This window comes from Xyrauchen texanus, chromosome 10 (genome assembly GCF_025860055.1).
Source record: "Xyrauchen texanus isolate HMW12.3.18 chromosome 10, RBS_HiC_50CHRs, whole genome shotgun sequence".
In the NCBI taxonomy this organism is placed as follows: Eukaryota; Metazoa; Chordata; class Actinopteri; order Cypriniformes; family Catostomidae; genus Xyrauchen; species Xyrauchen texanus.
In genome coordinates this window covers 46757735-46829823 of record NC_068285.1, presented here as the reverse complement: position 1 = coordinate 46829823, position 72089 = coordinate 46757735, and the positions used below count along the sequence as shown (strand labels likewise).

The window sequence follows — 72089 nt, the reverse complement described above, 5'->3', positions numbered from 1 at the left end:
CCCACTGCGCCACCCGCACGCTGATTCCTCAACCACCACCAGCGCCCCCTCCCAGTCGGAGCCCGCCTACGGTTCCAGAGCTATATTCAGGTGAACCTAATTTTTGCCGAGCTTTTCTAACACGATGCTCAATGCATTTTTCTTTACAACCCAGAACATTCTGTGATGAAAGAACCAAGGTAAGCTTTTGTCCTGGCGCTACTTTCTGGGAGAGCGGCCCTTTGGGAAACGGCGGTGTGGGAGAATCAAGATGAATGCTGCACCTCTTTTCAAGCACTCTCAGCGGAGATGAGGCGAGTTTTCGACCGTGCTGTCTCGGTAGAGAGGCAGCCAGAGTGCTGGCCGACTTGCGTCAGGGGAGAGATCTGTATCAGACTTTTCTATCGAGTTCGGGCGCTAGCGGCGGAGAGCCAATGGAGCGAGGACGCAGTGGGACATGTTCCTGCATGGGCTGGCTGATCGGCGTCCAAAAGGAGATATCGCCATGGATCTCCCCACCAAGCTAAGCGATTTGATCGCCTTGGCGCAGAGTGGGCGCAAGGTTATCCAGAATGGAACAGCGAGTACAAACCAACCGCCCCTTGAGAGGATTAGGCGGTCAATGTTCTGGAGGCGGGGCAGCGTTCAGCCCGTCTGTGATCGAGCCCATGCAGGTGGGTCGAGCCCGGCTTTCCGGGAGGAGAAGGAAAGGCGGAGATCCCAGGGACTGTGTTTGTACTGTGGTGGTGCTGGACATTTTGCCTACAACTGTCCTTTAAAAGGATCCGCCCGATAGCAAGTATGAGGCTACTATCGGGTGGGATCTCCGCCAGAAGACCTCATCCACATCTACCCTCCTTCGGTAAGTCTTCAATGGTCTAATCACCGTCCACGACTGTCGAGCACTTCTGGATTCTGGGGCGAAGGAAATTTCATGGACTACACTTTTGCACTCAACCACCAAGTCCCCTCAAGTCTCTCACTCACCGGATCGCTGTTCACGCCCTCAATGGCCAGAAACTTCCCACCATTTCCCTAGCCACTGAAGACATCACTCTCGTCCGTCAGGCAATCACACGAGACCATCTCCTTCTACATACTGGACACTCCTCTTGCCCCCATAGTCCTTGGTCATCCCTGGCTCACCCATCACAACCCTAAAGTGGACTGGCAGTCTAAGTCTGTGTCAGCGTGGAGCACTCAATGTCATAAGTCTTGTCTTGTTTCTGCCTGTTAGTCTGTTTTTGTCCCTGTTTTTTCAGGAAGAGGCGGTGGATTTATCTAGCGTGCCCAGGAGTACCTGGACCTGAAGGAGGTGTTCAGTAAGTCTCGGTGACTTCTCTCCCTCCACATCGTCCCTATGACTGTGCCATAGAGTTATTGCCAGGTACATCTCCGCCCTAAGGGCAAGTTATATTCACTCTCGATTCCAGAGAGGGAGGCTATGGAGAAATATATTTCTGATTCTCTAGCTAATGGATTCATCCGCCCTTCCTCTTCTCCAGCGGTAGGGATTCTTTTTGTGGGGAAGAAGGATGGATCTCTGCGACCTTGCATTGATTACGGGGCTGAACAACATCACGGTAAAGAATACTTATCCTCTACCGTTGATGTCTTCAGCTTTTGAGAGGTTGCAGGGAGCATCCATCTTCCGCGAAATTGGATTCACGTAATGCTTATCATTTGGTCCGCATCAGGGAGGGGATGAATGGAAAACCGCTTTTAACACCCCAGAGGTACTTTGAATACTTGGTCATGCCGTTAGACTTGTCCAACTCCCCAGCGGTCTTCCAGGCACTTCGTCAATGGCGTGCTCGCGAGACATGGTTGATCAGTTCATATATGTTTACCTGGATGACATATTGATTTTTCTTCTTCTCTCCAGGAACATGTGCATGCACGTCCGGCTAGTGCTTCAGAGATTGCTAGAGAATGGGCTTTTTGTCAAAGCGGAGAAATGCTTTTCATGCACAGTCTGTTCCTTTCTTAGGGTACATCGTGTCGGTTGAGGGAATGCATGGATCCTGAGAAGATCAAGGCTGTGGTAGATTGGCCAAGTCCAGAGTCTCGTAAGGCCCTACTGAGATTCCTGGGGTTAGCCAATTTCTACCGGCGTTTCATTCGCAATTTCAGTCAACTAGCCACACCTCTGACCGCCCTGACCTCCCCAGAACAACGTTCAGGTGGTCAGGCGCAGCTGAGCTGCGTTTGCCAAACTGAAAGGTTGCTTTGTTTCAGCCCCATCCTGATAACCCCTGATCCATCACGTCAGTTAAGTGGTGGAGGTCGATGCATCAGAGGTGGGGGTAGGCGCAGTGCTATCCCAGCGTTCTCCTTCAGGCGACAAGATACACCCTTGCGCGTTTTTTCTCATCGCTTGTCCTCGGCGAGCGTAATTATGACATTGGTAACAGAGAGTTGTTGGCAGTCAAGTTAGCTTTGGAGGAATGAAGCCACTGGTTGGAGGGTTCGAGGTACCTTTTATCGTCTGGACCGATCACAAGAATTTGGAATATATTCAGCACAGCTAAAGATTAAACTCCAGGCAGGCTCGGTGGGCTCTTTTTTGGTCGTTTTGATTTTACTCTCTGTACCGCCGGGTTCCAAGAACATCAAACCCGATTCTTTATCACGTATTTTTGATCACTCCGAGCGCCCGTCTACTCCGAGTGCATTTTACCAGAGACTCTATTCATCTCTACACTCACATGGGAGATCGAATCGAAGGTCAAGGCGGCCTTAGAAGGAATGCGCCCGGCTCGGTGCCCACCGAACCGTTTGTTTGTGCCGGAGGGTTCACGGTCCAGCGTTATTCAGTGGGGACATTGTTCTAATGTGGCTTGTCATCCAGGAGTTAATCGAACTAAGTTTTTAGTCAAGCAACGATTCTGGTGGCCTTTGATGGTTACGTGGCGTTCACAGTTTTGTTTTGGCTTGCTCAGTCTGCGCCACTGGTAAGAGTTCCAATCGACCCCCAGGCGGGTTACTTCAACCGCTGCGGTGCCATCGAGACCCTGGTCCCATATACGCTCTAGATTTTATCACCGCCCTCCCACCCTCACAGGGACACACGGTAGTTTTAACCGTGGTGGACCCGGTTCTCAGCGGCCCACTTCATTCCCTTGCCCAAATTACCCTCTGCCAAGGAGACAGCGGTGATTGTCATTGACCACGTCTTTCGGCTACATGGCCTCCCGACAGATGTGGTCTCTGACAGAAGGACCCCAATTTGTGTCCAAATTTTGGCGAGAATTTTGTAAATTACTGGGGCGACTGTTAGTCTGTCCTCAGGGTTTCATCCCCAGAGCAATGGTCAATCTGAGCGAGCCAACCAGGATCTGGAGAGAGCGTTACGATGTTTGGTATCCAAGAATCCTTCCTCATGGAGTCAGCAACTGTCTTTTGTTGAGTACGCCCACAACACGTTACCAGTATCATCCACGGGCCTATCTCCGTTTGAGTGTAGTGTAGGTTACCAGCCACCTATTTTTCCTAGTCTGGAATCCGAGTCGCGGTCCCTCCGCTCACGCCTTAGATCCAGAGGTGTCACCGCACTTGGACTAGGGCCGGAGACTCTACTCCAAGTGGGGTCACGCACCAAGGCCAAAGCTGATACGCCACCGGTCTAGGCCTCCCGTTATCGTCGTTGGTCAAAAAGTGTGGCTTTCTACTAAGAACATTCCTCACGTTCAGTATCTAATAAACTTGCACCTAAATTTATTGGCCCGTTCAGCTGTCACCAAGATCGTTAGTCCGGTGGCAGTCGCCTCAACCTTCCTCCAGCGTACAGGAGAATTCACCCGTATTTCATGTATCCAAAATAAAACCCGTCTTTTATTCCGCATTAACCCGCCGGTTCGGTTCCCCCCGCCGCGACTTCGTAGGCGGGAACCTACTTATTCGGTCAACCGTATTCTGGACTCAAGGCGGAGGGGCCGGATTTCAGTACCTGGTGGACTGGGAAGGTTACGGTCCGGAGGAGAGAGGTTGGGTACCGGCCAGAGACATTCTGGATCACTCTCTTATCGATGACTACAATCGGCAGGTAAGGGAGCCTGGGAGCGCCAGGAGGCGTTCCTAGGGGAGGAGTACTGTCACGGTATTTAATCCTATGTCTCTTCCTTGTCTCGTGCCTTGTTCTTAGTGTGTGTTGTGTGGGTGCGTGAATGTGTGGGCGTGTTGTTTGTACCATGATTAGCGCTCTGCACAATCACTCCTCTCACCAGCTGTTACTCATTCCCATTCCTTTAAATTCTCACCACTCTCTCATCTCCTTGTCAGATCGTTGTTTGTGATGTCGGTGTTGTTAAGCTCTTCAGAGTTCCAGTCCAGTTCTCTCGTTGTCCCTGTTTAGTGTCCTGTTTGCTGTTACCGGATTAGCGTGTCTGTTCAACACTTCTCTTCACTCTTCTCACCACGATCATCTGACCATTGGAGACTCTACGCCACTAGACCATCACCCGGACTTTTCCCTATCTTCTCAATTTGACTGTCAATAAACTAATTGTCAACTTGCAACTTGCTTCCTAGCTTCATAACGTCACAAGAACTAGTATCTAATGAATAAGTACAAGTATCTTATGAATAAGAACTAATATCGAATGAATAAGTGCTAGTATCTTATTAATAAGTACTACTACCCAATTAATAAGTACTAGTGTCTAGTGAATAAGTACTATTATCTACTGAATAAGAACTAATATCTAAAGAATAAATACTAGTATCCAATGATTTTTTTTATTTAAATGTTGTTTTCCTGTAAAAAGCAAATATCTTAAAATCATTAAAACTAGATGAGATATTTATGCTTTTTATTCAGATTATGTATTTTTACAGTGAAGTGTATTTTATTACTTTATTTACTTGTTTATAGTAAAAAGTAGTGAAAAAATCTGCTAGTGCTGAAGTAACCCAACATATTTAAATTGTGTGACCTTGAGTAGTCGAAAAGAATATGTTACAAATTACATTTTACAGCATGTATTCTGTAATATCTAACATAATAGTTTTTAAAAATAACCTCCCCAAATAATAATCTTTATATGTTATTAACATAAAACAACATAGGCACAATACAGAGGGAACACGCAGCAGCCTGAGCCAACTTAAGAAGTATGGAGGACAAAACATGCAAAAATAATAAATAAATACATAAATAAATACAAGTAATAATAAGAAAATAAATAAAGGAATAAATGTCTTGATAAAACAAATATAATTAGTTTTTAAAGAAAGTTATTCCTGAATTTATTTTTGTATGACTTTTTTTCCTTTATTTATTATTCTCTTTTTATTTTTATTCTTTAAAACATTTTTTATTCTTTCATTTGTTTTTGTTTTTTATTTATTATTTATTTATGCATTAATTTATTTTTATATTTATTTATTCCCACATGCATTTATTTCTATATTTAAATATTCACACATTTATTTATTTTTGTATTTATTCTTACATTTCTGTCTCTTGTATGATAATGATGTGGGTGGGTCCTGCTTACCATTGGCTTATTGTACATTGAAGCGTGTGCTCGATTACTCTTGACTTGTTTTGATGTGACGTTAGGTCATAGCCATATGGCGTGTACACTATAGAGATTGCTAATGTGACGTCATCGTGACGTATTACCAGTGGTGAACACAAAGCATTTTGAGAAGGCGCTGTAAGGCGGGGTGCCAATGTGTTTGCATTCAAAGGCAAAGAGCAACTGTATAACAATGTAACAAATGAACTTTCTCACAATTAGCAACTCTTCCTGAGGCACCACACCCCACTGAGCAAAGACTGCAAATTCACACCTCATTGTTGCCCTTCCACATCTGTCCCATTCTCTCCCCTCTCCTCCCCCTCATCCATTCCCTTTAAGCCCAGAATCACCCCAAACTCACCTAAGATCTGTATGTAACAAAAAGACCATATCTGATGTATACAAATAATGTAACTTGTGTAACATGTTTGGTATCATTTAAAATGTCTCGGTGCGTCTGGTATAGTGTTTTGTCCCCAGGTTTATAAAACTTAATGACAACAAAGTTATAAGGTCTATGCCAAATACTGAATAATTCTGGAGGCCTATCCCCCTCCTTGAAGGTTTAACACCAGGAAGCCAAGAACCCTTTCACCCCCAAATTCTCATTGAACAAAGGATAATACCATTTGGTACACAATGTGTATTCTGTCTGTATATTTAAGGAAGGCTGGCCCAGAGCTCAAGGTTCTCTGTAGTCAGATGATCCCACACCTCAATGTGTGTAACTGTAATAATTGGAATCTGCATTCAGATTTCTCATGCTTTGCAATTACATGTACTTTTCTCAACATCAGGTATGTACTTTGACTTGTTTCTTTAACTTGTGTTTTAAATCCTACCTGGCAAGTAAATTGTTACTTTTTGTCATTTACTTGCCAGATACTTTGAAATCATTTATATCAATACTGGGTCTTTAAAATAGGAGAAACCGCTCTGGAGGAACCGAGCAGGAGAATCCCATTTTAAGAATCATTTATATCATAACTGAAGCTTTAATGTAGGAGGAAGCCACTTAAAGACTATCAGTTTGAATCTCATTAGAAATTGATCAAAAGGTAAATGAATAGAAGAGGATTCAGAGTAATCAATAACTTAAATGATTAAAATAAAAGAATAATCAGAAAGAATTTAGAGGTTTAATCTAAATCAGAGGTCAACTTAAAATTGGAGTCAGATTAATATAAAATTGGAGTTAGATAAAATTAATAACAGGATGAATTTGTAAAGTGCAAATTATTAACAATAATTGCTTTTCAGTGCTCAGAAAAGACAGAACAACGCAGAGACCTTCAAGGGGCAAATCTATGTATTTTTAGCAGTTTTGCCTGCCATTTTACAAGTGGTGACCTGCCGACGTGATCTCCAACGAGCGAGTGACGTCTTTTCAGCGCAACAACCTGTTTGGTACAGAGGATGAGTTTTGAGCTTCTTCTACTTCTCTGTCTTCATCAGCTCTGGTAAGTCCATTCTTTTTGCCTATTAGAAGTTTTGAGGGAAAGCACAGACACATCCCATACATTTATAGAACGGGTCGGAATACCCGCTGTTAGACCGGAGACCGAAAAAATCCGGTGGGGCTAAAGATATTAGACAAAAACATGGATCAGGGACATGATAGAGGCAGAGCAGATGAGGAGGTAATGGAAGCTCTGGCCATAAAATTCAAAAGATCTCCTTTTTCGTTTACGCGAGAAAGGACTAAATTTAAAATGGAGTAATGATGAAATCTTATCATGGTACTCTACGGAGGGTCGGAGACTAGAATCTAAATCTATATACCGAAAAACCCCCGTCAATATCGTTTACTTGCTTCGCCGTAACGACATCGACACCATGGCTAAAAATGAGCAAATTATAGTAAACATTAAAGAAATAGAGAAATCGCGATCGGAAGAATTAAAAAAGTTGAGGGCTCAAGTCGACACGTTTGTGTATAAAAAGCAAAGTTGGGCAAGACGGGTAGATGTGATGGAAGCGCAGATTAATGATCTCCAACAAAAACTCAGATCAGGTCGAAATTATGCATCCGCCTTAGAAGACTGTTGTAATAACGCAGGCTTCCCAATATCAGCTATAAAAGAAGCAGCCATAAATTCACCATTTGAAGCGGAAAGAAAACAGGATAGTGACGACGATGATGCGGTAACATTAGCGTACGCAAAATACACAAGAGAGGTTTGTAACCGAGCCCATGGGGATAGTCCCTCTCAGAGGACTAAAGAACGCAGCCCAGTTATGACGCGGCAAAAAGCTAGCGATGTTCCGAAAAAATCTGTTCAAGTCGCAGTTCTTAAGACAATAACAAATGCGGATGACATCACAACTATCAGTCGTCCTTTAACATGTGAAGAATGCAGCTCACACAAAAAAAAAGTTGGCATGATGCCAAGAAGAGGTCCATTCCAGCCTTACTGGGACACCTTAATGTTACAGGCCAATGTTTACAATCTAGAGATCAGAGACGTATGGCAAATTGCTTTCTTAACTATTCCGAACGAACTCAGACCAAAACTGAATGAGGAAATGAAAACGGGAAGCATTATAAATAGACGTGATCGTGAAACCAACACAGAAGTGTACGAAAGACTAAAGCAAACACTGCTACATCTGAAAGGACCCAGTCATGCAGAATGGAGTAAAATTGTTCACATTAAACAATCAAAAAAAGAACCATTTGAAAGTTATGCAGAGCGTTTGTGGGAATCGTACAAAGAATACTCCGGCCTAGAAAACGCAGATAGGGATCATGAAGTTTTACTTCAATTCCTAAAAAATAATGCAGGGCCCGCTGTACAACAAGCTCTTTTGAATGGTGCCGACCCAGTTGAAAACACTTACAGGGCAGTGGTAGACTGGGCATCTAAAATCGAAAATAGACACAATCAGTCTAAATCGCATCATATTGCAGCAACCCAGTGGGTGACAGAGGGCAAGGGTGCTGAAAAAACGAAAACATTTAATTACACCAAACATCGATGCGATTATTGTAGAAGAAAAGGTCATAACATACGCGACTGTTATCAGTTAAAAGCTGAGTGCGAAATAAAGGGAGCACCCTCCAACACTGACACTGAAATTCTCAAACGTTTAGATACCTTGAGTACGCAAAACAACACAAGTGCTCCCCGACAAATGGAGGAACAACAACAACAACAGGGACAAAAACAGCAAAACAGCGAATTCCAAGCTGAACTCGAATCATTACTGTCAAAATATAACATACATTAGGGATGCGTGGCCTCCAATGAAATAGGGAGTATTATCAACAGCGGCAACCGTATCAAATTAAGGGCTAACATTGGAGGCCGGTTAGCCAACATACTTATCGATACCGGCGCTGCATGCTCCTACACAAACATTCCTTTACCTCTAACAAATGAAAACATACAAATTAGAGGCATAGGCGACACACTAATGATCGCGACCAAAAAACAACCAGTTCAACTCAACTTAGGCATGATAATGGTAGAAGAGCCTTTTTGGTATTTACCAGACAGCAGTGAGGGAACTGTGTTGGGAATGGACATCATGAAAAAACATGGCTTTTTTGTTCACTGCTTTGAAAAACAAATCGAACTGCGAACAAATAAGGCCATGAAAAAAAAAATTTCACGAGACAAGGGAAGCATTATGTCCATTTCCAGAACAGACCCCATGCAACTGCTAATGGATAAATATAGCAATGTTTGGCTAATCAAGAGCACAACCGTGGCCTCATTGATTTTGAAGTATGCATTGAGGGGGAGCCACCTCCCCCACAAGAGCAATACCACATTAAGCCAGAGGCGGAGGCTGCTGTTCGTGAGAGAGTCCAACAGCTTGAAAAAAGAGGTGTAGTTCGACAGTGCAGTTCATCTGCCAACTCTCCGGGTCTGCCAGTACCAAAACCAAACGGAAAATGGCAACTTTGTATAGACTATCAGCGTCTGAATCAAGTCCTGCCTAAAGCGACTGCAATAGTGGCAAATCCTTTTACCCTATTATCGCAAATTTCAACAAAAGCCTCTTGGTTTACAATCTTAGACATCAAGAATGGCTTCTGGTCTATCAAGGTTAAGTGTGACGACCAGTGTAAATTAGCCTTTAATTTAAATCAAACTCAGTATACTTGGGAAAGTATGCCAAAAGGCCCTCACAACAGCCCTGCAATCTTCCATACAACTGTGGAAGATACACTTGGCCCCCTACTGGATGCAGACAGAGTAGCTGACTATGTGGGTGACAACATCATTGTCACACACATAAACAGAAACCTCAACGAACGCGAGCAAAACAACAACATTGCTGATAAATTAGCCAAAATCACAGCCATGAAAGGAGACGAGTGGCAACCAGACATACTACCTGCCCCTGCTGTGAGTGCGGCCCAAATCACCCCCATCGACCTGAAACAATATCAGAAAGATTTGTGGACAGCTTGGGGGGAGATTGCACTGCACTTACAGCAGGATTAGTTAGTCACTGTCACAGAAGACATAATACTCAGAGATGGGAAATATGTGGTTCCAGAAGTTCTTAAAAAACCCATAATCAAACTGTACCATGAATATGCCCATATATCAGCTGTTAAAACACAGCAGTTGATACAAACACCATTTTGGTGGTCAGGAATGACTTCTGATGTCGACAGGTGGTGTAGTACATGCATAGTTTGTGAAACAGTTAATCAGGGTAAACCCTGAATCACTAATCTAGGCAGGTCAGACCCATCCAAGGGACCCTGGGAATCCTTACAGTAGGATTTATTTGGTACACTCCCCAGTGCCAAAGGGGGATATTGTTATTGCCTGGTGATCATTGATATATTCTCTAAGTGTTTGGAAGCAATTATCACCCGCAATAACACTGCAAACACTGTGGCACGGGTGATGGCCAACCAAATCATTCCACTTTGGGTTGCGCCCATCTAAATCGAGTCTGATCAAGGAACCCATTTCACTGGGCAAGTAATGAAAAATGTGTGTGCAAAATTCTAACCCTCACAACCCTGACAGACCACAGAGATCATAGATCATAGATGATCAAACATGTGAATAGCATCCTTAAAAAATGCTAAGCAGAAAACACATCACCAAAAAAGATGAACTGCAGCTTAAGGTGCTACACACTTCAAAACTACACTAAAATATCACCAAAGATGCTCAGTCTAATTTGATCTCAGAAATTAAATTTGCATTAGACATTACAATGGTATATGTTTTTGTAAAGCAAAATGCTTATTTCCCCTGATGACACTAACCATACAGTATGAGACTAAAGCTGTCTGTAACAGTTTGGCTTTGACCATCAGAGGAAAATAAAGAAAGTACCACATGTCTAAATGCAAATTAATTAAAGGTTCAACATTAATTGTTTTCTCTGTCTATTTCAGGTTACAATCTCGTGAGGGACAGATGCAAAAACGTTTCTGATCCCCCTGCTTCAAGACAGGACAACAGTTTGGCCATGATGGAGATGGGTGTGGAAATACTCAGAGGCCATTCACACCTCACAGCACTACACAAACAAAAAATAGCTATATGGCCTCCCGGTTTAGCACCGGAACCACAATTTTGCAACACCAATTGTTCTAGAACAGATTCTACCCATCTCCTAAACATAGAACACACACTTTTATCACTACACATCATGGAACAAAATAATGGCCTAGATTCTGAAAGTACTAATCCACTGAAGATCTGGCCCGCCTCTCACATACACATAGCCTCTCACATATAGGACATAAAACAGTCACTAATTACAACTTCCCAACAACTTATTTGAAATACTGTAATACGCATGGGACATCTGCATGGCTACAGTCACACATCTATGATTTAATTACAAATTGCAAACAAAGTTGCCACTACATTTCCGCCTGTGTCAAACTAAATACAAAATGGTGCAGACACTTCAATCAATCCACAACCCACTTTGAAAATAGACATGTATCATCGATTTTGACTTAGCCAGCAAATCAATCACATTGGATAATTTTGAATTAGCACTGTGACTATTATATATATCTATAACTGTTATTCTATACTCATAGAATTATTATTACTGTATGCAAAATGACTCATACCACTGGAGAAGATACTAGTTATACTGACTATGTGGTATGTTTCCTTTAATTTATTCAGACCAAATATCCATGGCAATAACGAATATTGGTGATGAATGTACTGGTTGCCTTGGGTTTTTTTGTCACCTTTCCTTTAATCCATCCAGACCAAGTATTTCCAAATTCCACTACTGTACACTCTATTGGTGGAATAGTGAATGATCAGATCATCAAATGGGATCACATTATTGGGTATATGACCTTGAAGGTACTGAGAAACAATATACCAGTCGCACTTGCTGTCATGAAACTCACCATTATGTTGTTTGTACATGTAACACCTTATAACCTTTTTCTCCCAACGACACTAAACTCATAAATGTACAGTCTTTATATGGTCATTTAAGATGCTGTTCAGGTGCTTATGCATTACCAAATGAGAACTCCTTCACCTAATTGAGGTTGGCCCAGAAGACCACCACTGGAGGTGGCAGAGTTCTTCTAAGAGTCAGATCATCATCAAAGGGAAGGTACAACCAGAAGCAGATGATTCTCCATGATGGAATGACATGTCCACTGAAAAAGCCAAAAAAGCCTTGATGGATTAGATGAACTGAACACATGTGCTAATTCATCTAGCACATGTATCTGGTGAGATTAGGTGTTCTGCAGATGCATACAAATCGACACAATGGACTTGGCACCTTGAACGCCTAATAGTGACCATGCAGAAACTATTGAGTTGCCCGCTTGGCCAGAGAGCGGACTGTAAGGCGGGGTGCCAATGTTTTTGCATTCAAAGGCAAAGAGCAACTGTATAACAATGTAACAAATGAACTTTCTCACAATTAGCAACTCTTCCTGAGGCACCACACCCCACTGAGCAAAGACTGCAAATTCACACCTCATTGTTGCCCTTCCACATCTGTCCCATTCTCTCCCCTCTCCGCCTCCTCATCCTCATCCTTTAAGCCCAGAATCACCCCAAACTCACCTAAGATCTGTATGTAACAAAAAGACCATATCTGATGTATACAAATAATGTAACTTGTGTAACATGTTTGGTATCATTTAAAATGTCTCTGTGCGTCTGGTATAGTGTTTTGTCCCCAGGTTTATAAAACTTAATGACAACAAAGTTATAAGATCTATGCCAAATACTGAATAATTCTGGAAGTCTATCCCCCTCCTTGAAGGTTTAACACCAGGAAGCCAAGAACCCTTTCACCCCCAAATTCTCATTGAACAAAGGATAATACCATTTGGTACACAATGTGTATTCTGTCTGTATATTTAAGGAAGGCTGGCCCAGAGCTCAAGGTTCTCTGTAGTCAGATGATCCCACACCTCAATGTGTGTAACTGTAATAATTGGAATCTGCATTCAGATTTCTCATGCTGTGCAATTACATGTACTTTTCTCAACTGCCAGGTATGTTCTTTGATGTTTCTTTAACTTGTGTTTTAAATCCTACCTGGCAAATAAATTGTTACTTTTTGATTTATTCTGTATTCCTCTGAAATCATTTATATCAATACTGCGTCTTTAAAATAGGAGAAACCGCTCTGGAGGAACCGAGCAGGAGAATCCCATTTTAAGAATCATTTATATCATAACTGAAGCTTTAATGTAGGAGGAAGCCACTTAAAGACAATCAGTTTGAATCTCATTAGAAATTGATCAAAAGGTAAATTAATAGAAGAGGATTCAGAGTAATCAATAACTTAAATGATTAAAATAAAAGAATAATCAGAAAGAATTTAGAGCTTTAATCTAAATCAGAGGTTAACTTAAAATTGGAGTCAGATAAAATTAATAACAGGATGAATTTGTAAAGTGCAAATTATTAACAGTAATTGCTTTACTTCAGTGCTCAGAAAAGACAGAACAACGCAGAGACCTTCAAGGGGCAAATCTATGTATTTTTAGCAGTTTTGCCTGCCATTTTACAGCGCCAGACTTGATTGCATGGAGGGAAAGAACGCAGTGTTCAAGATGCCGTCTACCTGCTGTGTTATAAACTGCAATAGTCGTTCTCACGATATAAGTGGCATAAAGCTTAAGAATGGAAAATCCTTTTATCGTTTTCCTGCGTGGAAAAATAATAGCACAAGCCATGTTTCAGAGGTGACAAAAAGGCGACGAATGGCATGGATAGCAGCAGTAACGATTTCGTTACAATGGAGTGAAAAGAAAAACAAAAATGCAGAAGGCATTTTTATAAATGTCTTAAGCCTTGTATTTTTTTAAATAAGATTTATTAATAAAGGCATAGAACAAGTTTATTTGTAGTGCACTGACAATAGCTTTATATAATTAGTTTATTAATTAAATTAATAAAAAGACAAAAAGACCTTGCGATATGTTTGGTATTTGTACCTGAATGAATTTAAAATTCATTTGCTATATTTCAGATCAATATATTTGTTTTCCTTAATTTTAATTAACCCTAACTTTATTCTCATCTGAATTATAAATAACTGATTTCCGTATAAAATAATACTACCATTAAAAACACATTTGATTTTCTTTTTTAATCAATGTAGAATATGTAACTCTGCTCTGAGGACAAGAAATGAAAACCAATGCGATATGATTAATGTCCAAAAGATGGAACCCACAGACTGTTTTGAAATGGGGTTGGATAAATATGTTTCCACCGTTCGATCGCAACACACACACCCCAGCATTGCAATCTTGACATGAATTCTGACTGCATGCAGATAGATGAGAGAGAGCGAGGTGTGTGGTGCTTAAAACATTAGCATACCGTTGAACGGACGACAGTTTTCTGCCACACTTTTACAATCTCCAGGTCCTGGACCCATCCATCTGTAAAAAAGACCTGGGCCTGCTGCAGCGACTTGAAGTTACTGAAAACTTCATGTGTGTATGCACTAACACTCAGTGGTTAAATTGGCTTTTGTAGGGAGGGGGAGCCCTTATTTACCGTGAATGGTCATCATTCAAAATCCCGCCGTAAAATGACTTAGGGTTTTTACACCAAAGGTGCTCTTTTTCCAGTATTAATGTGTAAGGTAGGGTTGAGTAGTTCCCTATCGAGAGGTCTCTCCTATTGCGTAAGTAGCTTACGCTATGGGAAAACTCCGTTTCTCGAGAAATATTGAAGTCTTTATGTAAAACGCATTGCAGCTGCACAGCAGACAGTAATGAGCGAGGCAGCTCGGTCATTGGCTGTGCTGCGGCAACTGCTCGAACCAATGACGGGGCGACTCTGAACGCTCGACCAATGGGCGTGCGCCTCGCGTTCGCGCGCTCAGAGCCCGCCGAAATTAGCATAGGCAGGCTATATAATGGGCACCCCGTCATACGAGTTCCTTTAGATTTAATCTCCTTCAGCGAAGACCTCCTCTTCGCTGGATCCTCCGGATTGTTGGAGTCTTTCGCCTGCCGTTGACAAGCCTACAGCAGGACTGCTAAGAGGACGCCGGTGCCTTCAGCCGCCTTCCGAAGCCTTCTGCTACGCCATCCGGCGCGCATCACTATATCCTTTTTTACTAAGCTACTTTGCAAGTGTTCGCCTTTGCGACACTTTTTGTATTTAGTAAAAGAGCAAATTCGAGGCGTTGTTCCAAATGCCTTCGACCTGCGCCTCGTGCAGAGGCCTTCATCCTGACAGGGAACATCACATTATCTGCACTCGCTGCCTGGGACCTGACCACGCAGAAGCTGCTTTCACTCGAGGCAGATGCCCCGAATGTGACTCCCTGGGCCTCAACGAGCCGCGCGCTCACTTCGCCGCCTTCGCCGCGAACGAGCCTGCTACCAACGTGCTGCCGTCCCCTCTGTTCGAGCCGCGCAAGAAAAAAGCGCCGCTCACGGAGGCCGCCAGAGCGCGGGGACTGGCCCGGCGTGACGTCACTGAAGTCCGCGTGCTCTGGCGGCCTCAGTGAGCGGCGCTTTTTTCTTGCGCGGCTCGAACAGAGGGGACGGCAGCACGTTGGTAGCAGGCTCGTTCGCGGCGAAGGCGGCACTACCACCCGAGAACTCCCCGCCGCCAGTCCAATCCATGCAGACGGACCAGCACCCCTCCAACAGAGCGGTGGGTCTCATCTCGTTCGGCGCGCCAGGGGACGACGGTGAAAAGGATGATAGCCTTTCCAATTGGCGCTGCATCCGACGACTGGCCGGGCTCGGCCTTCGACCCGGCGCCGTCGACATTAGCGGACACGGGCACCAGCACGGTAAGAGAGTTCGCTGAACGCTTCACTGCAGCGAGCAAAACGTGTAAAACATTACCCAGTCCCCTTACAGGCGGCTGGAAATGTCTGTACAGCAGTCAATAGGCCAGTCACAGAACTCGCTCACCTGCAATCAAATGCCGTTTTAACGGCAACACACAGAAATCACAAGAGTCATTTTCTGCCTGTGTCACTAAGGGGTCACGTGACAACACTAAAGTGCGCACTCCCACATATCAATACTGTCCAAACAGTGCCGAATACTTTCCCAGCTTGAGCTGGACGCCCCATAAATGTAGATCGTGTGCCTATTGTCATGCATGCACCACTACACACAAGCACTGTTCCCACAGTTATAAACACTTCCCCAGTAAAAGCGGGAAATACTATAAATGTAGCGCGCGTGCCTGCTGTCCTGCACGCACCCCTACACACAAAACACTGTATGAATGGCAAAAATCCCCGCTGCTAGCGGGAGGCTTTATGAAAGTGGCGCGCGTGCCTACCACTGTAGATGCACCCCCACCCATAAGCGCTGCCCATACAGTTCCAAACAGATCTCTGGCTCACGCTGCGAGCATCACAGATGTGACGTGTGAGCCAAGAAACTCCCCGCTAAGAGAGGGAAGCTTTATGGAAGTGGCGCGCGTGCCTATTACAATGTATGTACCCCCACCTGTAAACACTGTCATTTCAAACATTTCTCCGGCTCTTGCTGCGAGCATTACGGAGATAGCGCGCGTGCCTGTAATCTCACACGCACTCCTGCACTCGGCACTCAACACAGCTGCTCAGCGCGCGCCCGCACCTCTGAGAGCTGTAAGCTCAGTGTTAGCACATTTTCTGCCTGTGTTACTAAGGGGTCACGTGTCCACACTAAAGTGCGCATTCCCACAGTTACAAACACTGTATGCATGGCCAAAAACACTCCGCCACGAGCGGAGGCTTTATGAAAGTGGCGGCGTGCCTACTACAGTAGATGCACCCCCACCCATAAGCTGCACATACAGTTTCAAACAGTTCTCTGTCTCATGCCATGAGCATCACAGATGCGACGCACGAGCTAAGAAACTCCCCACTAAGAGTGGGAAGCTTTATGAAAGTGGCGGCGTGCCTATTACAATGTATGCACCCCCACCTGTAAACACTGTCTATACAGTTTCAAACATTTCTCCAGCTCACGATCGCGAGCATTACGGAGATAGCGTGCGTGCCTGTAAGCTCACACGCACCCCTGCACTCGGCACTCAACACGGCTGCTCAGCGCGCACCTGCGCCTCTGGGAGCTGTAAACTCAGTGTAAGCACAAGGCAATTTGCCGGTGGGGCCCATACGTCACTGCGACACGCCCCAGCCAACATTCAGCCCATATCTGTGCAAGCAAAAGCCTGGGAAAAAATCCCCGACATGCCAAAATGGGTTTTGAACATAATAAAACACGGTTACTCACTTCAATTCGCTCACGAGACCACCCCGCTTTTCAGCGCGGTCGAGACGAAAGTGAGGAAAGATGTGTCACATGTTCTACGCACCGAGGTGCTCGAACTGATAGAGAAGGGCTTATAGAAACTGTTCCTCCCTCTATGAGCTGAGGCGGGTTTTACAGCCGCTATTTTCTCGTCCGAAAAGGACGGTGGCCTCCGCCCCATCCTAGATCTCAGACATCTGAACAAAGCTTTTATGATTCGCTCGTTCAGAATGTTAACAACCAAACATATCCTCGCGCAAGTTCGCCCCGGGGGTTGGTTTCTATCAGTGGATTTGAAAGACGCTTACTTTCACATTCCGATAGCGCCTCATCACAGACCTTTTCTGAGATTCGCTTTCGAGGGACAGTCATACCAGTATTGGCCCCCCGTACATTCACGAAATGTATGGACGCCGCACTTTCCCCCCTGAGACAGCGGGGAGTGCGAATACTGAATTACCTCGACGACTGGCTAATCATAGCACAATCAGAGGGTCAGTTAACGACGCACAGATCTTGGATTATCAGCCATCTAGAATGCCTGGGTCTGAGAATCAATTTTGCAAAGAGCGTGCTATCCCCCAGCCAGAATATCTCTTCTGGGAATAGTGCTAGACTCAGTGCAGATGACAGTGCGCCTCTCATCAGAGCGCGCGCTCTCTATTCGACGCCTTGCAACATCATTCAGAGAGGGCGCGCGCGCCACCGTCAAATGATTTCAAAGAATGCTCGGTCTCATGGCCTCGGCATCAGCTGTACTCCAGCTAGGATTGTTGCACATGCGTCCTCTCCAGCGCTGGCTCAAGAGCCGTGTCCCCACTCACGCGTGGCGCTCAGGCCACTTTTTGATCAGAGCGAATCACGGCTGTATAAAAGCCCTGACGCCCTGGAAAGCCATCAACTGGTATCAAACCGGCGTGAGTCTGGGCGTGAACACGCGGAGAAAAATGATCACGACAGATGCCTCCAAAATAGGATGGGGGGGCCCTTTACGAGGGCAGGCCTGTCTCCGGCTTTTGGTCAAACCCGGAAAAGCGCCTACATATAAACTGTCTGGAAATGAAGGCGGTCGCCTTGGCTCTCAGAGCCCTGCTTCCGTACCTGAAAAACGAACACGTCCTGGTCCGAACGGACAACATGACGATAGTTTCGTATATAAATCGCCAGGGTGGACTTAGGTCCTGCACTCTATGGAGGGCCCTCCATGCATGGCCCCTCAACGGGTTCCCGAGAACCTCCCCATTGGAGTTTTGAGAACCATCACTGAGGAGCGAGCACCCTCTACGAGGCACTTATATGCCCAAAAGTGGAAAGTGTTCAGTGACTGGTGTGATACCAAGAGCTTGAACCCCAAATCGTGTGAGATACCAAGTGTACTCGCCTTTTTGCAAGAGCTGCTGGAGGCGGGCCGCACACCCTCCACGCTCAAAGTCTATGTGGCTGCCATAGCGGCATCGCACAATCCTGATAAAGGACATTCATTAGGGAAAACGATCTAATCATTCGTTTCCTAAGAGGCTTAGGAGGATGAACCCTCCTCACCCCCCTCGGTGCCGATCTGGGACCTGGCCATGGTCCTGGACACACTCAAGAGTGCCCCGTTAGAACCTCTCCGAACCGTGCACCTTAAACAGCAAAACTGCGCGCTTGCTGGCTTCGCTTCAGTCAAGAGAGTGGGCGACCTGCACGCGCTGTCATCAAGCTGCTTGCCTGGAATTTGGACCTAACGACTGCAGAGTTGTCCTTAGGCCAAAGCACGGGTATATTCCTAAAGTGCTCTCCACACCCTTCAGAGCACAGGTGATATCTCTGGCAGCTTATCGTCCCCAGCAGACAAAAGCTGACTCTAATTTACTCTGCCCCGTCAGGGCGCTCAGAGTATATTTGGAACGTTCTGCCCTGTTCAGACAGACGGAACAATTATTCAGTATGCTTTGGCGGCCGCACTAAAGGTCTCGCAGTCTCAAAGCAAAGAATATCGGCTGGATAGTGGATGCTATAGCGCTAGCTTATGAAGCCAAGGGCCTTCAATGCCCCTTAGGCGTCAGAGCTCACTCTACGAGGAGCATGGCCTCCTCGTGGGCTTGGTCGAGTGGGATACCCATTTAAGATATTTGTCGTGGCGGGCTGGGCCTCAGCCTCGACATTTATCAGGTTTTATAACCTACAGGTCCCCTCATTGCATTCCAACATTCTATCAGCCTGACTGTAGAATGGACTGGAGTATGTATATGCTGAGCATTATCTCCTCCCTTATAAGGTCCGTCCCTGACCGACTTAGAGGATTTTTTATGCATATCAGTACATAGAAAAATGCATTCCAACATTCTATCAGCCTGACTGTAGAATGGACTGGAGTATGTATATGCTGAGCATTATCTCTTCCCTTATAAGGTCCGTCTCTGACCGACTTAGAGGATTTTTTATGCATATCAGTACATTGAAAAATGCATTACAACATTCTATCAGCCTGACTGTAGAATGGACTGGAGTATGTATATGCTGAGCATTATCTCCTCCCTTATAAGGTCCGTCTCTGACCGACTCAGAGGATTTTTTATGCATGCCAGTACATAGAAAAATGCATTCCAACATTCTATCAGCCTGATTGTAGAATGGACTGGAGTATGTATATGCTGAGCATTATCTCCTCCCTTACAAGGTCCTTATCTGACTGACTTAAAGGATTTTTTATGCATATCAGCACATAGAAAAGTCAGTACATAAGATATGTGCTTGTGTTTGTACTATGAGCGCCCCACCATGGACCACCTTGGAAGGGCGCTCTATACTATCCCATTATGTAGCTCGCCGTTGGCCGGCTCATGGAATAATCACTTTGCTTTAAGGCTCAGGCATCTGCCTCTGGCTTTATAGAGCGAAGTCAGCACGCACGGCGTTTTACATGGTGTTCCATAGCGTAAGCTACTTACGCAATAGGAGTGACCTCTCGATAGGGAACGACTCGGTTACTAACGTAACCTCGGTTCCCTGAGAGGAGGGAACGAGTATTGCGTAAGCTGCCGTGGTTGTGCTTGGTCAGTTCGCTTCAGTCGATTGAACCTAAAGGAACTCGTATGACGGGGTGCCCATTATATAGCCAGGCTATGCTAATTTCGGTGGGCTCTGAGCGCGCGAACACGAGGCGCGCGCCCATTGGTCGCACGTTCAGAGTCACCCGTCATTGGTTCGAGCAGTTGCCGCAGCACAGCCAATGACCGAGCTGCCTCGCTCATTACTGTCTGCTGTGCAGCTGCAATGCGTTTTACATAAAGACTTCAATATTTCTCGAGAACCGGAGTTTTCCCATAGCGTAAGCTACTTACGCAATACTCGTTCCCTCCTCTCAGGGAACCGAGGTTACGTTAGTAACCGAGTCGTTATTCAAACAAAGACTTTACAATTCACTTATTTTATTATAATTTTTTATCTTGAATGTTAACAGGCAGGCAACGGATTTCACCCTCGTAAAATGTATGAAAGGAACATGTTTGAAAATATTGCAAGCCAGAGACGAATATGTAAATGTATTTTTTATTTGTACAATTTAGAAACGTTGAAGTCCCTTCGCACCTGTATGTAAATGTAACTCTTGCAGTAATTATTTATCATATTCATGCAGCCTGTGTTATTCTGTTGAGTGTTGAAAAACCATCGAGGAGAAACGCACCATGACACTTTTAGCATGTAAACGGGTAAAGAAAAAAAAGAGAGTAAACTCGCCCGCTTTGCGAGAAACATTAAACGTTCTATAAAGTTTTTTTTTTATTATTAGTAAAACTGAATAACAAATTAACAGGGAAGTAGAGTTGGAAAAAAAATTATAATCTCCACCTTTATTGAGGTTTGTAATGCCTGATAGAAAAGTATCTTTGTAGCGCAATACAATACTTTAGGCAATTGCAGAATAGTCCCATTAGTCACAGATACACTTCAGAAAATTTAGTACACAACTATTTCTGGCCTTAAAAGTTACAAAAACCAAATCAATGCAGAACATTGTATCTCAAAAGCATTACAATGTGGCCCCCCCATGCACTACTTAAAGGGTAACTAAACCCTAAACCAACTTTTTTTAGTTAATGATCTGTAAGCATGGCCTTTATTAGTACTGGTCATTGATTCAAGTAATTTTTTTGACATTTGTGTATAAAGTGTTTTAATTCTACAATATATGGTGTAAAAACGTCTGAGTGCTGCCCTCTTCAGGTTGAACGGTGGCTACCGCAGTTGCATTTTCCTATTGGCTGTTTGCGGTACTTCGTGACGTAAGCGGTGACAGCTGACGTAAGCAGGTTCCAGCTCACCACGCCAGATTCATGTACATGTCGTCTTGCGACCGTGTGAGGAATAATAATAACATAGAGTCTGACAGCAGCTGTCAATTAATCCGTCACTACGAGTCTCAGGTGCCCCTTAATGTGAACAATGCGCTGTCACTTTAATTCACTGCGGTGCAGCACAGCAAAAATAGACTCGGTCCGTAAACGATCGCTGCACTGCTGTATACGCACCGCAACTGGAACGGATCGACGGACTGCATCCGCGTGCAGTGTAAAAGCTCTAACCTGTTAACATGGGTACGGAAAAAATTACGCACTGCATACGCACCGCATACGCACTGCAAACGGAGTATGTGTGAAACGGGCGTTATGTTACTCTTTATTGCAGCAGCATTACGTTCAGCGGCGCACATGTTACCTCAATAGAAACGAGTTTAAGAAACTGAGGTAAGATAGTAGACATTTTCAAACATGTGTTGTGTCCCATACTGTAATTCCTAATGTTACCTCTAGAAACGCTGTGTTGTAAGAGGATAGAGGGGTGGGTGAAAGAAGAAGAAGGGTTTTGGATAGTTAGACATGAAAAGTTACGGTCGAACACATGTGGAGTGAAGATGGAAATAAATATGAGTCATTGAAGATATACGGTGTCGTGCTTACTACTCAACCCAAAACGTAACAAATTGGCGACGAGGATACTAAGTTTGGTATAAAGTTAGTGATCAACCATGTCCGTGCATGTCTCCGCACCGTCAATGTTCCTGGCTTGCCCGGGAGAGCCTACCATGCCATTCGACATGTGGTTGCGCATGTTTGAGAACTATTTGACGGTAATCAACGCAGTGGGTGATGCATGGCCTGTAGCTAGGAGGAGGGCTACATTACTTCACTGTTTGGGCGCAGAGGGCCAACGGATCTTTTACGCATTGCCAAACACCGGTGAGACATACGATTCTGCTGTTGATGCTTTGAAAAAACACTTCATGCCTAAAATTAATGTTGTCGTGGAACGGCATACGTTCAGAAAAAGAGTACAAGCCTCGCACGAAAACATACAACAGTATGTTGCTGCTTTGCATGCACTTTCCGCTAACTGTGACTTTGGTGATAAAGGGGATGATATGATCCGCGATCAATTGCTGGAACATTTGCACAGTGATGATATTAGACAGAGACTGTTACTGAATAGTTGTCTAGGTTGTCACAACTACTTTATGCAGAGTACATGTTTCCACAAGTTGGGTTAAGAACAATGTTTTTACAAAAAAAGGGGAAATGTTGTGTCCCATACTGTAATTCCTAATGTTACCTCTAGAGACGCTGTGTTGTAAGAGGATAGAGGGGTGGGTGAAAGAAGAAGAAGGGTTTTGGATAGTTAGACATGAAAAGTTACGGTCGAACACATGTGGAGTGAAGATGGAAATAAATATGAGTCATTGAAGATATACGGTGTCGTGCTTACTACTCAACCCAACTACATGTTTTTAGCAGGCTTTAAAGTTTTTATTCTGAATACATAATTATGTTTTGTCGCTTTTGTTTACGTTGAACGTGCATTGTGGTTATTTTATTAGGATAAATGAATATTAGCTATGCAGCTAACGTTAACTTAGGAAAATAACCACAATGAATAACAGTATAACTCACCAAGTTAGCTTTTTTGGTTTGATTTGTACTTTTTGCAGTGCAGGCCTGAATACAGACCAGCTCACGGGCATCATTTATAAAGTGATCAATTGGAATAGACGAGGAGCAGGGCTGGACTGGTAATCTGGCCTACCGGACATTTTTCCGGTGGACCGACGCACTTTGAGGCCGATCAGGGTGGACTGGCCATCGGGAGAACCGAGCGGGCCGCAGTGTCGGCCGCGATAATCTAAAACGAGCCGCCAAGTTAGCGGGAACCCCCCCCCCGCAACAAATTTTGGGCCAGTTATGTCAAATCCCGTTCCGATTTCTCTTCCCAGTCCATCCCTGACAAGGAGCACATGGATATTGTTGAAGTTAAACAAGGTAAGTTTGCCGTTTGGATTTCAATAAACATCCCACTGAATGTTAGATAAAACTGGAATTGGTTTGCAACAGGAGGAAAAGCTGTAAGGGTCAGCCTGGCTTCACTGAAGAGCTGTTTTAACAGAGTAAAAAATATTATACTATCTGTTTTTATTTGCAATGAAGATACTTTTGCAACATGCAGTATAAGTCTCATAAAATTACTGTGTTTCAGATAGTATAACATATATAACATTTAATATTAATAGAAAAGTTGACCCAAATATGTAAATTCTGTCATCATATACTCAACCTCATGTCCTTCCAAATCCATGTGACTTTCCCCCCAAAATTTATTTTGTATTCCATATAAGGAAAGTAAATGGTGAGCAAAATAGCTTGTTTTGGTCACCAATGGCATTCATTATATGGACAAAAATTTTTTTTTAAATGTCATCTTTTGTGTTTCACAGAAAAAGTCATACAGGTTTGGAAGGACATGAGATTGAGTAAATAGCTGTGCGTAAGGTCTTAAGTTGGGGTATAAAGTTCAAGGCTTCGTAACTACTAGTTAGTTTGCAACTCTGTGCTTAATTTGGTTGCTCCACCTGTTCTTAAAGTCTTAACTGATGAAAAAAATAAAGTCTTAACTTTATTCTTAACTGATAAAGTGATGCGCAGTCGCATAATATGACGTTTACCGGCATTGATCTATTAAGCAGCGTTCATATTTGTACACAGAAGTATTAAAAATCCATGAACTTCAATTTGATTTTGTTACGGTTGATGTTCAAACCTTGTTTGCTTACGTAACCATCACTGTGGACGTCACAAGAGCAGCTCTCTTGAGAAACATATTTTGATAATTAAGATATTGTTTTAATTATTTAACATTTTATACTTTTATATTTGACTGTCATTCATATGATTTTGAAGCCTGAAAAGGAAATCATACCCTTATTTTATTATATGACTCAAGCTTGTAAAAATTTGTATAAATGAATTAGTTAGTTTGTATGGTAATTATTCATCATATTTATGAAACACTAAAACAGGCAATTAATTGTCATAATCACAATTATTTGATTGATGCCAAACATGCAAAACATGAGCTTATTGATGTCATAAAATATCAGTCTTCTTTTTTATTCCATCAGTTACACCTGCTCTGAGTCTTCTGTAAATATTTAGTTTATATGTAGGGTTACGTCGTACTGAAGTTTAATGGTGCAATGCTCAAATATTTAGTAGTGCGTAAATTGTGACTTTATGCCACAACTAGGCTAAGTTTAAACTTTTGTATAGCTGGTGCACCCGGCTGCTGATCTTTATATCAAACTTTTCTTTTTTCGTCTATTTTGCAGTACAAGCTTGCCCAGAGTTTTCTTAAGCCGTTTGGACTGTGATGCAGCACATGTTTCCTTGGCAATGAAGTGGAGGCTGATGTTTGTGCAGCTTTCTGCAATGCACTGAGTATGAAGATGTGATTGTTGTATGGTTCTAGGTTGAACATGTTTGCCTCAAGTTCCTTGAATGCAGAACCACCATGGAGATCCAGAACCTTTGTGGGGACAGAGATGGGCCTTGTGAGTGTGTGCTGTTGAAGAAATCTCTCAGCTGACTGACGGTCTTATAAATCCACCTCAGGACTTCATGTCGATCAGTATGTTCATCTTGGGAAGAGCTCTCGACACTGAGTGCTGATAAACAGGTAGTGCACAGAATCATCTTCATAGTTGTTTTAACTGCAAAGCCTGCTATGTGCCCTACCACAGCCTCTTTGAACATGGACAAGCTGGGAAGAAATACAGTGATGTTTTTCTCTGTGTCTTCTGTTTCAGGCTGAACGTCACTGCCTGAAATGCCAGCATATCAGAAGATGCTGCCTCCAGTGTCACTGTGCTATCCGGTGGAGAACTGTTGCCACTAGCTCTGATGGCATGTGTGGCAGCGGGGGCGTGGTCAAGCGCCCGTCCGGGAGAGAAAAGCGGTAAGGGCGCTTACACCTGAGCTAAATTATGTCTAAACACCTGTCTCTAATTTCAGTGAGTACGAGGAGAGCGGCATAAAAAGGCAGCGAGAGGGCCCCAGAGAGGGAGATGACATGCGAACCCAGTGTTTGGCATTGTGTTGTATTGTGTTTGTAAAATAAGATTGTACGGAACAAAAAGGGAATTAAAACCTTACCTTGTGGTGAAGACCTGTTTCCTGTCCTCCTTCCTTGGGAAGTGTTACACTGGTGCCGAAACCGGGACATTAAAGGAAACATGGAAAGTGGTCGCCCCATAGAGTCCTCCCAGCTGGCAGAAGTCCTCCAGTCCCTCGCGACGCTGCATCAAGGCCACCAACAATCCCTGCTTGAGCTCCGGCAAGACCAAGATCGCCGGTTTTTGAAATCATGCGGGCTCAGGCAGAGGACCGGCACGCCATCCGGAGCCTCCTCAGCCAGGGGACGCGTCAGCCACAACCGCGACCCCGGACACCCGCGCTACGCTGCCCCCCAATGCTACAGAAGATGGGGGCAGCAGATGATCCTGAGGCCTTCCTCGATTTGTTTGAGCGCTCAGCAGAAATCTGGGGCTGGCCCCGCGAACAGTGGGCAGCCCGCCTGATTCCCCTCCTGTCCGGGAAGCTCAACTTGCGGCACAGCAGCTGCCGGCGACGAACCTCCTGGCATACCCGATCTGAAGAGGTCTATTCTGCAGCGGGTCGGTCGGAGCCCGGAAGAGAATCGCCAGCTCTTCCGGGCATGAAGCTAGAACGTCCGATCGACCCTTCGCATTCAGCTCAACGGCTCCGGGACGCCTGTCGGAGGTGGCTGCTCGCTGGGGACCGCGACGTCGAGGGAGTAATCGACCAGGTGGTACTGGAACAGTTCATTCAACGGCTGCCTCGGAAGACGGCGGGTGGGTCCAGTGCCATCGCCCGGCGTCGCTGGAGGAAGCTGTTCGGTTGGCGGAGGACCACTTGGCGGCGATCCCGAGGGCGGACGAGCCCTCTTCTTCGTCTCTCTCTCTCCCCTTCCCTTGTATCTGCCCAGGCCCTCGCCCCTCCCTGTGTTTTTTCCTTCTGTTCTCTCCCCAGGGCCCGTTACTGCCCCGCGCAGGCGTGGAGGGTTCCAGAGACCTGCTCCCGGCCGTGGGAGAATGCGCCCTCCCATTCCCCGTCTTTCAGCCGCTCTCCTCCTCAGGTGGGGGCCCGCCAGCACAAGTGCGGCCGCAACGCCTGGGCCGGCCTGTTGGAGGTGCGGAGACCGGGCCACTTCCGGGATCAGTGTCCGCTGATGGAGGTGGGGACGGTGGTGCGGGTCTCCGACGTCCCGCAGGCTGCCCCTATCGGGCTGGAGCATACCGGATTCGGTAAGGATCAGGGGGTATTTACCAAGCTTTGCTGGATACCGGCTGCAATCAGACCACCATCCACCAACGCTTGGTTCAACCCGGGCTTTGGGTTTATCTAAACTTGTGAGGGTGAGGTGTGTGCATGGGGATGTTCACAAATATCCCATGGTGACGTTGGCGATGATATTTAGGGGAAAAAAACATAGTGTGGAGGCAGCGGTTAGTTCCGCCTCACCCATCCGCTAATCTTGGGTACTGATTGGCCGAATTTTAAAGATATATTAGAGGGTATTTGTGCGGATGGGTCCTGCATAAAGAGGTGTGCGGTGTGCGATGCTTTGGCAGGGGAGGCGGAGCCGGACCGTCCTCGGCTGCTCGGAATGACGAGGAAAGGGGCGAGGTGGCCGCCCCTCCTCTCAGGGAATTCCCTGAAGGGGACTTTCCTCTAGAGCAGTCGCGGGACGAAACTCTTAAACATGCTCTTGACCAAGTGAGAGTGATTGATGGTCAACAGCTCCGGCCGGGCGTCGCCATTGCATACCCATACTTTGCTATGATTAAAGATCGGTTATATAGAGTGACGCAGGACGCTCAAACAAAGGAGGAAGTGACACAATTATTGGTTCCACGAAGCCGCCGGAAATGGTTTTCCAGGTGGCTCACTACAATCCTATGGCCGGTCACCTAGGGGAACGGAAAACACTTCTCCGTCTAATAGCCCGTTTCTATTGGCCGGGCATTGGCGGTGACGTCCGCAGGTGGTGTGCGGCGTGCCGTGAATGTCAGCTGGTAAACCCACCGGCCACCCCAAAAGCGCCATTGCGCCCTCTACCATTAATCGAGGTCCCCTTCGAGAGAATTGGGATGGACCTCGTCGGGCCATTAGAACGGTCAGCACGCGGACATCGCTCGTGTTAGTCCTAGTGGATTACGCGACGCGATATCCGGAAGCAGTGCCTCTGAGCAACATCTCCGCACGTAGTGTTGCAGGGGCACTCTTCAAGATAATCTCCGGGTGGGGATTCCGAAAGAAATCCTCACCGATCAAGGCACGACTTTTATGTCACGAACACTTCGCGAACTTTACGAGCTCTTGGGCATCAAATCGATTCGCACTAGCGTTTACCACCCGCAGACAGATGGCCTAGTGGAACGATTTAATAAAACGCTCAAGAACATGATTCAGTAAATTCGTTACACGAGGACGCTAGAAATTGGGATAAGTGGCTAGACCCCCTGTTATTTGCAGTACGAGAGGTCCCACAAGCCTCCACCGGGTTCTCCCCGTTTGAGCTGCTGTACGGGCGACACCCCGCGGGGTCCTTGACGTCATCCGCGAAGCGTGGGAGGAGGGACCTTCTAATAGTAAAAATGAAATTCAGTTCGTTCTCGATCTTAGAGCAAAACTCCACACACTGAAGCGATTAACACAGGAGAATTTGCTCCAAGCTCAAGAACGCCAACGCCGGCTGTATGACAGGGGTGCTCGGCTACGGGAATTTGCACCGGAGATAAGGTACTCGTATTACTCCCAACATCGAAGCTCTAAATTACTCGCCAAGTGGCAAGGACCCTTTGAGGTCACACGACGAGTTGGGGATCTCGATTATGAAGTTAAACGTACCGATAGAGGGGGCGCACGTCAAATTTATCACCTCAACCTCCTGAAATTATGGAGGGAGGAGGCAGCCTCTGTGACGTTGGCCACTGTAGTTCCGGAGAGGGCGGAGCTCGGGCCGGAGGTAAACAAAAACTACAATCTTAACACTCCGGTTACTTGTGGAGACCAACTCTCACCGCGGCAACTCACAGAGGTTTCTGAATTACAAAAGGAATTTGCGGATGTGTTTTCCCCTCTACCGGGCCGTACAAATATCATACAGCACCACATCGAGACCGAACAGGGCGCGGTGGTGCGTTGCCGCCCCTATCGCTTACCCGAACATAAGAAGAAAATAGTACTGGAAGAATTAGATGCGATGCTCGATATGGGCGTAATAGAGGTATCCCACAGTGATTGGTCCAGCCCGGTTGTTCTTGTTCCCAAGAGTGATGGGTCTGTTCGATTCTGTGTGGATTACAGGAAAGTCAACGCGGTGTCTAAATTTGACGCATACCCAATGCCCCGTGTTGATGAACTGCTCGATCGGTTAGGTACTGCTCGATTTTATTCGACCTTTGATTTAACAAAGGGTTATTGGCAGATCCCCTTGACACCAATGTCCCGTGAGAAAACAGCCTTCACTACGCCGTTTGGGTTACACCAATTTGTGACGCTTCCTTTCGGTTTGTTTGGGGCACCAGCCACGTTTCAGCGACTCATGGATCGGATCCTCAGACCGCACACCGCGTACGCCGCTGCCTATTTAGATGATATTATCATTTATAGCAATGATTGGCAGCGGCATATGCAACATCTCAGGGCCGTCCTGAGATCGCTGCGGCGGGCGGGGCTCACGGCAAACCCTAAGAAGTGCGCGATTGGGCGTGTGGAGGTACGGTATCTGGGGTTCCACTTGGGTCATGGCCAGGTGCGCCCCCAAATTGATAAGACCGCGGCGATTGCGACTTGCCCTAGACCTAAGACCAAAAAGGGGGTGAGGCAGTTTCTGGGGCTGGCTATTATAGAAGGTTTGTGCCTAATTATTCGGACGTCACCAGCCCGCTGACTGACCTCACTAAAAAGGGGGCTCCAGATCCGGTCCAGTGGTCGGAGCAGTGCCAACAGGCGTTTATGCAGGTTAAAGCCGCACTTTGTGGGGGCCGCTTCTTCATGCACCTGACTTCTCTCTCCCTTTTTATTACAGACGGACGCTTCAGACAGAGGGCTGGGGGCCGTACTCTCGCAGGTGGTGGAGGGAGAGGAGCGCCCGGTGCTGTACATTAGCCGTAAGCTCTCCTTAAGGGAGACTAAGTACAGCACCGTGGAGAAGGAGTGTCTGGCCATCAAGTGGGCGGTCCTCACCCTCCGTTACTACCTGCTGGGGCGGGCCTTCACCCTCTGTTCAGATCACGCCCCACTGCAGTGGCTCCATCGCATGAAGGATACTAACGCCCGGATCACCCGTTGGTATCTAGCTCTCCAGCCCTTTAAATTCAAGGTGGTCCACAGACCGGGGGTGCAGATGGCTGTCGCCGACTTCCTCTCCAGAAATGGGGGAGTGGTAGGCAGGCCGGATGACTCCCCGGCCTGAGTCGGGCGGTGGGGGTATGTGTTAGCGGGGGCGTGGTCAAGCGCCCGTCCGGGAGAGAAAAGCGGTAAGGGCGCTTACACCTGAGCTAAATTATGTCTAAACACCTGTCTCTAATTTCAGTGAGTACGAGGAGAGCGGCATAAAAAGGCAGCGAGAGGGCCCCAGAGAGGGAGATGACATGCGAACCCAGTGTTTGGCATTGTGTTGTATTGTGTTTGTAAAATAAGATTGTACGGAACAAAAAGGGAATTAAAACCTTACCTTGTGGTGAAGACCTGTTTCCTGTCCTCCTTCCTTGGGAAGTGTTACAGCATGTCTTGCTACCATTCTTTTGAAAGCTGAATAATGTGGGATTGTTGTTAAATCCATTAGCAGATTTGTTCCCACATATCTGCAAATTTTTATTGTATTGTTCAGTTTAAGTCAATTTTTGTGTGTACTTGGAAGCTTTTGTTATTGAACAAATAAATATGTATGATTTCCTTGTGTGCATATGTCAATAAACTTATTTCTAATTATGATTTAAAAGATCAGGGGATTGTTGAAATAATTAAATTCTCACAAGCTGGTATGTACATATTCCATAAATGAGTGCAAATGGATAATTCCATTATGTAAAGGTAAATTAATTTATGTGTGTGTGTGTGTATATATATATATACACACACACACACATACTGTATATGAACTTGTGTGTATACTACGTTTTTATATTTGATTCTTCTGGATTTATTCTGAAGAGGTACTGTCTAGTTACAATATCAACACAAAGCTAGTCGTTTTTATTAAGAACTTTAAAATTTGTTGATGTGCATATTTTTCATAAATACATTCATTTATTATTATTATTGCTATTATTTAAGTAGAGCACACTGACCTAACCATGGTAATGAGGAGCCTTTCCTTCTGTGTAATATGTGTATAAATATTAGGTAACAAATGGAATAATGATGGGCTCATATAAGTACAGGCAGGAGCAGTCTGGCGTCGCTGTCGTGCACCTACATTATATGCAAACTGATAAAAATCAATATATTACTTTAAATGCTCACGCAGCTGATGTTATTCTTCATTTAGTAGTTCATTTAACATGTAAACTAACATGCTTTAGTTATATAACATGTTCTAGCTACATGCTATTTTTATATTCGGTCGCTCTAGCCGTTAGCGGGATTCCATGGTAACGTCGCTGTCTTAGAATAGTGACAGATTTCCCTTGATGGTTGTGGGCGGGGTGCTGAACCAGCGAATAATTTATGACGTCCATGTAGCCTGGGTGTCTCTGTGTAGTCTTATTCAGTCTCATATGCCATGTATTTGCCAGGAATCAGGAGATGAAAAATAATATAACAATATTTTGTGCTGAAGGAGTCGGAGCTGCGCTCCGGCCCAATTTAACCTCTGCTAACACTTAATATAATGTCGTTGTATATATATGGGTGATGGAAGTTGGGCAACAGGTTGACGTCCCCTGACCAGTCACTATGCTCGTAAGGATCCAGTCCTTTGATTCCCTTTATTTTCTCGTCACATCTCGTCTTTGCATTAGGATTTAGTTTTAGGCGGTATGGTCCGACAATGTTTTCTTTAGCCCGCTGCATTTTGTAGGATTATATTCTGTTTTTCACGCTAAATTTTTATTATTTTCATACCAGAACACCAGCCTGCTATGCCAGCGCATGTAAACTGGCCAAACATACCCATAATTCTTTGCGTTCTGATGTCGTTGCCGCCCAGTTGGTCACATGTCTTAGTGGGGCTAAAACATTTGAGTTTAAGTCAATCCAAGATGATTTTGTTCATTGTAAAAGATACAACCATGCTTCATTTCCCTGATCGTTTATGTATGTATACATCTGCAATAAAAACTAAAAATTTTAACTATAGCTGACTCTTCACATGTCTAGAGAGTTGCGCACTTGCGAATGAAGTCGATAACCACACATCAAATGATTATGTTTCATTTAGAGTAGTGGTGCTTATTGATGTTTTAGGAGAGCTGTATGCCGGTATGAATGTCATAGCACATCCTGCATAGCGCTCAGCAAAAGGTTTCCCTGCATATTCAAAATCTGTGCGAGTCAGTGGGTGCTAAGATGGGACGTCCATCTGCTACCGATAAGTACTATTGAGCTCTCATCCAATGATGCACTGGAGCTCCGCAAGGACCGCCTCCCTCATTTCCATGTTGCACACAGAAAAGTAAAAATAAATACATGTATAAATAAATAAATATATATGGGAATATATAAATATGGAAATAAATATATGTGGGAATAAATACATCTAAAAAATAAATTAACACATAAATAAAAAAAAATGCAAAAAAATAAATAAAAATAAAATAAAAGTTAAAAAGAATAAAAATAAAGTTAAAAATTAATATAGAAAATAATAAAGGAATAAAGTCATACAATAATATAATTTCAGGAATAATTTTAATTAAAAACGAATTATATTTGTTTTATCAAGACATTTATTCCTTTATTTATTTTTTTATTATTACATTTATTCATTTCTTATGTATGCAGGTTTGGGCCTCCATAAAGAAGAGAGGTAGAAAGATGACCCATGTTAGTTGCGCAAAATAAAATAAATAAACTGTAGGTGGCGGTATGCGCCTAAGGTGCGGAATACTCCAAAAAAAAAAACAAAGAAGAAGAACACTAACGGTATTCCCGGAGAGCAAGACGTGCGGAAGTTCTTTTCGACTCGGAGCGGTGCGGTGTGCAGCAGCAGATCCATGTAAGTGACGAAAACTAAAAAAAAATACATCTTGAAACATCGTTCAAATAAAACATTCTGTTTTTGATATGCTTCTTAAAATTCTACCCGTTTCTATTGTACATGGGAACATGAGCGATGTCCTTTGATGATCAGATACTAGCACATGATCTGCACGTGTTCACGATTTTCTCCACATGGCAAGAATGAAAGACACTGTATAAAACACTGCGCGCTCAAAACTTTAAGAATTAACAAGCGAATGTGTTAAACGAAAGCGTTTTTAGCTAAATGTAGTATTTCAAAAGTCACCTCCAACATTTCTCCTCGAATAAAATAGTTATTGTTGTTAAATAGTAGATTATTATTGTATGTTTTCTAAACCAGTTGCTCTCAACTTTTTTTTTACTCCAAGGTCCCGCGATATTAGATGTATTATAAGATATTTCCTTTACTTTTGAATCCAGAAACGTCTAGAACTGTATATTCTTCATAAAAAGCAAGCTGTTGAAGTTATTAAATATTATTATTATTATTTTTTGAATTTTCATTAAGTTGAATTCTTATATAATATAATGATGATAATATATCATATTTTAAATAATTATATGAGATCTTGGGTCACAAGTCGTTCTCATGGTCTCCACACTCAATGCTTTTCAGTGAACGTAATGTCTCTTTACAGGTCTATTTTTCTCTATATTAAAGGTTCAATATGTAATATATTTACTGTACTAAAGCATAAAATAATCATATGTCATCAGAGAATTAAGAAACATGCTAAGTTGAAATACTGGCTTGTGCGATAACAATGCTACAGCCAGTGTATTCTACAATGTAGTTTCCATTCCGGGCCAGAATTTCTGTTTGTGTTTTGGCCTGTGTGATCCCGCTCACTATCCACTTATCAATAGTATTTTGACACCTTGGGATGCCAGATTTGAAACGATTTGGTGGGAAAATTCAGCCATGGAAGCCAGCCATCTAGCTTACGTTGACAGTTATAAAATATCCACATGAGCTGGTTTCTAATTTGCAAACAATAGAAACATTGCAAGATAAACATTAGCTGATCAACTTCGTGTTAGGCTCGTTGCTTGTCATTGTCAATCTGTGTGAGCTTTGAGAAGGGGGCGGAGGAGACACTCCTCCAGTATTTTGATGTTGGACTGCAGTACCCATTTTAAACCCTTGATATCAATGTTACATTTTGCTCCTTTAAGCGAGACTAGAGTCACATCCTGACATCACTCATTGTCCTGGTGTGCTAGAGTACTCGCATAATAAACTCTCTGCTTATTCATTGGCTGCTGCTTGGCTTTGCCCAGCCAATCACCAGCTCAGAAACATGGCACACAGATTGGCCTACTAAATGCCTGCGTCCACTCTTTAATAGGGCTGGGACGGTTACCGCAATACCGCGGTCACGTGACTCCAACCGCGGGTCTGAGCTTGTCACCGTCGTCACTGCAAAAAAACAAAAACAAAAAAAACATTGGCCTGCACATGTGTGCACGTTGTGTCTAATGACATGGATTCATTGATTCTAATGTTGGATTATGTCTAATGATATTAGCCTACATGGATTCAAGGTTTTCTAAACAAAACTTATCAAAATATGGAGCAAATCCGACCTTTCGCGAGTTGGGGAGCGCAATGTTCCATGACACATAATAACATTCCATTTGTATTAGAGATGCGCGGATGGGCTATTATTATTTAATCCGCAACCGCATCACAAAACTCATCTGTCCGCACCAACGTTTTTTGATAAATTTTCAAAATCGCATCCGCGGCGCTGACTGTTTTAAGGTCTGAGCGACGCAAGGCGCTGCTGCCGCGAGGCTAGAAAGCTCTTGGCTGTTCTAGAAAGGAGACTGATCCAATGCAGCAAAGATATTTTAAAGGCTAAAGTCCCTAGTAGGCTATAGCCTATTGGCTATGTTGTATCCCCAGAATATCAGCAGTGAAGTCTGTTTCCGATTGGCGCACATGGATAAAAATAAATAAATAAATAGTAACGCACATCGGCAAACCTGACTACTAGGCTACTGTAGCCTAAAATGTTATCATTTTGTTTTGAATTTTGTTTAAAATGCATTTTAAGATTTCTATTTATTTCTCATGTCTGTGAGGCAGTAGGCCTAGCCGCCGAGTTTCGGTTCATTTATGAGAGAGCTCACGCAGCAAGAGATCGCATCGGCGCTTCCACGTCCTGCTGCTGATTATATGTCTGCTATATTTGCTTCTTATTTATTAATTCCAGGCAATTAGTTAATGAAACAGTGATTAAAATTAAGATACAATTTATACAAAATGAAATTTTAAGTTAAAGAAAGGCTTTCTACAAAACAAAACTTAATAAAGTGGTCAAAATCATGTCTGACCCATCTTCAATGCGAATGTATCTGAGAATAATCTTAAATAAGGAAATCTATACAGTGATTAGTTCATGCCAAATTACTGCTTGATGAAAATTTGACTATTTAAAATTGTGCTCGTTTTTTTTCTTCGGATGTAGGTGACAATATTTAAAGTCTGTCTATCAAAAGCGACTTCTGATGTGTGCGCCAAAGTCTGTCGGGGGGGAGGGACTTCTCTGATCCAATGTAATGTATTTAATGCGGTTTACCGCTATACCGCGGGAATATCTTGCTTTTCAACCGCGGTTAGAAAAAATCCATACCGCCCCAGCCCTACTCTTTAAACATTGATTACACTCGCATATTTCCCCTCAGGGAATCCTCAATGCCATTTTGGAAGTTTGTTCCATTTCGTTAAGTGGGCGAGTGAATATCTGCTGACTGACCCTCAACCCCTCGATTTTGACAGAGGCAGCGAGCCTACTCTGAACGCTTCAGGCAGCACAGCACAATGCAACTCGATTGAGATCACAGTAGATCGTGCTTCATCAACACACTGGAGTTGTGTGGGGTGGGTATGATGGAAGTGAAGTTAGGTCAAATAATAATTTTATAAGTGATAAGTTATATATTGAGATGTAATGGCAATAAACTTGTAGCTACCTTAAACAAAAAAGGTAACGTTGCAATTGGCAGTGTGAGTTTATGTAAAACTTGATTAATCCTTTCTTTCAAATCTTCTAATAAAAAAGTAATATACAGTATACAAAACAAGATTTATACAGAAGCATCTAAACTTTACCTGAACCTGTGAATGCATAGATCTTTGATGTTTTTTCTCAGGTGAAAAAAAAGTCACTAAATTATTCCACAAAATGACATCAGTCCTATTGCAAGAGCGATAATGAGCTCCAAATGGTGAAGTTTCATCTGTTCCATTGCACGGGTTCCTCCACTAGTGGGCACTCGCATGATGTAAACAATGACATGCATCCAAGTCCATGAGACGGAGGGAAGTTGGGGAGGGAGTGCAGTGGAACGCAGCCCTGGTCTATTTGACAACCTTTTAGACTGGTTAAAACCTAATACACAATTGAACTTAATTTTTTTGGGGGTGTTAAAGGGTGAATCTCACGAAGAGATGTCCAGGTTATTTTGCCCCTGAAATGAATAGGATATAAAAAATTTGGCATGACAAAATAGACCCTTAGGATCTTTTTGTATTTATTTTTGAGAGGGAAAAAAACCATTGTTCTGTTAATTGATCATCTCCAGTCCAACACCACAACATTGGCTTGTCCAACAGCCTGACTTTGGGGTGTGTTTGTGATCAATGGCCAGATTGGGGAGTTGTCAGAGAAACCTGTTTAAACAGTTATTATATTTGCAGTTTCCTTTGTTGCTGTTAGTGGTGCAGATATTAAACAATTCCCCTTTAAAAGGAATATTCAGAGTTCAGTACAAATTAAGCTCAATCGACAGCATTTGTGGCATGATATTGATAACCACAAAAATAAATTGACTCGATCCTCCTTTTCTTTAATAAAATAAAATGCAAAATTATGTTCCAGTGAGACAGTGGGGGCCAATCCGTATCCGACGATGGAAGTGGGGGCCAATCCTTATACATGAAAATACTCACTATTTCAAAAGTATTGACGCAATACATAAACGATGTGTGTTAACATGATTTTACTGTGATAAAATTACTTACTAACTTTTTCAAGTTATAGCCAATTTTACAACTATGTTGTCATGATGATGTAATTTCAACAAACCCTAATTAAAAAAACTTTACAGCTCAAATAAAATTATAAGCTTCGCATTTCTGCCTTAAAACCCTCAAAATTGCCCCCCATTCACTTCCATTGTAAGGATCTCACAGTAACCTCCATTTTTGGCTTTAAAGAAAAAGAGAAACAAGTCAAAATCAATTTTTGTGGTAATCAACATTATGCCACAAATGCTGTTGATTGAGCTTAACTTTATTGTTTCCGGAATATTCCTTTTTTTTTTATTGTGTAGAACTTAATGTTATTTTCTCTAACCTGATTTTTTTTTTGTTTTTGTGTGTGTGGACCAATTTGTTTTTTTCTTTCAGGATTACATAGTGAAGAATGTCAAGTACTTTCCCCGTTGTGCTCGTCTTACCAGTGATGAAAATGGCAAGAAAGTGATGACCGTGTGCACCAACAAACACATGATTTGAAGTCCTCCATCCTCACTGAGAGAGACACTAACGGTATCCAGATTGTTTTTATTATTCAAATATGCATTAATTTCTCACTGGATATTTAGTTGCACTCAGTAGTTTGACAGTTAAATTATTATGGTTGTAGAAAGTCCCATTTGTAATGAGTGAGACTAGAGTCACATCCTGACATCACGCATTGTCCTGGTGTGCTAGAGTACTCACAGAATAAAACTCTCTGCTTATTCATTGGCTGCTGCTTTCCCTTGCCCAGCCAATCACCAGCTCTGAAACAAATATCCCATTCCTTTTTTTAAATATTTTAATATATTTCTAGAAACTAACAAACAACTGTTTTATTGACTTGAAACATGCTGTTTTGTTGTTCGTGTCTGAACCGACTGCAGATGTTTTGTGATCATGGCTATGCTGGTATGGTCAGGAGACTGCTGTGGAAGTTTCCCCTCCAGAGTCAACCAGGTACCAACTCACAAGTGTGAAATGGACACTGAATTTAAATGCTAGTAGAGAATTGGTGACATTTCTTATGGCAAGCCTACTGCTCATCTAAACATACCCCTAACAGTGAGGATTTAACTTCAGTGTGTAACTCGTCCTCAGGGATGTGATTTCTTCCGGATTAATCTGCAATTCCATTTTTTCCAACCTAAAAATTGTGACCCGCATGAATTGTGTAAATCTGTTTAACAAAATAAAGGGGAGGGGTGTTCATATTTCATTGGGGATTTATTTTATTGACAATGTCCTATCCAGTGCATTCTCTTTTCCCCCAAACAATTGTCGTTCAACTTCCCTCAGAACATCTTCACTTGCTCAAACTTCACAGTTTCTGTGTCACGCACACGCTTTGAGAATGCTCATGAAGGAGGCTCGTGGTTTTCGCTGTCAGTACTTCATTCAAGTCAGATAGGTTTTTCAATTCATCATTAGAAATAGATTGGTTGGATATAAAACCAGTTTGAACCATTGCCACAGTTGCTGACAGGTTAAAAATCGCTGGCTGGTGAGGGGGTCACGTGATTCACTGTAATGAGTAACAGTGGGATGGCTGAAATCCCCAATCTTTTTTGGCGAATTCTGGTTAATTATGCCTGATTAACTGAAACAAACACTAAAACTGCTTCTTGAGAATGTCGCTGTCTGACTTGTGGTCTTTATCACAGAGTAACAAGAAAATTCTCAGTTTCGGTTTTGAAAAGACACCAGCTACACAGCTGGCATGAGCACAATGTAGCATATCGTCGGCTAGTGATGTGGACATGCTAATAGCGAGAATCATTTAAAGGGTGATCGACAATATAAAATCTTCCTTGGATCAGAAAATAGACGCAATAACAGTGTCCATTAATGCTATATGCGAGAAGATCACCTCAATGGAAAAAAGGCTTTGTGAAGCCAAGAAACGGATCTCGGAAAATTAACATTTGTATGAACAAGTGAATGAACGTTTAACCAGAACAGAGATCTGCCTAAAGCCTGCTCTCGAAAGACTCTAAGATCAAGAGAATAGATATCGGCGCTGCAATATTACAATTGTTGTCCTTCCCAAGGGTACTCGAGGGAAATTAGATGCTTTTTTGGTCAGATTGAACTTCCAAATCTACTCGAAACAGAACTAACCTCCCTGGGTAGTGATATCACAGTGCAGGAACTCTTAGAGGCTCTTTCATCAATGAAGGGAGGTAAAGTCCCGGGACAAGATGGCTTTTCGGTCTAATGGTATAAAGCATTCAGTACGCATCTCAACCCTTAGCAAAACTTTACAGCTTTTCAAATTGTGAGTTATACAGTCTGCCAGAGAGTTTCTACCGGGCAAATATCTCCTTAATTATGAAAAGGAATAAGTATCCTGAGGACCCAGCTTCTTATCGCCCAATTTAATTTCTCAATGTCGATAATAAAATGTTGGCAATGGTTAGGCATGTAGATTAGAACTGATTCTCCCCACCCAGGCAAAACCAGATCAAAATGTATTAAGAACAGGAACCCGTTTAATAATGTTAGACAAATTTTAAATGTGATACATTTAGCTAAAAGAAGGAATTTTAAAGGTATGATGTAGCTTTAGATGCGGAAAATGCATTTGACTTTGTTGAATGGTCCTATCTGCATTATACTTTATGGCAGATCAATCTGGGAGATGCATTCGTGAATTGGGTGAAATTGTTGCAAACAATAAAAACATGCAGACTTATACATTAGCTGATCAACTTGCAGTGTAAGGCTCATCGCTTGCCATTGCCAGTTTGCTTGTTCCTGTTGTGTGTCCTCAACCTGGCAACCTGTTTGAGCTTTGAGTCTGGGGGGGAGGGGGAGACAACTCTCTCCAACATTTTGAATTTGGACTGCAGTACCCATTTTAAACACTTGATATCGATGTTACGTTTTTCTCCTTTAAGCGAGACTAGAGTCACATCCTGACATCACTCATTGTCCTGGTGTGCTAGAGTACTCGCATAATAAACTCTCTGCTTATTCATTGGCTGCTGCTTTGCATTGCCCAGCCAATCACCAGCTCAGAAACATGGCACACAGTTTAGCCTACTACGCGGCTGCGTTCCACTTCACTTTAAGCATCCTTTCCATTTGCTAACTTCCCAAAGCACTTCCCCTCGGGGAATCCTCAATGCCATTTTGGAAGTCTGTTCCATTTCGTTAAGTGGCGAGTGAATGTCTGCTGACTGACCCTCAACCCCTCGATTTTGACAGAGGCAGCGAGCCTACTCTGAAAGTTTCAGGCAGATCCATATCCCAAAATGCAACTCAATTGAGATCACAGTAGATCACGCTTCTTCAACACCCACCCCACACAACTCCAGTGTATGATGGAAGTGAAGTTAGGCCAAATAATCAGTTTATAAGAGTTCTACTGAGATTTAACAGCATTAAACTTGTAGCTACCTTAAACTCACACAGTCAATTGCAATGTTATCTTTTTGATTTATGTGAAACTTGATTAATCCTTTCTAACAAATCTTCTAATAAAAAGGTAATGTACAGTATACAAAAGATTTATACATGAGCATCTAAACTAAATTATTAGTTTACTAAAATATTACAACTAAACTTTACCTGAACCTGTCTGTGCATCAGTCTCTTATGTTTTTCTCAGGTGCAAAAAGTCATTAAATAATTCCACAAAATGACCTCAGTCCTATTGCAAGAGCGATAATGAGCTCCAAGTGGTCAAGAGTTTCATCTGTTCCATTGCACTGGTTCCTCCACTTGTGGGCACTCGCTCAATGTAAACAATGACATGCATCCGAGTCCATGAGGCAAGGGGAGGGAGTGCATTGGAATGCAGCCCTGGTCTATTTGACAACCTTTTAGACTGGTTAAAATTTAAAGCAAAATTGAACTTAAAGGTGAACTGTGTATTTTGGGGTGGGGGTGGGGTGTTAAAGGGTGAATCTCATGAAGAGATGTCAGGTCATATCTTGCCCCCAAAATTAATAGGATCAAAATATATTTTGCATAACAAAATTGACCCTTAGAATTTATTTATTTATTTGTGAGGGGGAAAAAAAAAAAAACATTGTTCTGTTAATTGATCATGTCCAGTCCAACACCACAACATTGGCTTGACCAACAGCCTGAGTTTGGAGTTTGTTTGTGATCAATGGCCAGATTGGGGAGGTGTCAGAGAAACCTGTTTGAACAGTTATTTGCAGTTTCTTTTGGTGCGGTTAGTGGTGCAGATATTAAACAATTCACCTTTTAAATGGAATATTCAGAGTTCGGTACAAATTAAGCTAAATCGACAGCATTTGTGGCATGATGACTTCCATTGTAAGGATCTCACCGTAACCTCCATTTTTGCTTTTAAAGAAAAGGAGACATGAGTCAAAATTAATTTTTGTGGTAATCAACATAAAGCCACAAATGCTGTTGATTGAGCTTAACTTTATTGATTCCGGAATATTCCTTTTGTTTACTTTTTTATTGTGTAGATCCTAATTTTATTTTCTCTAACCTGATTTTGTTTTTGCGTGCGTGGACCAATTTGTTTTTTTCTTCCCTTCTTTCAGGATTACATAGTGAAGAATGTCAAGTACTTTCCCCGTTGTGCTCGTCACGAAGTATTTCTGTAAAGTCCTGAACGTCTTACCAGTGATGAAAATGGCAAGAAAGTGATGACCAACAAACACATGATAGAAGTCATCCATCCTCACTGAGAGAGACACTAACGGTATCCAGTTTGTTTTTCTTATTCAAATATGCATTAATTTCTCACTGGATATTTAGTTGCACTCAGTAGTTTGACAGTTAAATTATTATGGTTGTTGAAAGTCCCATTTGTAATGAGCGAGACTAGAGTCACATCCTGATATCACGCATTGTCCTGGTGTGCTAGAGTACTCGCAGAATAAAACTCTCTGCTTATTCATTGGCTGCCGCTTTCCATTGCCCAGCCAATCACCAGCTCAGAAACATGTTTCTGTCATGACCTTGTTTTTAACTTGTCATTTATTTACTGAGTTTATTCAGCGCGTGTGTTATGGAACTCATAACTGTTGTACTGTGTTGTTTCAGAGATCATCAGAGTCTTACGCCATCAAGAATACACACTGGGTAGAGATACCAAGTTACAGATAAACATCTGGTGCTTTTACAAAAATAAAATCTACTTAATTTACTTCTACCACTGTCATTTATTCATGGTGTATGTGTACTGTCTCTGGCGTCAAAGAATATACTACACGTTGCAGTCTTTAATACTTGATTAAAAACCGATACACTAAATACAAAGTGTAAACACCTCAAGCTACTAATCTTAGAATACTGTGTATATACTATATATAGCAAGACAAGGTTTTCAAAACGTCTAAATGGGAGAAAATGTATTCAGGGCATTAAATAGAACAATATTGTATTAAAAATATAACTAGCAGTTTATGGGCAAGCAAAGTTTAGTCCAAGACTAAAGTAGTTTCAAAATACTATTCATAGTGCAATGCATTCTGTGAAACATTAGCACTCAAAGCACAGAATAAGGGTGAATTTCAATAGAATGTAACTCATCATGTAAAGCTATAAGGCATCAAGAAAAACTCTTGATAAAATTACACGTAGTACCAGCTGTAAACTTGATTAAGTTGCATTAGCATTTATTTGTTTTACAGTCATTTATCACAATGATGTAATACTCTCAAAATATGATCAGAGCAAACCTACAGATAAGACAGACAAACGCATAAGAGGAACACAGGAAACAACAATTGACAATTGCTGAATGTCGCAAACCAGTTAGAACTGGTCTAGACCTCACTGAACGGACTTGTGTGCAGACAAATGAAATTATGCAGTGAATATGTGTTAGTCTCTAGTAATGTAGTTTCTTGTTGACGAGCAGACAAAGAGAGGACAGCGTGCCCCCCAGTTTAGAAGCTTCACTGTAAGCTGTGGGTAGGAGAGTGTAGTCTGTCAACCTCTGGAACACCTGAAAGAGACAAACACAATGTTGAGCGGTCTATCGATTAAAATGTAATAATTACATGATAACACATCCCAATATTTGCTGTAGAAGGCCCCGAAATAAGATAATTCAATATGTAAATAAAGAAAATGATATATGAATGTTAGATAATTCTTTAAAATATGTTATGTCGGATGAGTACAGCCCCATTCGAACAACGTCACTTGGTGTCAATAGTCTCTATTTCTAAGACGTACAGTATCTCACAAAAGTGAGTACACCCCTCACATTTTTGTAAATATTTGAATATATCTTTTCATGTGACAACACTGAAGAAATGACACTTTGCTACAATGTAATGTAGTGAGTTACAGCTTGTATAAGAGTGTACATTTGCTGTTCCCTCAAAATAACTCAACACACAGCCATTAATGTCTAAACCGCTGGCAACAAAAGTGAGTACACCCCTAAGTGAAAATGTCCAAATTGGGCCCAATCAGCCATTTTCCCTCCCCCGGTGTCATGTGACTCGTTAGTGTTACAAGGTCTCAGGTGTGAATGGGAAGCAGGTGTGTTAAATTAGGTGTCATCGCTCTCACACTCCCTCAAAATGGTCACTGGAAGTTCAACATGGATCCTCATAACTTTCTGAGGATCTGAAAAAAAGAATTGTTGCTCTACATAAAGATGGCCTAGGCTATAAGAAGATTGCCAAGACCCTGACACTGAGCTGCAGCACGGTGGCCCAGACCATACAACGGATTAACAGGACAGGTTCCACTCAGAACAGGCCTCGCCATGGTCGACCAAAGAAGTTGATTGCACATGCTCAGCATCATATCCAGAGATTGTCTTTGGGAAATAGATGTATGAGTGCTGCCAGCATTGCTGCAGAGGTTGAAGGGGTGGGTGGTCAGCCTGTCAGTGCTCAGACCATACGCCGTACACTGCATCAAATTGGTCTGCATGGTTGTCGTCCCAAAAAGAAGCCTCTTCTAAAGATGATGCACAAGAAAGCCTGCAAACAGTTTGCTGAAGACAAGCAGACTAAGGACATGGATTACTGGAACAATGTCTTGTGGTCTGATGAGACCAAGATAAACTTATCTGGTTCAGATGGTGTCAAGCATGTGTGGCGGAAACCAGGTGAGGAGTACAAAGACAAAGTGTGTCTTGCCTACAGTCAAGCATGGTGGTGGGAGTGTCATGGTCTGGGGCTGCATGAGTGCTGCCGGCACTGGGGAGCTACAGTTCATTGAGGGAACCATGAATGCCAACATGTACCGTGACATACTGAAGCAGAGCATGATCCCCTCCCTTCAGAGACTGGGCTGCAGGGCAGTATTGCAGCATGATAACGACCCTAAACATACCTCCAAGGCGACCACTGCCTTGCTAAAGAAGCTGAGGGTGAAGGTGATGGACTGGCCAAGTATGTCTCCAGACCTAAACCCTATTGAGCATCTGTGGGGCATCCTCAAACGGAAGGTGGAGAAGCACAAGGTCTCTAACATCCACCAGCTCCGTGATGTCGTCATGGAGGAATGGAAGAGGACTCCAGTGGCAACCTGTGAAGCTCTGGTGAACTCCATGCCCAAGAGGGTTAAAGCAGTGCTGGAAAATAATGGTGGCCACACAAAATATTGACACTTTGGGCCCAGTTTGGACATTTTCACTTGGGGTGTACGCACTTTTGTTGCCAGAGGTTTAGACATTAATGGCTGTGTGTTGAGTTATTTTGAGGGGACAGCAAATGTACACTGTTATACAAGCTGTACACTCACTACTTTACATTGTAGCAAAGTGTTATTTCTTTAGTGTTGTCACATAAAAAGATATAATCAAATATTTACAAAAATGTGAGGGGTTTACTCACTTTTGTGAGATACTGTATGTGGGTGTTTCTACTGGTTTTGCTCTAATGTTATTTGTTAATGTATTGTATGATATTGTCTCTAAATAATGGGTTAAAATACAGTGATGAAATATTTCGATTATTTTGAAACGATTCATAATTATTTAAAAAAATTATGCTGAAGACACAAAATGTAAAGGGACAATTTGCACTATTCAGCAATATACAATCGGTGACCACTTTATTAGGAACACCTACTTATGCAAATATCATCGGCATAACTGAAAATGAATGCAAGGGAAGCATATTCAAGGAGAACTGTAGAGAACCTAATAATGAGCCTTGTGGCATTCCATATATATAACCTGTGTTTGATCTGACAGTTCCATGTCTATACAAACAAAGTAGTAGCAGTTACAGAAATAGGACCTAACCCAGGTTAATGCCATTACACAAATGCCAAGATAATTTTCAAGCCTGTCCAAGAGGTCATGATTATGATCTCTCACCTGTATGCTGTTTGGACACTCCTCTGCGGTGGGATGCAAGAGATAGTCCACTTTAGCTGGACCTCTGATGTACACACAGTTAGCAGCCATATCCTCCTGTACTGACAATATCTCATAATGATGATCAGTCAGCTACTCCATCATCTGTGACCACACAGACACACCCACAGATGGACTCTTTGAGAAGGGACATGTGTGTTGATAATAATAATGATAATAGACTGATATACATTGCATTCATAAAGTATTCAGACCCCTTCAGGGTTTTTTTTTCTTCACATTTTGAGCTGGACAGGATTGTGTCATGGTACAGATCTGGGGAAGGCTACAAACAATTATCTACATTGAAGGTTCCCAAGAGCACAGTGGCCTTCATAATTCTTCAATGGAAGAAGTTTGGAACAACTAGGACTCTTCCTAGAGCTGGCTGCCCAGCCAAACTGAGCAATTGGGGGAGAAGGGCCTTAGTAGGAGAAGTGACGAAAAACCTGATTTGGTTGAGCTCCAGAGATCATGTGTGGAGATGGGAGAAACTTGCAGGAGGACAACCATCACTGCAACACTCCATCGATCTGGGCTTTATGAAAGAGCTGCCAGACGGAAGCCTCTCCTCAGTGCAAAACACATGAAAGCCCGCTTGGAATTTGGAATAAAGGACTCTCAGCCTCTGAGAAACTAGATTCTCTGGTCTGATGAAACAAAGATTGAACAGTTTGGCCTCAATTCCAAGGTCACATCAGGTGGAAACCAGGCACCACTCATCACCCGCGCAATACCATCCCAAATGTGTAGCATGGTAGTGGTAGCATCATGCAGTGTGGACATATTTCAACAGCAGGGTCTGGGGGACTGGTCAGGGTTGAAGGGAAAGCTGAACGTAGCAAAATACAGAGATATCCTTAATGAAAGCCTGGTCCAGATCGCTCGGACCTCAGACTGGGCCATAGGTTCACCTTTCAACAGGACAATGACCCCAAGCACACAGCCAAGACAATGCAAGAGTGGCTTAGCGACAACTCTGTGAATGTCATTGAGTGGCCCAGCCAGAGCCCGGACTTGAACCCAATCAAACATCTCTGGAGAGACCTGAAAATGGCTGTCCACCAATGGTCCCAATCCAACCTGACAGAGCTTGAGAGGATCTGCAGAGAAGAATGGCAGAAAATCCCCAAATCCTGCTGTGTAAAGCTTGTCGCATCATACCCCAAAAAGACTTGAAGCTGTATTCGCTGCCAAAGGTGCTTCAACGAAGTACTGAGTTAAGGGTATGAATACTTATGTCAATGTGATTTTTCTTTTTAATAAATCTTCTTTTTAAAAGGGTCTGAATACTTTATGAATGCACTGTATATTTGTATATATACACTGGCGCGCGCGCACACACACACACACACACTTGGATATCAGAATCATCAATCACTGAAAAATCCACATCAATCTAGTTGAACTCTAGAAATCCAATAATGTGATCTATAAAAGACATGTAGCGATCTTATGTATTATTATGTACAGAGATCTTATAAGATCATGTGTATTTATGTAATAATGAAATACTGATTGATGCACTATACAATACAGCTTAAACAAAAAATGTATTACAATGTATATCTGATTTGTACTGTTAAAGTTTCAAGTCATACTCCCTCTAATAATATTACTGTACAAGTGCTCACTCTGAGTGTTTTTTTGGCTCCGTCACTGTTGCTGATGATGATGGTATCGGGGCCACCCATCGAGCAGATATTCTTCAGTCGAGAGCCTCCACACACAGGCACAGTGGACACAGCAAAGTCCTGAACACACAACAACAAACCCTTATTCTTATTTTCCTTTGCTGTTTGTTATAACACATTAAAAAAAACTACTGACATGAACGATATCTCAAATGATGCAGCTTGTTGAGGAAAGGTGGACTATTACTTTATTCCTATTTTCGGAACAGAAAACATCTGTTCCACAAGCACTTAACCAATCCACAGAAATTGCACCAACTATTTAACAATAAAAATAATAAAATGTATTGAAAATGTATTCTCTCTCTTTCTTCTGCGCTAGCTTCTATACTACTCCACACATTTTGAGAACTTTGCAATACTTGGCTACTGCAGATATTGATTACCTATGACAAATTGTTTGCTATGTTCCTCATTTGTAAGTCGCTTTGGATAAAAGCTAAATGTAAATAAAGAGACGGGACTTGGTTTTTGCCATTAAAAGGTGGAAAACATCCCATTGATGTGCATTAAAGGAGTACCCGAGTCATATGTAGAAACCAGAATATCATTGAGTTTTGGTTGTGAGCCTTTTAGAGACGCGATAAGAACCAGCGAGGTGTGATGTGTTTGATGTAGCTGGCATTTTTTATTCAAAAGCTTTACTTTATTGACATGATTTGATTTGAGAGAGACTAGCTAATTTTGTTCTGTTCATCGTACAAAATGATCGTATCACTTCAGAAGTGGTATTCACCGTTTAATTATTTGGCAAATAAACCATGTGAAGATTTCAAGAACGTCATTTGGAGAGATGTTAGTGTAAATAATGATATTCAACTGTTCCTTTAACATCATAGATAATTCCTTGCCATGGTTGCATTTGGCTTGCTCACTGGGGGCTTTAAGACATAAGAAACCTATTTTGTTTTTGTTTTTGTGTGTGTGGACCAATTTGTTTTTTTCTTCCCTTCTTTCAGGATTACATAGTGAAGAATGTCAAGTAGGCCTATTTTCCCCGTTGTGCTCGTCACGAAGTAATTCTGTAAAGTCCTGAACGTCTTACCAGTGATGAAATTGGCAAGAAAGTGATGACCGTGTGCACTAACAAACACATGATTTGAAGTCATCCATCCTCACTGAGAGAGACACTAACGGTATCCAGTTTGTTTTTCTTATTCAAATATGCATTAATTTCTCACTGGATATTTAGTTGCACTCAGTAGTTTGACAGTTAAATTATTATGGTTGTAGAAAGTCCCATTTGTAATGAGTGAGACTAGAGTCACATCCTGACATCACGCATTGTCCTGGTGTGCTAGAGTACTCACAGAATAAAACTCTCTGCTTATTCATTGGCTGCTGCTTTCCATTGCCCAGCCAATGACCAGCTCTGAAACAAATATCCCATTCTTTTTTAAATATTTTAATATATTTCTAGAAACTAACAAACAACTGTTTTATTGACTTGAAACATGCTGTTTTGTTGTTCGTGTCTGAACCGACTGCAGATGTTTTGTGATCACGGCTATGCTGGTATGGTCAGGAGACTGCTGTGGATGTTTCCCCTCCAGAGTCAACCAGGTACCAACTCACAAGTGTGAAATGGACACTGAATTTAAATGCTAGTAGAGAATTGGTGACATTTCTTATGGCAAGCTACTGCTCATCTAAACAAACCCCTAACAGTGAGGATTTAACTTCAGTGTGTAACTCGTCCTCAGGGATGTGATTTCTTCCAGATTAATCTGCAATTCCATTTTCCTGATCAACAATAGCTGTGTTTGTCAAGAGTTATTGTTAACACTTTACAATAAGGTTTTATTTTTAATACATAAAAGCATCATGAACTAACCATTAACGATATTTTTAATGATGGTAATATACAATTTATCATTGTTCGTTCATAGTGCATTAACTAATAACATATACAACATTTTTGTTTAAAACAAATGTTTTAATTAAAAATAAGATTTGAATGCAGATTTAATGGAGGATTCAGTTTGTGATTCGTCTAGCGCCCCCATCTGTAAAGAAAGCTTTGTGTCTCTCAAAACAGGTTATTTCAGACAACATTTGGCTCAATATGTTGACAAACATGTCCTTTGACTTTTTTAGTCATGAAAAAGCTTTCAAATAGCAGAATAAAACTTTAAAAGGTATAATTCTATAACCTGCCCTTTAATTATATGAAATGGCTTGACTCTGTTTTGCAAATTCTGTAGAAAATATATTTGAAATTGTTAATTGCCTGAAAAAAATCCTTATCCCCTTCATCTGGTACATCACTTCTGTGACATGTTAAGTTATTTCTGTATTTATTTTGTTCTTATTTTTAATAAAAGCATTAGTGTAAAGCCGAACAAGTGTGCAAAGTAAAATTATTAATAATAATTCATTTAAAGAATGTTTGTCCCTTGATTTCGTGGCATTGGTGTTGTCAATGTTAAAATCTTTTTAGCATTTCTTTAAATACAAAAAGTTGTGGAAAATAATTAAGGTCAAAGTTCAGAGTCTGCTTGAATATGCATATAGTGATTTTTTCCCACCATGTTAAGTTATTAATTCACATTTTAACTAATATTTTCACTCAAAAATATTTGGTGTTGTACCCTATTGAGCTTTTAAAATGTGGTGTTGTAACTCATTTAACCCTCTTTCATGTTATCTTTGTTTGTTAAACAAAATTAAATAATAAAAGAACAACAGCCATGTTGTCCTTTATGATTAAAAATGAATGTCAAGATGATACAAAATCTTTACCCTCAGCGTTTATGGGCAAAAACTGGAGTGAACGGAAAATGTCAATGTTTTACTTCACATGGTTTTCCCCCAAATGAATACAGTGCTTCAATGTGAAAGTATTGAAGCTTCCGTGTCAAACGTCACATCTCTTGAATTCACTTCTAAGGTAGTTTTTGCCCCAAAATTAAACGTTTCTGGCGCATTTGTCTTTTTATGGGCGTTTTTGCCTAGAGCCTTGTTTAATTTCACTTGGTTACAATCGCATTTACTGAAAAAATATACTGAATCTAACCAATTTGACGTACTGTGCATAGTGAATAAGACACTTAATGTTAGCGCACTGGTCTCTGAACAGTTTGAAAAGCACCTTAATTTCATCGTACCCTCAGAAACAGCCTCTGGGGGCCGCATTTTCCTGGTTTCAGATGCAGCCTTGAAGTTGCACGCTCATCCGGATCCAGCGCCTGACAGTTTAAACCGCTTGGATCACCTGCTTGGATTGTCACGGAGTGACCTTCATGATTTGTGAATTTGAGGAACTTTTGATCTTGATCCTGAAGTTTTTGATTCTGGCTGATAGAATGCACATTTCAGAGAAAGATATTTGATGAGCGCTCGACAGGAGATATTTTCATATTCGCAAACTGTGTTATACAAGTTTTATTCATTTTTGCCTTCTAGCATTAGAAAAGTGTCAGGGAACAGTTGAGGAGAGACTGTTAGAATATGTGCTTTAGAGTAAGATTTATGAGCACTCCACAGGATGCTGGATCTGCCCAAGTTGTGTGAGGTTGGTTTATTACATCGGTTTAAACAAAATCTCTGCATATTTGCAAACGGTATATAATAGAAGTTTTATTGATATTTGCCTTTAAATCATTACAAAAGTACATTAAAGGTGACAGGGAAACTTCACCTTAAGTGTAGGTTACAAATGGAAATCCACCTGTGCATCCTCCAGAAAAAGTATTTGAATATTTATGTAGTAATTATAAAGGACTGCGATTGGTGCCTCCTGAAAGTGCTGTGAAAACTAACAAGTGACACGTTTAAACGCCGTTTATGCGCTGCTTCAGAAGATGTAGGACAATTTAGACATTAATTATGATACTGAGAAAATTTTAAATTAAATAAATATAATATTCTATTAAAGTATTTTCTATGTGGTAAAATTGCCCAAATGTTGGTCGGGACATTTCTGATCTTCTGAAAGTTGGAGACATGTTGTGTCCATGGTAACAGTAGAATATTATTATGGTAAAACCTGGTTCACGGTATTATAACCCGTAACTGTTTTCCTTGCCTATGAGAAGTGTCTAAGGGATTATATGCAACACCCTCAAGTCATTCTATGAAGGTATATTTGGTGCAAAACAAATGAGCACCTGTGACAGTGTTATTTGTAGTTGTAGAGATTAGCCGCACATGTGTATCAGTAAATTTGAAGTCACAGAGAAATATATTTTAAGAGTTGCAAGGTTACAGATTTTTTTTTCTCTCCCACAAATACAACAGTTACACCTTCTCAAATTCTTCATTGCAGGTGCACAAATCCTTTTCTACGAATCACAAATTAAGAAATTCATACACTCACATTTTTGCTACAGTTGTTGCAGTAAATATGGTGCAAAACACATTCACACACCCGCATCAAAAAATGTGGAGTCACGGACAGATTTTGCTCATCTGCAAAAGTATGTGAATTCATCCAACGAGAGTTGCACACTTGTAGAATATTTTCTCACAAATAATTTTTTTTCTTTGATATTTTTCTCGCACAAACACAAGTACAAAAGTACAACTGCTTGTAGGCGCCCAAACTAGCTCTTCTGATGGGCCAAAATTCTCTGATCTCTGAACAGTGCCCGCCTCCTGCCTCTACAGATGCACAACTCACTTTTGCTCAATATTTTACACAGACATGTGGTGCAAAAGGAAGAGCGCGCGAAAAACAATGTTTGAGACTCGTAGCAGCAGATTCAAGCAGTTGTACTTTTGTACTTGTGTTTGTGCGAGAAAAATATCAAAGAAAAAAAAATATTTGTGAGAAAATATTCTACAAGTGTGCAACTCTCGTTGGATGAATTCACATACTGATTTGCGGATGAGCAAAATCTGTCCGTGACTCCACATTTTTTGATGCGGGTGTGTGAATGTGTTTTGCACCATATTTACTGCAACAACTGTAGCAAAAATGTGAGTGTATGAGTTTCTTAATTTGTGATTCGTAGAAAAGGGTTTGTGCACCTGCAATGAAGAATTTGAGAAGGTGTAACTGTTGTGTTTGTGTTTGTGGGAGAGAATAAAAATCTGCAACCTTGCAACTCCTAAAATATATTTCTCTGTGACTTCAAATTTACTGATACACATGTGCGGCTAATCTCTACAACTACAAATAACACTGTCACAGGTGCTCATTTGTTTTGCACCAAATATACCTTAATATCATTCCCTCAGACAAGGCGAAATCACACTTTGTGTTATACTAAAGGGAAAAACTTTAGGTGCTTTAAGCAACCGGGCACTGAACCTGCCAAGGGAGGTGTGCAATGCAAAAAGTAATGTAGGACTGTGGAAAGTAGACTTTAAGCTTATTTTAATATTGAAAATCTGGTTCTGGAACAATGTAAATCCATTTCAAATATACAAATTATTGCATTTAGGAAAACTGATAGTTTAAACCGAGTGAAATAAACTATTTCTATATTAAATGGCTGTAAAGGATTTCTATCAGTTTTTTTTTTATCGACTGTCCCACAGTTGTCATTTTCATGTATTTTTTATTTTCAAAAGTTATTGTACAAGTACATGAATTGTAAGTGAAGAGCATGCTTGAGATGAAATATGAGACAAAACAAAGAAAAATCAAAGTGAAATCACTTTTGAGCTGAAGAATTTATTGGCCATTATTTTCAATCAATCTGTGATTTTGCCAAATGAATCGGTGTAAAAATATTAAATTGTGTGTAAATGATACATAAAATGTTAGTGATTAAATTAGCCTTAGCAAGACAAAGGAGTAAGCCATTTTATATGAAAAAAATAAAAGATTAATGTAATTTCCATCAGCTGCATATCTAGCAGCAAGTTCTATTAAACGCAACAGACTTGCTGGAAATTTTCATTACTTGAAGAAAAAATAAAGACCAATCTTCTGTTGCATGTACATACACCAATTCAAATAATATGTGTGGATATTTTAACAATGCTTTCTAGAAGTTCTAAGTGTTAAAGTGCCTGAATTCTATACACTGATCAGCTCTTTATTTCAAGAGTTTGTTACAAATCCAAATGTGTTTTAAAAAAACTCAAATTTAACTTGAAACATGGAGGATCTGAAATGTTCAGTGCTGGGGATTGAGAAACACTGGCCTAGACTTTAAGGGCTTCTTTACAATCATAATGTAGTAATGGTGCGAGGAACACGTATTCATTATTTTGCCATCATAATTATGTGGATGATTAAAGCGAGAAATGGGAGAAAATATATTCAGGCATTAAATAGAACAATGTTGTATTAAAAATATAACTAGCAGTTTATGGGCAAGCAAAGTTTAGTCCAAGACTAAAGTAGTTTCAAAATACTATTCATAGTGCAATGCATTCTGTGAAACATTAGCACTCAAAGCACAGAATAAGGGTGAATTTCAATAGAATGTCGTAAGGCATCATGTAAAGCTATAAGGCATCAAGAAAAACTCTTGATAAAATTACACGCAGTACCAGCTGTAAACTTGATAATTAAGTTGCATTAGCATTTATTTGTTTTACAGTCATTCATCACAATGATTTAACACTCAAAATATGATCAGACCAAACCTACAGATAAGACAGAGACAAACGCATAAGAGGAACACAGGAAACAACAATTGGACAATTGCTGAATGTCGCAAACCAGTTATAACTGGTCTAGACCTCACTGAACGGACTTGTGTGCAGACAAATGAAATTATGCAGTGAATATGTGTTAGTCTCTAGTAATGTAGTTTCTTGTTGACGAGCAGACAAAGGGAGGACAGCGTGCCCCCCAGTTTAGAAGCTTCACTGTAAGCTGTGGGTAGGAGAGTGTAGTCTGTCAACCTCTGGAACACCTGAAAGAGACAAACACAATGTTGAGCGGTCTATCGATTAAAATAAAATGTAATTAATTACATGATTGATAACGCATCAAAATATTTGCTGTAGAAGAAATAAGATAATTCAATATGTAAATAAAGAAAATTACACATGAATTTTAGATCACATATTTTAAAGAATTATGTCAGAAGAGTACAGCCCCATTCGAACGACAATGTCACTTGATGTCAATAATCTCTATTTCTAAGATGTACAGTATCTCACAAAAGTGAGTACACCCCTCACATTTTTGTAAATATTTGAATATATCTTTTCATGTGACAACACTGAAGAAATGACACTTTGTTATACAAGCTGTACACTCACTACTTTGTAGCAGTGTACATTTGCTGTCCCCTCAAAATAACTCAACACACAGCCATTGATGTCTAAACCACTGGCAACAAAAGTGAGTACACCCCTAAGTGAAAATGTCCAAACTGGGCCAAATTAGCCATTTTCCCTCCCCGGTGTCATGTGACTCGTTAGTGTTACAAGGTCTCAGGTGTGAATGGGAAGCAGGTGTGTTAAATTTGGTGTCATCGCTCTCACACTCCCTCAAAATGGTCACTGGAAGTTCAACATGGCACCTCATGGCGAAGAACTTTCTGAGGATCTGAAAAAAAGAATTGTTGCTCTACATAAAGATGGCCTAGGCTATAAGAAGATTGCCAAGACCCTGACACTGAGCTGCAGCACTGTGGCCAAGACCATACAGCGGATTAACAGGACAGGTTCCACTCAGAACAGGCAAGTTGATTGCACGTGCTCAGCATCATATCCAGAGGTTGTCTTTGGGAAATAGACGTATGAGTGCTGCCAGCATTGCTGCAGAGGTTGAAGGGGTGGGGGATGTCAGCCTGTCAGTGCTCAGAACATACGCCGTACACTGCATCAAATTGGTCTGCATGGCTGTCGTCCCAGAAGGAAGCCTCTTCTAAAGATGATGCACAAGAAAGCCTGCAAACAGTTTGCTGAAGACAAGCAAACTAAGGACATGGATTACTGGAACAATGTCCTGTGGTCGCATGAGACCAAGATAAACTTATCTGGTTCAGATGGTGTCAAGCATGTGTGGCGGAAACCAGGTGAGGAGTACAAAGACAAAGTGTGTCTTGCCTACAGTCAAGCATGGTAGTGGGAGTGTCATGGTCTGGGGCTGCATGAGTGCTGCCGGCACTGGGGAGCTACAGTTCATTGAGGTAACCATGAATGCCAACATGTACCGTGACATACTGAAGCAGAGCATGATCCCCTCCCTTCGGAGACTGGGCTGCAGGGCAGTATTCCAGCATGATAACGACCCCAAACATACCTCCAAGGCGACCACTGCCTTGCTAAAGAAGCTGAGGGTGAAGGTGATGGACTGGCCAAGTATGTCTCCAGACCTAAACCCTATTGAGCATCTGTGGGGCATCCTCAAATGGAAGGTGGAGGAGCACAAGGTCTCTAACATCCACCAGCTCCGTGATGTCATCACGGAGGTGTGGAAGAGGACTCCATTGGCAACCTGTGAAGCTCTGGTGAACTCCATGCCCAAGAGGGTTAAAGCAGTGCTGGAAAATAATGGTGGCCACACAAAATATTGACACTTTGGGCCCAATTTGGACATTTTCACTTGGGATGTACGCACTTTTGTTGCCAGAGGTTTAGACATTAATGGCTGTGTGTTGAGTTATTTTGAGGGGACAGCAAATTTACACTGTTATACAAGCTGTACACTCACTATTTTACATTGTAGCAAAGTGTTACTTCTTTAGTGTTGTCACATAAAAAGACAATCAAATATTTACAAAAATGTGAGGGGTGTACTCACTTTTGTGAGATACTGTATGTGGGTGTTTCTACTGGTTTTGCTCTAACGTTATTTGTGGACTGTACGATATTAATGTATTAATGATATTGTCTCTAAATAATGGGTTAAAATACAGTGATGAAATATTTCGATTATTTTGAAACTATTCATAATTATTTAAAAAAGAAATATGCTGAAGAGACAAAATGTAAAGGGATAATTTGCACTATTCAGGAATATACAATCGGTGACCACTATAGGAACACCTACTTATGCAAATATCATCGGCATAACAGTGAAAATGAATGCAAGGGAAGCATATTCAAGGAGAACTGTAGAGAACCTAATACTGAGCCTTGTGGCATTCCATATATAACCTGTGTTTGATCTGACAGTTCCTTGTCTATACAAACAAAGTAGTAGCAGTTACAGAAATAGGACCTAACCCTGGTTAATGCCATTACACAAATGCCAAGATAATTTTCAAGCCTGTCCAAGAGAAGGTCATGATTATGATCTCTCACCGGTATGCTGTTTGGACACTCCTCTGCGGTGGGATGCAAGAGATAGTCCACTTTAGCTGGACCTCTGATGAACACACAGTTAGCAGCCATATCCTCCTGTACTGACAATATCTCATAATGATGATCAGTCAGCTGCTCCATCATCTGTGACCACACAAACACACTCACAGATGGACTCTTTGAGAAGGGACATGTGTGTTGATAATAATAATAAGACTGATATACAATGCATTCATAAAGTATTCAGACCCCTTCAGGGGTTTTTTTTTCTTCACATTTTGTTGTTGCAGCCTAATGCTAAAATGCTTTATATTATTTTTCACATCAATCTACACTCCATACCCTATAAATGACAAAGCAAAAAACTTGAACTGAAATATCACAAATCGCATGAAGTATTCAGAACCTTAACACTTGAAATTTATCTCGGGTGCATTCGATTACTCTGGATCAACTTTTAGATGTTTCAACACATTGATTTGAGGTCAACCTGTGGCAAATTCAATTGATTGGACATGATTTATAAAAAGGTACACACCTCTCTATTAATTGTAAGGTCTTGCAGCTAAAAACCAAGCCATGCGGTCAAAGGAACTGCCTGCAGAGCTGGACAGGATTGTGTCATGATACAGATCTGGGGAAGGCTACAAACAATTATCTACATTGAAGGTTCCCAAGAGCACAGTGGCCTTCATTATTCTTCAATGGAAGAAGTTTGGAACAACTAGGATTCTTCCTAGAGCTGGCTGCCCAGCCAAACTGAGCAATTGGGGGAGAAGGGCCTTAGTAGGAGAAGTGACGAAAAACCCGATTGTCACTCTGGTTGAGCTCCAGAGATCATGTGTGGAGATGGGAGAAACTTGCAGGAGGACAACCATCACTGCAACACTCCATCAATCTGGGCTTTATGAAAGAGCTGCCAGACGGAAGCCTCTCCTCAGTGCAAAACACATGAAAGCCCGCTTGGAATTTGGAATAAAGGACTCTCAGCCTCTGTTTCATCAGACCAGAGAATCTAGTTTCTCAAAGATTGAACAGTTTGGCCTCAATTCCAAGGTCACATCAGGAGGAAACTAGGCACCACTCATCACCCGCGCAATACCATCCCAAATGTGTAGCATGGTAGTGGTAGCATCATGCAGTGTGGACATATTTCAACAGCAGGGTCTGGGAGACTGGTCAGGGTTGAAGGGAAATCTGAACGTAGCAAAATAGAGATATGCTTAATGAAAGCCTGGTCGAGATCGCTCAGACCTCAGACTGGGCCATAGGTTCACCTTTCAACAGGACAATGACCCCAAGCACACAGCCAAGACAATGCAAGTGTGGCTTAGCGACAACTCTGTGAATGTCATTGAGTGGCCCTGTCAGAGCCCGGACTTGAACCCAATCAAACATCTCTGGAGAGACCTGAAAATGGCTGTCCACCGATGGTCCCAATCCAACCTGACAGAGCCTGGGAGGATCTTCAGAGAAGAATGGCAGAAAATCCCCAAATCCTGCTGTGTAAAGCTTGTCGAATCATCCCCAAAAAGACTTGAAGCTGTATTTGCTGCCAAAGGTGCTTCAACGAAGTACTGAGTTAAGGGTATGAATACTTATGTCAATGTGATTTTTCTTTTTAATAAATCTTCTTTTTAAAAGGGTCTGAATACTTTGAGTGCACTGTATATATACACTGGCGCGCGCACACACACACACACACACACACACACACTTGGATATCAGAATCATCAATCACTGAAAAATCCACATCAATCTAGTTGAACTCTAGAAATCCAATAATGTGATCTATAAAAGACATGTAGCGATCTTATGTATTATTATGTACAGAGATCTTATAAGATCATGTGTATTTATGTAATAATGAAATACTGATTGATGCACTATACAATACAGCTTAAACAAAAAATGTATTACAATGTATATCTGATTTGTACTGTTAAAGTTTCAAGTCATACTCCCTCTTATAATATTACTGTACAAGTGCTCACTCTGAGTGTTTTTTTGGCTCCGTCACTGTTGCTGATGATGATGGTATCGGGGCCACCCATCGAGCAGATATTCTTCAGTCGAGAGCCTCCACACACAGGCACAGTGGACACAGCAAAGTCCTGAACACACAACAACAAACCCTTATTCTTATTTTCCTTTGCTGTTTGTTAAAACACATTAAAAAAAAAACTACTGACATGAATGATATCTCAAATGATGCAGCTTGTTGAGGAAAGGTGGACTATTACTTTATTCCTATTTTCGGAACAGAAAACATCTGTTCCACAAGCACTTAACCAATCCACAGAAATTGCACCAACTATTTAACAATAAAAATAATAAAATGTATTGAAAATGTATTCTCCCTCTTTCTTCTGCGCTAGCTTCTATACTACTCCACACATTTTGAGAACTTGGCAATACTTGGCTACTGCAGATATTGATTACCTATGACAAATTGTTTGCCATGTTCCTCATTTGTAAGTCGCTTTGGATAAAAGCTAAATGTAAATAAAGAGACAGGACTTGGTTTTTGCCATTAAAAGGTGGAAAACATCCCATTGATGTGCATTAAAGGAGTACCCGAGTCATATGTAGAAACCAGAATATCATTGAGTTTTGGTTGTGAGCCTTTTAGAGACGCGATAAGAACCAACGTGGTGTGATGTTATTGACGTAGCTGGCATTTTTTATTCAAAAGCTTTACTTTATTGACATGATTTGATTTGAGAGAGACTAGCGAATTTTGTTCTGTTCATCATACAAAATGATCGTATCGCTTCAGAAGTGGTATTCACCGTTTAATTATTTGGCAAATAAACCATGTGAAGATTTCAAGAAAGTCATTTGGAGAGATGTTAGTGTATAATGATATTCAACTGTTCCTTTAACATCATCGATAATTCCTTGCCATGGTTGCATTTGGCTTCCACTTCTGGTTGGCCACCTTCCTGCAGAATTAGTGCACCTATAGACTAGGGAAAGCTCGGACAAAGTGATTGACAAATAGGAATGTGTTGGCTCGGTTTTGAGGGTGTGGAAAGAGCCATGTCAGTTTGAATTAAAGTGTGCATACAGCAAATTGGATTTCACATTACACATTTAAATTCTAGTTTGTCAATGAAAGCCTGTGTCATAGTGCATACCATCAAAAGTTGAAATGTTCTCAATTTTGGTCTGAGCATCATTTTCTGCATTTTCCCTCTCCGTCCGAACTCTAGTGCGTAGGCACCCATATGCTGCGTTCCATTCAATTACCAACATCCTACTGGAAAATGCAATGAAACGCCACCTGAAGTTGGACTTGGAAACTTGTGCGGAAATCCTCAACTCAAATTTCAGAGAGAATCAGGTGTGTGATGTCATGCAAACATGTCGACATTTATTAAATAAGATCCATAAATGAGCAAAATATCCTACAATACATGATAATAAAACTTAATTAGCAAACGTTTGCAGTGACATGTTTCCAAAACACAGGGAATAATAATCTCTTTTGGTAATCGAATGACGATGTATGACGAATTACTCTTATGAGCCGGTTTTTTGAGTCTACAGTGCAAAACATACATCACATCAAGTGCTGTCTGATTCCCAAAAATTACTCCAATGAGCTGGTTCATTTGAATCTACAGCATGAAACACAAAACACATCCAGTTTATTCTGATTCCAGAATTAATGACTCCCATGAGCCAATTCTTTTTTTAGTGAATGAAAGCATAGTGTGTTACCAGTTCAGTTCCCGGAGAATGACTCTTATGAACTGCTTTTTAGTGAATCAAAAACACTTGCACATCAGTCCGAGCGGTTTCTGAATTAGTGATGGAACAGTTTCTGCGAATCGGTTCTTTTGGACAGTTCGTTTCAATGATCCTGTTAAATGATTAGCCCCCTATGAAATTTCAATTCTTTTTCAAATATTTGCCAAGTGATGTTTAAGAGCAAGGGGATTTTAACAGTATTTCTTATATATTTTTCCTCTGGAAAAAGCCATATTTATTTCAATTTGCCTGGAATAAAATAATTATAAAAAAATAACTGCTAAGGTATTATTAGCCCCCATAAGAAATTATCTTTTTGATTATCTACAGAACCAACCACTGTTATGTATCGCTGCCTGTCTGGCAGACATCTCGGCCTGGATGAAGGAACACCACCTTCAACTCAACCCTGCCAAGACCGAACTCCTTGTCTTTCCAGCCAACCCTGCTGTTGAACACAACATCACCGTGCAGCTGGGTCCAACTACAGTTTCGCCTTCCAAAACGGTCAGAAATCTAGGGGTAACCATTGATGATGAGCTAAATTTCACAGACCACATTTCAAAAACTGCAAGATCTTGTAGATTTACACTCTACAATATCAGGAAGATAAGACCCTTCCTCTCTGTACATGCCACACAACTGCTCGTTCAGTCCCTTGTCATAACTAGACTGGACTACTGTAATGCTCTCATTGCAGGCCTTCCTGCATGTGCTATTAGACCTCTCCAAATGATCCAGAATGCAGCAGCACGTCTGGTCTTTAATGAACCTAAGAGAGCACGTTACACCACTCTTTGTCTCTCTCCACTGGCTGCCGGTTCATGCCCGTTTTAAATTCAAGGCCCTGATGCTGGCATATAAAACAGTCACTGGGTCTGCTCCAGCATACCTTAAAATATTTATGCAGAGCTACGTTCCCACCAGAAGCCTGCGGTCGGCTAAGGAACGTCGCCTTGTCGTACCAAAACAAAGAGGCACCAAAACACTTTCCCGGACTTTCAGTTTCATCATACCACGGTGGTGGAATGACCTTCCCAACTCAATCCGGAAGCTAACTCACTCTCTATCTTCAAAAAGCGGCTAAAAACACATCTTTTCCAAAAGCACTTAACCGGTCAATAAAAAAAAAAATAAAATAAAAATAATATATATATATATATATATATATTTCTTGTTGCACTTAAATCTGTTTTGTATACTATTATGATGATAGTGAAACTTTGTAATATGGCACTTTTTGTACCACTGTCTCCCTAAGATGATTCGCTGATGTTCTTCCTCTTTTGTAAGTCGCTTTGGATAAAAGCGTCTGCCAAATGAATAAATGTTATACAATGACTTGCCTAATTAGCCTAACTCACCCAATTAATCCCCCAAGCATTTAAGTTGCACTTCAAACTGAGGATTAATATCTTGCAAAACAACTAGTGAAGTAATATAAAACTGTCATAAATGGCAAAAACAAAATAAATGTGTTTACACTTGAGAAGTGTTAATGCTCACAAAGCAGAAAGATATACACGTTTATCAAAGCGTTTTCATGTGTCAAGAACTGCCGTGAGAAGTATTATCAAGAAGTTTGAAGAGACCCACACATTGGAGAACAAGACTCGCAGAGGCAGTAAGCGAAATATTTCAAAAACCTTGGAAAGAAAACTGGTGAGAGAGGTTTCTAAAAACCCAAGAACAACTGCCAAAACACTAGTGAATGATTTGCCAAGGCTGGGATTGATGTCTCAAAGAAGACAGTCACTAGAGCTCTGCACAGGAATGGAATGCAAAGTTGCAGACCAAGAAAAACGCCACTTCTGAAGAAGAGACACCTCCAAGCTAGACTGAAGTTAGCCAAGGACAACCTAGAGAAAAATTATGAATACTGGAAACATGTCCTTGGCCAGATGAGACAAAACTAGATCTTTTGGCCATTGAGATGTTGCCTATGTTTGGAGAAATAAGGAAGAGGCGCTCAACCCAATGAACACCGTTCCCACAGTGAAACACTGCGGTGCGAGTATAATGTTTCAGTGCATCTGAAACTGGGAATCTCATCAGGGTCGAAGAAATCATGAAAAAGGAAGACTACGAGAAGATTTTGAAAGAAAACCTGGTTTGGGTTGACATTTCTTGTTCCAGCATGATAATGACCCAAAGCATACCTCACTTCTGGTGAAGAACTACCTCCAAATGAGCAAAGTGAATGTCATTGACCTGCCTGCACAAAGCCCAGACTTGAATCCCATAGAAAATCTGTGGGCATGGTTCGAATTACGTGGGAGCCAGTGGGAGCTGAGCTCCCATAGAGAGAGGATGAGCTCCCATGAAAGCAGTAAAATCATACACCTGTGGGGGTCTCTAAAAATCATCAGCACCATTATTTTAAATTACAAATAAAGCATTTTTTCCTTCAATATATTCCTTCAATGTTTATGTTAACCCTTTTGCACGTATGATCATACCATCAGTAGCAACAGGGTGATATAAGGTGGTTTATTATTGTCGTTTCTCTACTCCTGTATTAATAAACATTGAAATCAAAAGAATCAAGTGCAGTGCAATTATTTATCACACACACCACGCCTGCTTATAGGCTACTTTTTTTTTTTTAAGAGACCCCAACAAAGATGAAATCATAATTCGAACCCAGTCTGTGGGCCACACTGAAGACTAGAATCCATGCCAGGAGACCAACAAATCTGGAGGAGCTTGAGAGATTTGCCAAGTAGGAATGGGCTGCGGCGACTCAGGAGAAATGCCTAAAACTTGTTGAGAACCTACAACACACGACTAAAGGCTGTTATCAAGCAAACGGGATACACTATTGACTATTAACATCAGAGGGCTAATAATTTTGACCTGTAGTTTTTTATTCTTGGTTATCATTTTGTTTCTATTTGTATTATAAACACTCTTGAGTTGCCTAAATAAACTATTATGTTTAGAAATGCTACGTTGAAAAAAATCTTTGCTCCATTAAACAGCACTTGGGAATTATTTGAAAAATAACAAAATACTTCATAGGGGGCTAATCATTTTGTCTTCAAATGTACAAACGTGGCTGTTCAACACACGTCTAAAGCAAATAAAGTGATTAAACTAGTCTTAATCAACTCACCCTTTTTTTACAGACACCATGACCCAGCTCATCACAACTTCAGATATAATCTGCAAGCACAATACTCAATAGTAAAATTAATTTACATCTCTTGACTGAATAATTTCGCCCCCTCATTCAAGTCCTCGGCTCAATGATCAGCAGTTCTCAGTATTATGTCTGAAATAGGCGATTCCCTGTTCAGTGTACTGTTGATGCGAGAGCTACTGTCCTCGGATCAGTGTACTGTTGACTCGAGAGCTGCTGTCCAGGGATCAGTGTACTGTTGACGCGAGAGCTGCTGTCCTCCAATCAGTGTACTGTTGACGCGAAAGCTGCTGTCCTCCGATCAGTGTACTGTTGACGCGAAAGCTGCTGTCCTCCGATCAGTGTACTGTTGAATCGAGAGCTGCTGTCCTCGGATCAGTGTACTGTTGAATCGAGAGCTGCTGTCCTCAGATATTGTACCTTTGACTCGAGAACTATTGCAACCAGAGTGTTCAGTTCGATTTGTGAACTAGTTGGAGCAGTTCATTAAAGAGTTGACAAAAGCAGATATCACCAGTTCTTGGATCATATTACCCACGGTTATCGGCTCATTTAAATTCAGTGTCAGGCACATCTGAGACAAAGGTTAAGATAAGAGTAACTTGTGGATCAGTGTTGACTTGAGACTCGAACGGTTTCAAACGATTGAGTCCGATTTGGTGAACTGGTTCAACTCTATCACTAAAAAGAACTGGTTCAAAGAACGATTCGTTCACAAACTGGACATAACTATTCTGAATGAGTCTTTTACTGATGCATAAGTCCAGCTCAAAATAAAATAAGAACTTTTTCAATTTTACAAGCCTAAAATACATCAATAGGCTAGAAAACACAGTCTAAACTGTCCATGGAACTGTTATTATGTAATGTTGTACCAGCGATTCTTCAATCAGAAAGTGTAGTTCCTGACTAATTGTTCATACAGTATATATGCAGTTAAAGATACACATGAGGTTTGTTGTAATCGGTGGAATTTTATAAAATAATAAATTACTGACTTATGCATGTCATCACATTTCTTGTCTTATCATTTTTATTTAAAATATAGTTAGGATCAATCATTGAATTGCATTGATGTCTCTAAAAAATCTGCAAACACCTATTTCTATAATTGTATTAAATGTATTTCTAATTTGTTTTATTGCTGCTTGGGTGTGAAGCAATTGCCACTGGTGCACTTTGGATAAGGGATCTTCTATTAAAATACAAAAAACTAGTAGTTCAGTAGGGTATACATTTAAAAAAGCCTTTATTTAATCATGGCTATTTGGTTAAAACATTCCACAAGCCGACACTTTGCATCTCAGAATGCCATCATCATTAAGCCTTTATTATTCCCTGATGAATGCGTTCTACACATCCGTAGCCATGATTCAATAAAGGCTTTTTACATTTATATACTACTTTGAGTGGCTTGGACAACTAGTTTAGTACAAATAAAAAAATGACTTTGACAATAAGAGTCATCAAAACATAAACAAAAATGACTTTGTGCATCTTTCAGATGCTATTGAATCGACTAGCAATTCAAGCGAAACACTCAATGCAAACCGAATGATCACTTGACACTCACTCTGAATGTGTTGGCCAGAATTTCTGCCCCTCTGTGATTGGTGTGTTTTGAAATGCCCACAAAGAACTCTTTCCCTGTGAAGAGGACATCACTTCCTTCTAGAGTGGCTCCAGCAGACCCGCCCTCCTCATTGCCCATCTCCACCAGCGTCAGGTTCAGTTCATTCAGCACCCGCCGTACAGCCTCCACCTGCAACAAGAACATGTACTGTATATGCACTTACTGTATATACTAAAAAAACACTCCTGCATTCACGCATATGGGCATGCCCCTCACCTCAGCACGTCGCTGCTGTTTGAAGGGTCGCGTGATAAGCGCCGTGTCGCCATGGATCAAGGCGATGTCTTCGATTCGCCAACTCTCGGGCAGCTCTGGGTCTGCTGGAATTTCGATCAGTTGGAGTCCCACCTTTTGCCTCAGTGCACCTGTTAACACCCCCATCTGACGCTGGGCTTTAGCAAGGTCTGTCTGTGCCCCATCTCCGCCCTCGGCCAACCTCCCGAAGGATTCTGGAATCCCTCTGACGACAGCATGGGTGAAGCAGCCATATGGTTGAATGTTGGCCATGATGGTGTGTGCCTGACTTGAGTATGGAGCGTGTATTACAGGTTTGTGTGTATTTGTCTGTACATGCGAGTGTAAGAGGGTGTGATTTCTTCACAAACCAGTGTGTGAGAGTCAGAATGTGTGCGAATGGAAGTGAAAGTGTTTTGACTGCAGGAAGCAAGATGTGTGCAGGTCTGTGCAATGACAACTGACGTCTAAAGCATCAGCAAATTATTCGGCCCTTTCAAAAATCCCCTTAAACACTCTGGACGGAAAGCTCAAACACTGTGTCTGTCCTTATAATACTACCTAAAGAGTAGGAGAGAGAGAAAGAATGCATAAATTAAGAGAAAAATCTGCAATTTGAGATGATCTGCATTGGCTGATAATCATCAGTGTTCGTTCTCCATGTCTGTTTCAGAATCTACAAACAAAACTGTCAGTGGTTTATACACATTACAATTTCAAGGACATTTTGTGTGTAAAAATAATTCAGTGTACATGTACATTTAAATTGCTATAAATAAACAGCCTTAGCCCATTTCACACATTTCCAAGTGTTTCTTCAGTTTTATTTCTCAAGAAAATGTTTTAAAATGTTTTCTTTGTTTTATGAAGTTCACCTCAAAACTAACTTGCAAACTTTTAACCAGGCCTTCATCATTTATTCACTTTCATGCTGTTATGAGGGGGGAGAAAGGAACATGAAAACAAATTCCTTTTTAGTTCCTGGTCTAAATAAATTAATTCATTAAAACTTTAAAATCACATGAAAATAGAACATTAATTTCCAACATAATCTTGTATTAATTCTATTAAATCGAATTGCTTTATACAGAACCTCACAGCACATTACAAAATACTAAATTAGTAATAGTATTAAAGTAAATATTCCATAAGTAGACATTCATGAGTTTGCTGGTACACATAGTCTTGGAGTGTATTCAGGTAAACACATTTGGCGTACTCTCCAAAGTGGAGGGGCTCTATTGTGGGACTGGGCTTTAGCTCCGAGACTGATATTGTCCATGGAGGTGGGTTAAGGGGAGATTTAATTTGAGCTCTTTTATAAACCAATGAAAGTAAAGGATAAATTTAACTGTGGAGGAAAATTGAGTATGGCTACCATGGCTCTGTGGTTTTGAAGTTTTCACACGTTAGGACTCGCGCTGCTAGATGAATGGAAAAGCACAAATATTTGAATGGATAGACTTGGCCATCTTCAAATGGGGAAACTGAATGCCTTTGAACATGCTCTGCTAAGGTTATATATATATATATATATATATATATATATATATATATATATATATATATATATATAAATTTGTCAATTCAATTTAACTTTGCTTTCTTACGGTTTTCTCATTTCAGTTTGTTTTTATTTTAGATTTTATGGCTGCCAAAGCTATAAGTTACTGGTATCATGGTCATTAAATTTCTCAGGGCCATCTTGAGGCATTTTTATGTTTAATTATAAGGTATGTTGTAAAAAACCTTTTTGTATAATATAGGGTGAAGTTTGGTAAAGTGGCACAGTTAGGCTAGGCCTCTATTGTATCCATATGTATTTAAATGGTTAAAAATTCTTACTAAACAAATCTTTGAGAAGTAAACAATGAACTTTTACAATAAGGATATATTGCGAAGCTCACTTCATGACCACCGGTGAGAAAAGGAATGGTAAAGAAAATGACAGAAATTTGAGGCAAATAAAGAGGAAAAGTTGACTTAAATGTATATGTAAATGGTGTAAATGTTACATACGATGATTTATGATGTGAAAGTGTGCAAGAAAATATTTCATTTAATTTCAATTAATTGGTAGATTTTTCTATTGAATCCTCTGTCCCACTTTACCAACACTGGTATGTAAAGAAATCTGGGATTTAGTGAAAAAAGTTTCTCCTCAGGTTCTTCTTCACAGTATTGAGTATTTCTTAATTTTTGGCTTTTAACTAAGGTAGAAGACACCCCAAGCTTTCTATAAGGAATAACGTCAGGTTATGTGGCATTTGAATCATAAAAGTGACAAAAGAATGTAAAATGTCCAAAAGTGTCACACTTTGCCCATATTCACCTTATTGTGTATAAAAAAAAAAACTTTTTTTTTAGTTAGTAATAATATTTTTATTTTAGTTAGTTTAGGAATTCTGAAAAGTGTTGTAGTTCCGTTTTTATTTTAGATAGCTAAAATGTTTCATTTAGTTTTCATCAATGATACTTTCACTGCCTCAATGTTTAACTCGATATATTAATATCAATAATTGGAAGCTCTGATGTGAGCTCAGGATAAACGCTACTGCGGACAAGAGCACGATTGTTTCAGTCCACATAGTTGGGTCATTCCTAGCATTCAGTGCCATTTGAGTCCCCATAACAAAGTGGTATATTTTGTGTTGAAATGGACTAATATTAGTTTCTAAATGCTCATCTTTCATAGTTAATCCCCCTCTACCATAGAACACAATAATATGTACCCAGGATTAATAAAAAATATTTACTCTGATTTTAGTGCAAGTAGGTTAAACTGCCATGTCCCCAAGTAAGCTTGCATAATTTCAGTCATTTATGAAGTAAATAAAAATCAAATTACATTTTTTTCAATATTGTGGTATATTCATATTTATAATATTCCTCACCAAAATATATTTTCTGTTATTAATATATTTGTAATGCTTAAAGTCTTTAAAATAGGTTGTGTCCCTGAATTAAATGTCCCCCCTGTTCCTCTAGAGGAACAGTCAAGGGGGCACATTCAGAGGGACTTTCCATCAATCACATGGCTATCTATAAGAAGCAGATTAAGTATCACTCCTTAATTTGCCCTTTTTTCAATGTTTTAGAATGAGTCACTGATGTGGTAAAGCATAACATGTCCACTCTGTTATGCTTATTTGTAGTGGAAACGGATAATTGTTTGTAATTTTGAAAATATGGTTAATAAACAGGTTAAAAATCTTCCTCAGTGGTCACTGTGCACTAGCTTGTTGTTAATCACATGAGTAGCATAAAATGTCCCTCCTGTTACTGTCCACCCTGTTACTGTTTTGCAGAGTAACAGGGTGGACATGTTGTATCAGAGTGGACTTAAAAGCTAGAAAAATAAGGGTTTACAGCAAATATTGGTACTTATAATTAATCTATTTTGCATTTATTTTTTATATACATTCAGCAAAGAGTATCTTAAATGGCATGCATGTATTTGTCAGGAAATGGCGCCGTTGTCTGCTGCAGAAAAGCAGTGGTGCTACAGGGCACGTCGTGATGCAGACCCTACAGGGCACGTCGTGATGCAGACCCTGAAAGAAGGCACATATATCTCAAAGAGTAGGAGAAAGGATAGAGAGAAAGGAAGAAAAAAGTAAGTGTTAGTACTCCGTGAAAAAGAGAAGAGAGCACAGAGAAAAAAATGGCGAGAAAAGAAGAGAAAGCAAAGGGATTGTACCAGACCCAGGACAACATCTAAGTCATTGCACTTCTCCACAGCACATTACGGTTCAACTCGACTCTGCTTGCTTTACTATTCTGAGTTTACTTTTCCACTGCAGTTTACTGCCGCCTCAACGTGGGTGGGATTATAGTCTGATCGTCATAGTTGTGCCACCTCTACTGCCGCGACACTAAAATTACTGACTATATACACAATAACACGACCGCTGTTAGCTACTAGCTCATTGTGCTACATAAAACAGTTGTTGCATGGTGATTTCATACAAAAGTAACAGTTAAATTGGCCTGGTTGTTTTAGAAGCAAACTTTCCAGTAGCTGGTCAACTAAATAAAGTGAAGCTTTCAAGCAGAGTATAGAGTTAACGAACAAAACGTACCATCCTCCATCGTGGACTTCAACAACGCCATGGCGGAGTCCAGGGCACTCTCCCTAGCATTGCTCACAGGTCTATTGCCATAGATACCATGTGGTCGAACCATTTCCACTTTCTTCTGTTTGAACCACTCTGGCTGATGTGGTCCTTGATGGTTCTGTAGTCACTTAAGGTTTTTTTTACTTTTCCATACACTGTTGGTAGGTCTGGTGGTAGCCGTGTTCAGCCAACAGCTGAGACACTTTCAGAAAGACTTTTTCGTTCAGTTCGTTGCAAATGAGAGGAACGAGCACCTTGTTTATTGACCACAGCGTGGTTTTGCGCACAACCATTTCTTTTTACAATTCGAAATTCTCGTGAACAAATGATATTGCAATCGCTGTTGCTAACTTTAAAACTAGGGGGTTGATGTCCTGTGTCGCAAATCCAGTGACGCTGGTAGTGACGATTCTCTCTGACCAATCAGCGATCTGCAGGATTTTGATGTCACATTTAGTTTCGGCTCAGCTCACTTGGAACCTCAACCGAGGTGGTACTAAAAAAAAAAAGTTCCAGGTACCAGGTACTATCCACAGTGGAAAACCCCCAAAAGACGAGCAGAGCCGAGTCGTACTGTGCAGTGGAAAAGCCCCAAATGACCACTCCTCCCCCAAGTCCAGACAGTCCCCCAGAGCCAAAAAAATGCCCCACAGCCAGGGCCCTCAAGGTTAAAAGAAATTTTACGATTTAATGTTTGGTTGATTTGGTAGAAACTGGACTTAAATGATCTTAGATGATTTTTCCATTACAATGTGTGCATATCTGTGTGGTGTGTGTATGTCTGTGTGTGTGTGTGTGTGAGAGAGAGTGAAATAATACATGTTATCTAAAACTAGAAACTTAGGCTCCAGAAGGAGATTGAACAACTAAAAGCCTTGCTGGAGAAGGAAAAGATCAAAAAGAAAAATACAAGAAGAGGTACCAGCGGTTGGGAGGAGGGAAAAAAAAAATCACCACGTTCTACAGTGGATGAGTTGATTTTCTTTCATGACATATATTGTTGTTCAGTGGTGTGATGTCCACCCTGTTATGTCCTGTCCACCCCGTTTTACCTCTGTCCACCCTGTTTTTTTGTGTTAATAAAATCAGTTAAAAAAATATTATGCATATCTTTGTGGTTACTTGTAGGGAATGAAATGGCAAAATGAAATAATTTAAAATGGGGCCAAAATTCATTTTTTCAAGATAATGCTTGTTTATGAACACTTTGTTAAAACTCATTTGCAGAGTAAAGTGAGGGACATTTTTGCTATTAGAAAATGTAAATATTAAAATTACTGCGCATTCACTCAAAATGCTATTAATTGAGATGAAAATGTCCTGTAACAGGGTGGACATTTGGCCTTCACATGTGTGAAGAATTTGGTCAAAATTATTAAAGAATAATATCCTGAGCTGGACCAATATATTTTTCTTGTAGTGTAACAAGCCCTTCTTCAGATAAAATTATCAAATCATGGAAATTGTAACTTTTTTTGATAGAAAGTTAACAAGCTGAAATGGCACCGAATAGTCAGAATGACCCAGTTCACAAACATTAAAACTGGAAACCGAATATTTACTAAACTAGAGGGAAACATCTGTGATTTATCGTTGATAGAAATACACACGCTGAGTGTTGATTATAGTTAACAGGCAGCTTCCAACATGTGTGTCTCTACAAACCAAAATGTCTCATTTTTGTAATGTTTTTTTAAACTGCACGTTGAACACTGATGATATTGGTCTTTAAAAACACCATACAACATGTAGTGCAAACCGTGTTGTATCACTCTCATTTACATGCGGCCTGAAGCATTAACGGACATAACACCGACTCAAATAGTACAAACACTATTGAAATGTTTTGTCGATGGTGCTGACTAACTAAAGCGGTTCAACAGCGTGCAAAAGTGTTTCTGCTGGCGAAGCTGACGCCCTGTCGAAATCAAACGAATCATGAACTAATGTCGACGATCTTAAGTCATGTATCGATGAGACGCGTCTGTTTGTTATCTTCCTGTCCGTGTAAAGCACTTACTTCAGTTGTTTTGATCGTCCTCTCCTGAGTTCGGCTCAACAACACAAACACGATAGCGTAATTCTGTGCTTATAACCTCCACTCTTTCCCTTCCCCCCTCAATCATCCATCCTTCCTTCCTGTTGGAGTTCTGCGTGACCGTGGGTGATTTCAGAGATTTACTTTCCACGACCATTCACTAAAGTCGAAACTACTCTGGGTCCTTACAACGTTAGTTTCTGCCGTGTACGTTAATTTTCCGGTAAAACATAAAAGTGAAATAAAGTGCTCGCAGCGGCATAACTCTGGCCCGTATTAATTATATTTCTAATCATCTTTTGGGCTTTAGCCTACTCACCCGTCCTGTTGTTTAGAGTGCCACACCTCCATCTTTCTCTCTACACGCCCACTCCAGATCAATCATAGTTGAACCGTGAGTTAAAAATAATGAAGCAGCAGTGGCTCTTCTTATCCAGACTAAACTCAACCTGAAGAATGAACCGTCCACTGAATCCTGAACTCTCTGACACAGTCCTGGTTTGTGTTGCCTGCAGCTGTTCACTAATCCACTCTTAATATGTGGGTCAGACTGAGCTCTCTATCCTCACAGCATCATGAAATAACAGATTACAGTGGGGTCTAAAAGTTCGAAACAGCAAAATCTGGAATTTTTATTCATTGATTTTAACCTGAAAATAGCAACTTATAGGTTTTTGAAAAAATGAAGACACATTTAAGTAGAAAGATTCTTCACTATTTCAAGTCACGTATATATATATATATATATATATATATATATATATATATATATATATATATATATATATATATATATATATATATATATATATATATATATATATATATATATATATATATATATATATATATATATATATATTAGTTGAAGTCAGAAGTTTACATTCACTTAAGATGAAGTAATTAAAACACATTTTTTAACCACTCCACAGATTTCATATTAGCAAACTATAATTTTTTTATAAAGTCATTTAGGACATCTACTTTGTGCATGACAACTAATTTTTCCAACAAATGTTTACAGACAGATTGTTTCACTTTTAGTTGACTAAATTACAATTCCAGTGGGTCAGAAGTTTACATACACTGTAACATTAATTCATCTTCAACAGCGAAGAACTTAGGTGTTATATTTGATACCAATCTGTCCTTTGAAAATCAAATTAC

At 41.2% G+C, this 72089-nt stretch overlaps 1 protein-coding gene, 2 long non-coding RNA genes and 5 other non-coding genes across 12 annotated transcripts; 7 read left to right on the top strand and 1 right to left on the bottom strand.

Moving 5' to 3' along the window:
- Window positions 1-21527: 21527 nt before the first annotated feature.
- On the top strand, window positions 21528-25802 carry LOC127650267 (uncharacterized). 3 transcript variants are annotated; one of them, XR_007971413.1, is made up of 4 exons: window positions 21528-21950; window positions 23189-23516; window positions 25000-25206; window positions 25337-25802. It is a non-coding gene; the product is annotated as an uncharacterized LOC127650267 (long non-coding RNA). The 3 variants fall into 3 exon arrangements; XR_007971412.1 differs by lacking the exon at window positions 21528-21950 and adding an exon at window positions 21958-22442; XR_007971411.1 differs by lacking the exon at window positions 21528-21950 and having other exon boundaries at window positions 22477-23516.
- Window positions 25803-32689: 6887 nt separating this feature from the next.
- Window positions 32690-41965, top strand: LOC127650266 (uncharacterized). The gene is made up of 5 exons (XR_007971410.1): window positions 32690-32775; window positions 37219-37359; window positions 37716-37788; window positions 41358-41518; window positions 41863-41965. It is a non-coding gene; the product is annotated as an uncharacterized LOC127650266 (long non-coding RNA).
- LOC127651115 (small nucleolar RNA SNORA3/SNORA45 family) lies at window positions 33976-34106 on the top strand. Its single transcript, XR_007971514.1, has one exon. It is a non-coding gene; the product is annotated as a small nucleolar RNA SNORA3/SNORA45 family (small nucleolar RNA).
- LOC127651118 (small nucleolar RNA SNORA3/SNORA45 family) lies at window positions 37475-37606 on the top strand. Its single transcript, XR_007971517.1, has one exon. It is a non-coding gene; the product is annotated as a small nucleolar RNA SNORA3/SNORA45 family (small nucleolar RNA).
- LOC127651114 (small nucleolar RNA SNORA3/SNORA45 family) lies at window positions 39727-39857 on the top strand. Its single transcript, XR_007971513.1, has one exon. It is a non-coding gene; the product is annotated as a small nucleolar RNA SNORA3/SNORA45 family (small nucleolar RNA).
- On the top strand, window positions 41634-41765 carry LOC127651116 (small nucleolar RNA SNORA3/SNORA45 family). The gene has a single exon (XR_007971515.1). It is a non-coding gene; the product is annotated as a small nucleolar RNA SNORA3/SNORA45 family (small nucleolar RNA).
- A 672-nt stretch (window positions 41966-42637) lies between the features above and the next one.
- ddah2 (dimethylarginine dimethylaminohydrolase 2) lies at window positions 42638-71400 on the bottom strand. Of its 3 annotated transcripts, none has more exons than XM_052135562.1 (6): window positions 70905-71223; window positions 64749-65327; window positions 64473-64661; window positions 57996-58115; window positions 56002-56145; window positions 42638-42769 (listed from the first exon to the last, which is right to left on the bottom strand). In XM_052135562.1, exons 2-6 carry the CDS (start codon window positions 65037-65039, stop codon window positions 42653-42655), a joined length of 861 nt encoding a protein of 286 aa, XP_051991522.1. In that variant the 5' UTR covers window positions 65040-65327; window positions 70905-71223; the 3' UTR covers window positions 42638-42652. The 3 variants fall into 3 exon arrangements, with proteins under 3 accessions (XP_051991522.1, XP_051991521.1, XP_051991520.1); XM_052135561.1 differs by lacking the exons at window positions 42638-42769; window positions 70905-71223 and adding exons at window positions 52438-53657; window positions 71242-71400; XM_052135560.1 differs by lacking the exon at window positions 42638-42769 and adding an exon at window positions 52438-53657 and having other exon boundaries at window positions 70905-71219.
- On the top strand, window positions 48094-48225 carry LOC127651117 (small nucleolar RNA SNORA3/SNORA45 family). Its single transcript, XR_007971516.1, has one exon. It is a non-coding gene; the product is annotated as a small nucleolar RNA SNORA3/SNORA45 family (small nucleolar RNA).
- Window positions 71401-72089: the final 689 nt, after the last annotated feature.

Coding starts and splice junctions, on each gene's coding strand:
- ddah2 (XM_052135561.1), bottom strand. CDS start 65,039: ATGGCCAACATTCAACCATATGGCTGCTTCACCCATGCTGTCGTCAGA. Junction 64,662..64,748: donor AACAGCAGCGACGTGCTGAG/GTGAGGGGCATG, acceptor TTCTTGTTGCAG/GTGGAGGCTGTACGGCGGGT. Junction 56,146..57,995: donor GAGCCAAAAAAACACTCAGA/GTGAGCACTTGT, acceptor GTGTGGTCACAG/ATGATGGAGCAGCTGACTGA.